The sequence below is a fragment of the Rosa rugosa genome, chromosome 4 (genome assembly GCF_958449725.1).
Source record: "Rosa rugosa chromosome 4, drRosRugo1.1, whole genome shotgun sequence".
NCBI classification, from domain to species: Eukaryota; Viridiplantae; Streptophyta; class Magnoliopsida; order Rosales; family Rosaceae; genus Rosa; species Rosa rugosa.
In genome coordinates this window covers 1,020,156-1,081,524 of record NC_084823.1, presented here as the reverse complement: position 1 = coordinate 1,081,524, position 61,369 = coordinate 1,020,156, and the positions used below count along the sequence as shown (strand labels likewise).

The following is a 61,369-nucleotide window of genomic DNA, read 5'->3' as shown; positions in this document are numbered from 1 at the left end:
GGGGTGCCGGGAAGGCATGAGCGGAAGCTCAATGGGATGCCCGGAAGGCATGAGCGGAAGCTCAATGGGTTGCCGGGAAGGCATGAGCGGAAGCTCAATGGGGTGCCGGGAAGGCATGAGCGGAAGCTCAATGGGATGCCGGGAAGGCATGAGCGGAAGCTCAATGGGATGCCGGGAAGGCATGAGGGGAAGCTCAATGGGTTGCCGGGAAGGCATGAGCGGAAGCTCAATGGGGTGCCGGGAAGGCATGAGCGGAAGCTCAATGGGATGCCGGGAAGGCATGAGCGGAAGCTCAATGGGATGCCGGGAAGGCATGAGCGGAAGCTCAATTGGTCGACACCAATAATTTATATGTGTTTTGCATATGTACTTTGATAAAATTTTGAGCAAAGTGTATAAACAAAATAGTAGTTGATGACAAATAACTTGCATATATATCCACTTTGAGTGTCAAAATTGTGGGGAATGAAATTCCTATTATGTGCCATAATGGAACATAGCCGTGACTGCATCATGTATATGTAGACGCTCTAGTTATGTGGCACAAGTGAGATAATCACTTTGATATACACATGCAACAGCCTACATATACGTGTATAATTAGTTCCTGCCCATAAAATATGTGGTTAGAAGCATGAGATTTGATGGCTTCTTATGCACTAAAGAAGCCAAATGTTCATGTGGCACAAGGTCAATCATCTGTATGCTTCTGACATGAATTTCAAGTTGGTGATGATATTTTTAGAGACAATTTGAGTGAGATGGCACATTGCAAGTGACGAGCTAGCTTTGTTTAATGGTCATGTGGTTTGTCTGCGTAGCGCATGTATGACATAGTGGCTATGTTTAGACATCCATTCTCTAATAATTAGTGTTGTGTGCATGCTTCTAGACTTTAGCATGTCTATGCATGTGACATGATAAGCACGTTTCAATTGAGCAAATTATGTAAGCGATACACATGTTGATGATGTACATATATATATCCAGCTTGAATATAATTAAATGCAAATTTGTCACAGAAACATGGTTTTCACTTTTCAGTGAGCTAGCTAGCATGCCTGACAAAAATGAAAAGCGTGTACATGTGTTGACTTGTATGGCATGCAGTTTATGCATGGACAATATATGAGTGCAGCTAGCAGATTGTGCATGAGGATCATATGTATAACGCATAGATATATGTGGCGCCTGCATGGGTGGACCAAGCGTCAAAGGGTATTACGCTATTGACAAGTGGCAATAGAGCTATGTATCATACTCACAAATAATAGCTTGGCTGTGTAGAATGGAAACATGTGTTATTCACAGTTCTACATGTATATATATATATATAGCAGATCGATTAAGAGCGGAATTATGCGGTGCTCGCATCAGTATGAGATATCAGTAAATGGGGAAGTAGAGATGGAGGGGAACTTAGCTTAAAGTTGATGCTCGAATCAAGTGAAATTTGTTGATGAAATCCCTGTTCTTGGTGAAGAACACAAGCCTGGGTTTCTCTGAGAAAAGCTAGTTATGCGGGGTTGGCGTCGGCGGTTGCCAACCGCTAGCCTCGTTAGGCGGTAGTGCTACGGGGTTGGCGCTGCCGCTGACAAGAGATGATTGAGCGCTGGGTGGTGACCGCAAGGTGCTAACGTTTCGTTGCTGCTCGAAGAATACGGGTTCTTTGGCGGTGCTTTGCTTGATTGATTGACGTGGTGATGATCAAGCATGACCGGTTGCAAGGAATGAAAACCTGGCGGAGGCTTTTGGCGGTGCAATGAGCAAAGGAGGAAGCTGGGTGCCCAAAGCACACCTCCGGGTGTCCAGCGTAAATTGACATCCTCCTCTTTTTTTTTTTCTTTTTTCTTTTTTTTTTGTTAACGGTGAATATCACCGAGACATGGCCTGACAGCTTACGAAGCGAAGTCACCGCTGGTTGTTGCTGGAGGTTGGCGGAGCTTGTGCTGGCGGTTGATGCTAGCTGCTGCGTTTTGCAGGTCTGTTGGTGATTGGCACTTTGGCGGATGGCTCACTGGCGGTAGCCCTCGCTGGTGCTCAAGAGTGTGGCGGTGATGGGTGAAGCGCAGTAGTGAACTTTGAAGTTGGGCAGAAGAGGTGCAGGAACTTTGAAGTTGGGCGGAGCTTCAAAGTTGGGCGGAGGCCTGCAGTGGGCGGAAGCCTGGGGTAGGCCAAGCTGTGCCTAGCTGTTGAAGTTGGCCGGCGGTGTCTCCGAGCTCAGCGGGGCGACAGTTGGCAGAGGTGATGGTTGAGCGGAGTCTGTCCGCGGAGGGTGCCAGCGGGAGTTGCTTAGCGGTGACCCAAGCTCGCCGGATCGGAGACTCAGAGGGAGGAAGAAGGCCGGCGGAACCTTGGAGTTCAGCGGAAGCCTTGCCGGAGGAGGGCTGCTTAGCGGAGGCAGTTAGCGGGGATTAGTTGGGAGGCCTCGCTGGTGTGTTGGCTGTTGGGCTTGGTATGCGGGGGCCTGCTTTCTTGCTACCGCTGGAGGGGGCTGGCGGAGAAAACTTTGCCGGCGGTAGCTGACCTCTGATGGCAGCAAGCTTGTCAGCGTTGACTAGCGGAGGTGTGAAAATCCAGCGGAGCGCGCGCTGATGGTTGATTGAAAGAAAGCATGGGTGCCCAGAGAAGTTTTCTGGGTGTCCAGAGAAGATTTTGCCGCCAAATTTTTTTTGTTTTTTTTTTTTTTGAGATGGTCGTTGACCATCATGGGTTGGGCGTTGACCAGACGTTGACCGGACCCTATGGGCGTTGACCGCCTCCGCCGGGCATTGACCAACCCCAATTTGATGTTGAATGAGCGTTGACTCGATACTTTCGGGTCGAAGTTCGTGGTAGGTGACGAAGCCTTTGTGTTGGCTTCCCACAGATGGCGCCAAATGTTAACGTTAGAAATCCGAGGGGACTCTAGTTAGCTATAAATAAAGAGAGAGAGAGAGAGAGAGAGATTGACACAAGATGTATAGTGGTTCGCCTCCGCATGAGCGGGAGACTACGTCCACTTGAAAGCTTATACTAGTGTGTCGAGCCTTGCGGCCCAAGAGGGATTACAAAGTATGTAATGGGATGGATGTTTAAGTGAGAGGAGGCATTCCTTTTATAGATGAAGGAATGCTCTTCCTCTACTTGTTTTTCGATGTGGGACAAGTAACTACACAATTCTAGTCTAGAAAGCCTAGAAGCATGTAGAAAGCCATGTTGTGACGGCATCTTGGCAAGGGCGGGAAGGTGGCTTCCCGGTGGCGGATTTGCGACTTCCGGATACCGCCGCGTAGCCTGAACATAGGGCTACACGATGCATGTCTCGGTTGGGCTCTGCCATGTCTCGTGGATGTCCCAAAGTAGGAGTTACTTATGCTTGGTGATGTAGAGAACTAGCCTTGCTAGTGGAGGTATCTACAGATAACTAGTTATAGCTTTGATCAGAAAAGAATAACTAATTACGTCGTAGATGGATCTTTTATGTTTGCTTAGAGCATCTTGATCTTGCAAATATTTGGTGATTGAGGAAAGGAAGCATTTGCATCCTTTAAACTTTTTTGGAGGTTAGAATCTCACTCTTATTGGGCTCTAGGATCAAACAAAACAACGGCCCAAGTTACACTTATCCATCAAACTATTATATTATCATTTTTTTTTAAAAAAAAAGCTGGTGCGATTGTCCTCAAGCCTTGATTAAACAGAACAGCCGCCCAAGTTACATTTATCAATCAAACTTTTATATTATCATTTTTTTTTTTGAAAAATGGCTGGTGCTACTGCCCTCAAGCTTTGATTAATGAAACTTTAGAATACATGGGGGAACATGGTGCCTTAATCCCAACTTACAATCAACGTGAAGGGAATGTCCAGCAATAATAGCAAGAATCTTTACAAAAATAATGTATTCTAACATGCACCAATTAACAATGGTTGCACTTCTGGCAACTACATTTGCTTTACAAGAAAAGTGACATACCGGAAAGATCAGACTCACAAAGAGTATCAGTGGACCTATAAAAATAGTTTTCTCACTATGTTGCCAATCAGAACTAATACTGAAGACATTTTGTTTTATCCTGACACTAGGAGATTGCATCCATTCAACAATGACCCGCTGCCTCGCTAGGTCAGACAAGGCTCACCGCAAGCTGGGACCAAGCCTATCCAACTCTACTGTAGATTGATAGAAATTTATTGTAAATATAAAACTACAAGACCTCAAATAAATAACAATACCTAATATATATGAAAAGTAAGCCCACCAGAACGGGCCCAGTAGCCTAGGAGAGGCCCAACCTCCATCTAACCTAACAAGTCAGACGTGCATAGTAGCATACCACCGGCTGTGATGGATATGTAGCTCCACCACCATCGAATCACGTTGCATCGCTGAGCCATGAACACCCACTGACCTTGACGGCGGAAAGGCCATGGATTCGAGAGCCAAATTGAATTCGGCTTCCCATCGATCACCACGCCCTCCATCAAAATTCCACAACCCCATAACAGGGGGAGATGCAACGGCATCCCAATTCGGCTACTGAGGTCGTCCCCGCCAACTTTTGATCCACCACTGCTACTCCATCCTTGTGCACAGTTTCCGCCCAAGCACCGGTCGAGTATCAGCACCAGAATCCATCACATCCTTAACTGGTTATGGCAAGGTGTTCTTCTAGACTTTAACGCCGTTAATCCTAAACAACTTTTCAGGGAAGTAGAGATACTATAAACTGCATACCAGATTTTACAACAATGGATGTCGAGATTGGGATAGATGACATAGTAGTACTCTCCGAGGTGCTAAACTTTGTGCCCCCCAATCTTTAACATTTATGGTTAAAAGTTGATTTTAGGAGTGCACGTCTGAGACTTGTGAGATTTACATATTCTAGCCTTATGAACTAAAGGTTTGACAAAGCTGATGATACTACGGGTGCTGACTTTTGCGCTGCAAAAATGGTAGGATGTAAATGTACGTACTGTGGCGAATCTCCATATATAAGACTTTATTTTCTGGTGCAAACTTGAATTTTGCATTGTTCAAAAATGCTCTTACAAATGCCAATTTAGAGGGAGCAAACATGTTTGGCGAGCTAAGTTGAAAAGTGTTGCTTTGAAATTGAGCCAGACTAATATGAAGAATGCAGATCTTTCAAGGGCTTGTCTTATACTTATCAAAGCTGTTCTTCAAGGAGGATGCAAAGCTATTTTTAGGGATTATTAATTAATACTAGTCTGCAATCACATGCTCTGCATGTGTAAGAAAAATTTTAATTGTAAAAAAAAAAAAAAAAAAGTAAGTTATCTGCAAAAGAAAATAGATTCAATGGATAGTTATTGCAGAGAGAAAATAGTAGGAGAGAAAAGTAGAGGTTGTAGGATAATTTCTTTTCAATTTTCTTAATAAAATCTATTTTATAATTGTCCTATTTACCCTTGTGATTTAATTTATTGTCAAAGTTTTTTAATCTTTCAGGGTTAAATTTGTCAAAATTTTCAGTTTTGGCTAACAAAGCCTCTTCTCTTAATAATAGTATAGATAATTAAAATTTATGAAAATATTACCCAAAAATCTAATAGCGCCGCTCTGATGCTATTGAAGACAAGGAAAACCCTAACCCTATTTCGACGTTCTCTATTTCGACCCTCTGCAGTCGTTTCTACCTCTGCAATCACTTCCCCTTCATCATGTCTTCCATTGAGAATGTCACCGCTAGTTTTGCGGCATCTTTGGCACTGGCTGGAGGAGATGTCAATGATATCTCGCGTATGAATGCTGCTGGTATGCAGCTTACCTCCCAGGCATACCTACTAGCATGGCCTTTAACAGTGAAACCCTTTTAGGGATGGATCTGCAACGCCATTTCCAATGTGCGTGGGTTCTGAACAACAAGTTTTGTGTTTAGGAACGAGCTCAGAAAAGCCTTGTGTTTTTGCTTTCGATCTTAAGAATGATCGAAACAAGGTACTGTGGGGGCCCGTGGTATTTCAATCGAGGTCCAGTGATTTTTCAAGAGTACGATGGCTTGGTGGCTCCGCATACAATCAAAATAGACTCCTTGATCTTTTGGGTCAAGATCAACAACATACCACTTGCGTTGGGAGGTCAAAGACACCATCATCAATGTTGTCTCAGTTGCAGGAAAGTATGTGGATATTGACCCCAAGCTGTTTCCTGTGTAAAACCATAATTACATGCTCACAACATATGCACAACAATCATAAAAGGATCAAGGCTTACCTTCTGCAATTACTGTCATGGATTCCATCTTATGCAACTGCTTAACTCGATCACTGAATGTGGTCTTCTGTTACTTACCAACTTGCTTCTCAATGGACAGAACTTATGCAATAGTCGTGGTAGTAATTAGGGACCAATTCATCTGTATATATATATGAGACTTAAACCTCAAGAAGCTTCCCATTAAAGCATTCCTTGTCGGTTTAGGTTTCACTGTTAGATTCCTAATGTATCACAACTTGTAGCCTTTCTTGTAGACTAAGCAATGGATTACTATCCTTAATGAATTGATACACTACTTCATTAAGTCACTAGTATTGATTTACTGTTTGTATCCGTGTTAAACTAGGAATGATATTAAGCTAATCATCAATTACTTTATGATGATATGTGTTATGTCCATATTTGATATTACAATCTCCCCCTTGGACTCACACATATCATGCTCGATGATTTGCACCAGAGAACATCAAAACCTACTTAACTTACTGAAGTGCGCGCCAGATAACAAACTCAAATCGAAAATCCATTCCAACATGGTCAGATCACAGTTACTTATGTAGAGCAAGAAACAGTATACATTTTAACAAAAATGCAGAGTTTCAAAACCACTAACACAAGCTTCTGCAATCCACATATGTTCAACCAGAAGTGATACAATATATGTTAATGTGTATCAACAAGTAAACATATATTAGGTCCTACTTTATGTTTCTAAAACCAGAAACTCAAGCAAATTCACTGAACACTGATGGCTTAAAAATATTGCTTGAACCTTAACATCATGCTTCACATGATTTAAGCCATCTGATAGCAAGTATAACTTTAAGTACAAAATCGACAATTTTCAGAACATTCAATAAAAGCTGCAACAATAACTAAAATCTGAAAATACCTCAAAATTTATTAATAATACAATCTGTCATTACAAACAAGTTGTGATAAACAAAGTCAAAAGATCACAACTGAAAATACAAGAACTCAAAAAACCTTAGAAATTTAAAATTGCTCCAACTAGATTAACTCTCTACTGAACCTAAGAATCTAGATTAGCTAAAACTCCAATGCTGGCTGTATGCTTCTGGAATGCTGCTACTGACAAGGCCTTGGTGAAGGGGTCTGCTAGCTGTGAATTCGTGTCAATGCTCAAAACAGCTATTTCACCATGTTTTACCCTTTCTCTAACACTGTAATACTTTAAATCAATATGCTTAGAATTATTTGATCTTTTACTGTTCTTGCTAAAGAAAACTGCTGCTTCATTATCACAATAAATCACAAGTGTGCCTGTCACAATGTGACTTAACACTTTGGTCTGCATCAAGAAATTCCTGATCCAAAGTCCTTCACACACAGTCTCATATACTGTAATAAATTCAGCTTGCATGGTGGAGGTTGAAACTAGAGTTTGCTTCATGGTTTTCCAAGCAACTGCACCTCCTGCTAGCATGTACACATATCCACAAGTTGACTTCTTGGAGTCTGGATAATTCCCTGCGAAATCAGAATCTGAAAATCCAACGAGTTTCAGATCCTCCACTTGCCTATAAACTAGCATGTAATTCTTTGTTTTCTGCAGGTACCTCAACACTTTCTTCCCAGCTACCCAATGTTCATGGCCTGGATTAGATTGAAATCTTGATAAAATCCCTACTGCAAAAGACAAGTCTGGCCTAGTGCAAACTTATGCATACATGAGACTTCCTACAAGTCTAGCATAAGGCTTTGACTCCATATTTTCTTTCTCAACATCATTCTTGGGACTTTTCTTCTTGGTTAGCTTATCTCCTTTAGACATAGGAACTTCTCCAGCTGCACACTTTTCCATACCAAACCTCTTTAAAACTTTGGTAATATAATTCTGTTGAGACAAACCAAGTAGTCTCTGTGCTCTATCTCTTTTAATCTCAATGCCTAGTACATAGGATGCTTCTCCTAAGTCTTTCATGTCAAAATTATTTGACAGAAAGCTCTTGGTGTCTTTAAGCAGTTTAATGTTACTACTTGCCAAAAGTATATCATCCACATAGAGTACTAGAAAAATAAAATTGTTCCCAAATGTCTTCAAGTAAACACACTCATCAACAAGATTCTCTGTAAATCCAAAAGTAGAAATCACAGAATCAAATTTCTTGTACCACTGTCTAGAAGCTTGTTTTAGGCCATAAATTGATTTTCTTAACCTGCATACTAAGTTTTCACTTCCAGCTTGCACAAAACCTTCTGGCTGCCTCATATAAATCACTTCATCTAGTTCACCATTCAAAAAAGCTGTCTTAACATCCATTTGGTGTAGCTCCATATCAAAATGAGCAACTAAAGCCATGATTATTCTAAACGAGTCTTTTGTAGAAACTGGAGAAAAAGTCTCAGTAAAGTCAATGCCCTCCTTCTGTGTAAAACCCTTGGCAACTAATCTTGCTTTATGTCTCTCTACATTGCCATTTGCATCTCTTTTGGTTTTGAAAACCCATTTACAACCTATAGGCTTCTGGTTGGGATCAGGTTCAACTAATTCCCAAACCGCATTTTGACTCATGGAATTAATTTCTGCTTCCATTGCTAGCTGCCATCGATGAGATTCACTACTTTCAATGGCCTGGTTAAAAGTAGTTGGATCATTGTCCTCTGCATAGTCCATTTCAATTTCTGCTTCTTGCGGATAAACAATGTAGATCATTGTCCTCTGCACAGTCCATTTCAATTTCTGCTTCTTGCAGATAAACAATGTAGTCACTCTCTTCCCCCCCCCCCCCCCCATAAGTTGGTTTTCTTGCTCTCTGTGATCTTCTAGGCTGAGGGTTGACAGGGACTTGATCAGTTACTGGGTCAGTTACTTGTCCAGCGACAGTTACTTGGTTAGTTACTTGACCAGTGACAGGTACTTGACCAGTTACATGGTCAGTTACATGACCAGGTACAGTTACTTGGTCAGTTACATGGTCAGTGACATGACCAGTTACTTGATCAGGGACAGTTACGTGGTCAGTTACTCGACCAGTGACTCGATCAGTTACATCTTGTTCTAAAGGCAATACAACACTTATATTCTCATCCGACACAATTTCCTCAAAATCTGAGGTTAAATCCTCAAGTTTTGTATTGTGAACTTTTTCACTTAGAAACTTTACTTGATGTGTTTCAAAAATTCTAGGTGAATGATGAGTAGAATATAATTTATAGCCTTTAGATTTATCTGGATAACCTATAAAATAGCAACTAACTGTCTTAGGATCAAGTTTATTCAAGCTTGGATTATAAATCCTAGCTTCTGCATGACATCCCCAAACATGGCAGTGATGAAGACTAGGTTTTCTGCCACACCAAAGCTCAAAAGCAGTCTTTTCTATAGCCTTACTAGGGGTCCTGTTGCAAATATAATTTGCAGTTTTTAAAGCCTCACCCCACAAAAATTTTGGCAAACCAGTTGTACACATCATGCATCTAACCCTGTTCAAAAGGGTCCTATTCTTTCTCTCTGCAACACCATTCTGTTGTAGGTTATAGGGTGTTGTATATTGAGCTTTAATTCCATTGTCTTGCAAAAACAAGGCAAATGGACCCTTTTGTTGGCCGGATTCAGTGTACTTGCCATAGAACTCACCCCTTGTATCTGATCTCACTGTTTTGATTTTCTTTTCTAGTTGATTTTCTACCTCAGACTTAGAAATTTTAAAGGCTTTCAATGCTTGTGCCTTTTCTGAAAGTAGATAAATATAACTGTGTCTAGAAAAGTCATCAATGAATGTGATAAAATACACATTCCCACAGATAGTTTGATGCCTAAATGGTCCACATATATCAGTGTGTATGAGTTCTAATAAGTTTTGGCTTCTATATGCAGTCTTCTTTCTAGTATTAGTTATTTTTCCCTTAAAGCATTCAACACAGTCTGTTAGATCAGAAAAATCAAGTTCATTTAGGATGTTGTTTTTCACCAAAATTTTCAGTATCTCTTTTGAAACATGGCCGAGTCTTCTATGCCATAAAAATGCAGACTTTTCATTTAGTTTGGTTCTTTTAACACCTGTTAAAGTGCTAGTACTGTTGGTGTTATTTTCAACAAGTAAAAGTTCTTGTTGAGCCATTGAACAATTTAACAATAAATAATCATTCATAATAACACCAGAACCAATTTGAACAGAATTTTTAGAAATAAGAATTCCATTATTATCCATAACAAGTCTACAACCAGATTTTACTAAAAGAGAAACAGAAACCAAATTCCTTCTCATGGAAGGTACATAAAAAACATTGTCCAGAACTAATAATTTTCCTAATCCTAAATCGAGCTTTAAGGTTCCAATAGCCTTGACTGCCACTCTCATGCCATTGCCTACACACAGGTTCACTTCATCACTTTTTGGGATTCTCCTCCTTATGAATCCCTGCAAAGAATTAGTAATATGAATAGGTGAGCCTGAATCTATCCACCAAGACTGTGGTTCAACATTTATAAGATTAATTTCTAAGGAAAAACTGTATTAGAAAAAATCTTACCCTTTTTGGCTAACCAATTTTTATAGCCAGTGCAGTCCTTTTTCATGTGTCCTACTCTTTTGCAAAAGTAGCACTTGAACCTGAATGGCCTGTTTTCCTTGGCCACTGCAGCTGTTGAACTCTTAGTTATGGCTTTAATAGGCTTGAGCTTATTCTGGGGCTTTTTCCTTTTAGGCTTCTCAATAAGGTTAATGGTCGTAGTAGGTTCATTTTCTTCATTGATCCTAGATTCCTCATCCACACAGATGGGTATAAGTTCATCTAGAGTCCAGTTTCCCTTTTGAGAGTTGTAACTGGTCCTAAGATGACTAAAACTGTTCGGCAAGGAATGTAGTGCATAATGCACTACCTGCTCATCCCTAACCCCCATCAAGAGTTCCCTGAGTCTGCCATTTATATTGATCATCTTCATAATATGCTCTCTAACTCCCCCTGAACCCATGTACTTCAAATCATGAAACTCTTTAGTCAGCCTAACTGCTTCTGCTTTTTCACTTTCTTTAAACTTAGCACCTATGTGTTCCAGAAAATCTGATGCTAGCTCAGGCTCTTCAATACTTCCCCTGACAGTCTTAGACATAGAGGTTCGAATGAGGTTCTTAGCCATTCTATTGGATCTATGCCACTTCTTGTAAAGATCAGTTTCCTTCTTAGTGCTCTTTTCAGTTAACTCTTCAGGTTTGTCCTCAGTAAAGCAATAGTCTATGTTTTCATGCATTCCCATGTAGTTTACTACGGAGTCTAGCCAAGCTCTATAATTTGTTCCAGTTAACATCAAGACACTGTTCAAGTTCATGTAAGAGTTACCTAAGGAGCAAAACAAAATTCATGTGAGTTCTCAATTTTGTAAAGAAAATAACTTTAAGTTTTCTGTGTTTTATTTAGCTTTAAGCAATCAAAACAAGAACATACAGAAAACCTAAACAAACCATACTTGCATTCATGTCAGTCCATAACAAAAAACAATGTTAAGCAACACTTTTGAGCAGAAGCATAACATCCTGGAGTTCTTTATCAATATGCCATGTTCAAGGAAAACAAGTTATCCAAAGAAATTTATCCACATCTTTAGACAGAAGAAAAATTTCTAAGTATCCGTATTTATTTTCATCAAGCATGTATACTGCTGTTTTGTATTCTAAAACCATACTTAAGCACTTCTTTGGAAGATAAAACTGAAGCATAGTTTTAAAACACAAAACACAATTTCAGTTTTGTTACTCGATCAGGTACAGTTACTTGACCAGTTACACGTACCTGATCAATGTTTTCTGCCAACATCAATGAAGGATGCTTTGTGCATCATAATCACTTATGCCAACAGTAAACCACAAAACGTATGAGCTCTTTAACTTTATATTCTATCCAGATCATTGTCTTTATAAGAAATTTAAGCTCATGCATCTGTCAATTTCAACGATGTGTAAAAATTTGGGAGATTCTGGTTCTTCATACATCGTCATACGATCACAGATGCAATACCATATAAACAATCAATTCAACATGCATATTCAAGCATAACCAAAATTGATTTGATTCCAAGAAACCACAGAACAATCAAGAAATTGTAAATTTCATCCGGTCACCATCTACTCTAACCTAACGCACGCCGGGAATGCAACTAGGGTTCTTGAGCACAATCAAAAATTCAATTATCATGCTATGAATCAAAATCAATCTCACAGAAAAACTTGTTTTTTCTTTTTCCCCAATTTGCTGCTAAAAATCACAGCGGAAGCATGAATTTGATATTTAACCAGATGCAGCAATCGATTTAAGTAACTTACCTTGATCAGGTACCTGACCAGTTACTTGGTCAGTTACTTACTTGGTCAGGTACCTGATCAGTTACATGACCAGTGACTTGGTCAGTAACCTGATCAGTTACTTGACCCGTAAAGCAAAAACCCTTAAAAAAAAAAAATTTATGTTTGTTTTGCAAAACCCTAAAACGATTTTCATATTTGTGAGCCTATGCTCTGATACCAATTGTAAAACCATAATTACATGCTCACAACATATGCACAACAATCATAAAAGGATCAAGGCTTACCTTCTGCAATTACTGTCATGGATTCCATCTTATGCAACTGCTTAACTCGATCACTGAATGTGGTCTTCTGTTACTTACCAACTTGCTTCTCAATGGACAGAACTTATGCAATAGTCGTGGTAGTAATCAGGGACCAATTCATCTATATATATATATGAGACTTAAACCTCAAGAAGCTTCCCATTAAAGCATTCCTTGTCGGTTTAGGTTTCACTGTTAGATTCCTATTGTATCACAACTTGTAGCCTTTCTTGTAGACTAAGCAATGGATTACTATCCTTAATGAATTGATACACTACTTCATTAAGTCACTAGTATTGATTTACTGTTTGTATCCATGTTAAACTAGGAATGATATTAAGCTAATCATCAATTACTTTATGATGATATGTGTTATGTCCATATTTGATATTACATCCTGGGATTGGAAAAATATGGTCACATGTTTCTCATGATATCACCAAGCCTTTCTTTCTAACAAAACAAAAAAAACCCTAAAACTGGCTCCAAGAATCATGGAAGAGATATCTTTTTTCTTTGAGAATCTGGTTGGCAATGTAGGCTGTGTCACTTGATTTATCATGAGGGTGGTATATGTAAGATGGAGGAGATGCCTGCATCGCACACTATCAAGGCAACAAGAACATGAAAGAAGCTTGAACTACCTAGTCCATTTCTAAAGTTACAGGGGATGTTTTACCAATGGTACGTTCAGATTCAAGGGCTTACATGCACCAACTTACCCCCCATAGCTCAAAATCTGTTTGGTAACAAGGATGCTAACAAACTGTGCAAGCCGGTGGTCATTCGAAATGATGATTTGAGATCTTCTGATGGTGAATCGAATGCACTGTTGCTGGTCCCTTTGAGTGCGGAACAATCTGTGCTCCCTGTGAATGATGCAGCAGAGTCCTTGAAGCTGGGTCGTCCTGCATCACCTTTCTCCTCCCCAAAAAATTAAAATTTTTGTTAGAGGGGAAGATGCATGATACTGCCCCAATGAAGAAGGTAAAGATCTCGGCAATTCGTCTCACAGCTAAGTCCCTAGGGATGGTGGAAATACCAAGTGGTATGCTGGTGCATGCAGAAGTTATGAGGCCAAAAGACGGAAGTCCAAACTGAGAAAATGGAAGTGAAGACCTCTAGGCTCCAAGGACAAGAATCCTTCCAAATCTAAGAAAGTGCTTGCTAAAGAGGTGCTGAGTATGCTCTATTTAGGAAAGCCTTCTAGCCATAGCTTGAAGGGCAAGGAACAAATTTAGATTTCTGTTTAATCTTAGTCTATTACTATGCAAAACTAATGAACAATTTGCTTTAAATAAGTGAGCAGGACATGTAATTGTATCACAACTTCTTGTTTGTCTATAGATAGTATCGGAAGGGTGTGTAATAGCTATTATGGCCTGACCTTTTATTAATGAAAATCTCTATGATCATGTTTGTTCAAAAAAAAAAAAAAAGGTGCAAAGCTTAAATTTGCTTGTTTTCCAAATAAAACAAAAGCACTGGAGTATGTAGTACTAGGGATGGTACGTACGTAACTTTAAAGTTATGCCACTTTAAAGAGGGTTGGGGGAATTTTATTTTTATTTTTTCAGGCTGATGTTATACGTATTTTTTTTTTTTTTTTTTTTTTTTGAATAAAGGGCTGATGCGGCTGCCCTCAAGCCTTGATTAATGAAACCGTCGAATACAAAAAGGGGGGGACATTGAGCCTAAACCCCTGATTACAATAGGCACCTAGAGTACATCCTGAAATAATATCATGAGTCTCTACTAAACAATTGTATTCAAATACGCACCAACTAGCAAAGAACGCATTGAGCCACATAATATCATGATGTTATACGTATTTTGTTCTTATAATTTAGATAATGGATTTACTCAACTTTTTGAGCCACATAAATTCTATTTCATCATAATTGAATAGTCACAACTTTGTCAATTAAGTTCCATTCAAGTCCTAGCTCTAATAGTTTAATTAGTCCCTTCTTTGTACATGCAAGATAATGTTACACCGGAAAATATAACAAACAAAAAACATATTTGATGCGAGAAATTTAATGATAAGGGAACAAACATTTTGGAAATTGAATTGAAGCCTGATATTATTATTATTTTTTTGGAAGTAGGGCCAATACGGCTGCCCTCAAGCCTTGATCATTACTGAAACCATAGAATACTTTTTTTTGGGGGGGGGGGGGGGGCGTTGTGCCTAAACCCCAAAAAACAATAAGCATTAAGAGAACACCTCGAGATAATAACAGGAGTCTCAACTAAACATAATTAGAGTTGGATTCTTTGTGTATGTTTTAGGTTTTCCTTTTGAATTCAAGTAATTTTATTGCACATCTCTTATTTGTAGATACCATTATTAAAAAAAACATACACACACACAATAAAGTAAAATTGCAAAATTCTATCAGTCTCTAACATCGAGCTAGATGGCAAAATGTCAAGTTAATCACGTAGTTACACCATTTAGAATGATTCAATGTTTCTAAGATTGGTTTTGGACAATAAATATTAATTTTTATAAACAAAGAATGTGGCTTTTTAATGCTTTATCTCTCTTTCGAGTTCTCTCCATTCATAAATTTTTTGATTTCAAGTAAGTAAACATGTCGAGGATTATTGTAATTGTTTCTCTGTAGCTCGGGGTTCAGGTATTATGTCCCCTCCAATGCAAAATTATAATTATAATACAATAAATGGAGCCGGGTGTGGGGCTGAGCCTCCCAGGTAGGCTGGGTTCCAAAGCCCTTTAAAAAAAAAAAAAAAAGTAAGTAAACATATCATTAGCTAAATAATTATAGATTTTTTTTTGGCAATCGTTAGTCTTACTTGAGTTGAATAGTGTTTTCTGGATTCATTTTTGGATTGAGCCCAACTCAAGATAAATTCACCTAACATAATAGGACCTTTTATTAATTACTTAACTTCTTTGCATTTTATTATGCTTAGAGCATCTTTAGCAGACTCTCTATTTTAGCTCCTTAGCTATTTTGGAGAGCATGTTTAGCTTTTTATCTATTTTAACAGCTGCGCCAGACTTCTAACTAGGTATTTATTATAACTTTTAACTATCTCGCTCCTAAATATAGAGAGCGAGATGAGACTTTCTATAATTTAAAACATTCATTTTAAGTTATTTTATGTAATTTATAAATACATTTAAACTATTTAATCTTCATTTTAAAAATAATATAAATTCAAAACTAGCTAAAATGACTTTTTAGCTACTTTGACTAAAAAATGACTAGCATTGCTAAAGATGCTGATATATCGTTTCAAAAAAAAAAAAAACAGTGATATATTGATTTTTATGAAAATAAAATCAAGAACATTGTACACTTTAGAAATCTCAAGTCGAATCATCAATCATTGAGTTCCTTAACAAAAACCCTGACAAAAGGTCCAGCCCCCCCAGAAAAAAGTACTGACACGTGGAAATTGTATTAAAAAGAGAGGAGACCCACTAACGTGAACCGAGTGTGCGCAGAATGTTAACGTGCGCATAGACTTGCAGCGTAAACCCAAACCGTGTGTAGAAGAGAGAGAGAGAGAGAGAGAGGAGGGAAATAAAAGGGAAGAAAGAAGAGGAGTGAGTTGGTAGAACGACTACCGAGTCGGGTTGAACGAGTTAGGGGTGACCAATCTAAACAAAACAAAAACCACACACACACACAGGAGGGTCAGTAGGTCTGGTCTGGTCAGTCAGGCAAAAACCAAACTTGGGCTTTGGGTCTTTCTTTCTTTCTTTCTTTCCTTCTTTCTTTGTTTTTGGGATTGGGGGGGGGGGGGGGTTTGTGTGGAATTAGCAAAATGGTGAACGCCAAGATTATTAGCCTTCCTCTCTTCTTCTTTACCACCACCACCTCCTTTCTCTCTTTCTCTCACATTACCCTAAATACTCCAAACTCTTCTATCCCTAACCCTAATTCCCCTATATCTCTATATATCCAAAACCAGACTCCACCCTCTTCTTTTCGCTCACCCAAAACCCAATTTCTCTCTCTCTCTCTCTCGTCTCTCTGGGTTTTGCTTCCTCTCTCCAAAGGTCTACGCTTTCTTACAGTTTTGGGATTTTACTGCGCGCCCAATTTCTCAAGGTATTGGATCGGTCTTCTGCTTTGGGTTTTCGTCGATTTCCGTGGAGTTTTTGTATGTGGGTATTGCGTATTGTAATCTGTTGTGGGGGTTGTGAGTGTGTTATTGGTTCTGGGTTTGAATGATGGAGTCGCATTTGGGCTTTTGTTGATGTGTGTGATTGTGTTCTGTATTGGTATGCATTTTGTTTTTTGGGGTCTGTTTGATTTCTTAAATGATCTTTGGGTTTGATTTCTACTGCATTGGAATTCTGCTTACTCTTGGGGAATGAATTGGGGTTTCTGGTTTGGTTTGATTTCAGTATGGTCTGAGTTTACTGGCTTTAGATGAATTCAGGCTTTGATTCCAGTAATCAGGTTGAAGGATTTGTAATCCCAGTTTAATTGTATTTGAATGTCATTACTTTATTTGTTTTAATTTCTCTATCAATACCAATTCTTGTTGCTTGAACAAGTTGTGTTAAATCTCTTCCTACCTAGTAAGAAGTAAAAACCATAACTTTCTTTTCGTTATAGCAATGGTGGATCTCTTGTTGTCTTGTGGGTGTTTATTATGAATGCTTCTGCTATTCTATGTTACTCCGATGTTACTGTAAATGAAAGCATATTAGTTTGCTTACTTGTAATTGTCCAAATAGTTATTTGTGTTCTTTTCTTTTAATTAGGATTTTCGGCATTACTGGAGTACTTGGTTGCCGCGGTTTTTTTTGTTTCGTACTTCATGTTTTTGATAAGTGGTGGCATCACAAGAACTGGTCTATAGCAACAGTGCCCTCATGGAAGAGTTTAGTACTCCTAGATTGGATATCAGCAATGCTGTGAGAAAGAAAAGAAGTCAAACCTTTCGCCGACCTCGACCTGATTCACAACCATCACCTGAAATTCATGATCAGTCGCCGTTGTCATCACGTTCGGATGAACTGAGCAAGGTCTCCAGTGATGAGAATGCTGGTTGTGATACCAATTCTAAGCGGAAAGAATTGAGTCTTAATGAATGTATGACTAGAGTTTCTTCTGCTGGGGGTAATGGTGAAAAACCCCACATAAAAGATAGAAAGGATAGAGGGTTCAATTCATTTTACAATAATGAGCCGGGACGAAATGGGATCAGTAATAAACGCTCTAGCGAAGGTGTCCTTGCCCCTGCTAATTGGAAAAGCACAAGCACAGTGAAGGATGGTTTGATATCTGAGTCAAGAAGTGCAGGTGCAGCTAATGGTGGGCATGGTGGAAGTCCGAGTACTAGGCTGTCAGGATCAGATGGATTTGGAAATGAGAACAAGGCTAAAAAGGTCAAGCTCAAGGTTGGTGGTGCTACCCGGACAATTCAAGCCAATTCTGTAGTCAATGGTACAAAAGAGGAGGGGTCTTCAACAAAGTTATCTCGATCTTCAGATGTCTCTAAACCACGGCAGAAGCAAAATCTTCTGGTAAAAACTTTTGCTATTTCTTAGCTTGAGTGAGGAATCACTGTCCCACCACATTATAACAAGTGGGTTTTAAGTTGTTATTTTTTGTGGTTTCTGCTGTTGTACCATTTGATTCGATATTTATTTATAGGCATTTGGGTTCTGGACCATTGATTCATAGTTCGTTCAAAATATTCAATTTTGAGTCTCCTTTCTAAAAAATAATATGCCTTTTGTGTTTAAAATTTGAAATAAACTTGACGTTGGTGAGACCCAGACCGTGTGTTACGCTTTTCACCACCTGGATCAAGTGTAATTGGATAAACGTAAATATAGAATCTGTAATGTATGGAAAGTAATCCTTTTGCATTAATGTTTGCATATTAGCGTAATAATTGCATTCATTATTGTTAGTCGTCGTTGATTTTCTTATTAAATACATGATTTTGATGCAGTCAAATTCAGATGAGAATCATTCCCCTTTAGATAGGAAGAGTGGTTTGAAAGGAATTCCATGGAAGGATTTCTCAAGAAGTGGTATTAATCTTGGGAAGGATCTGGATCAGTCTACAATGGTTCGGACATCCGGAAAGAACAGCTCTGGAAAGGAAGGAGATAGATCTGAACCTGTTCGTAAGAGCAAGCGTGTACCCAAGAGGCGTGTACTTGATGGAGAGTTTGGAGACGATGAGGAAGATGATGAGATTCGGTTTCTGGAGAAACTCAAAACATCTAAGGTTACTGGAGGATTTAGAGAAGAAGATGATGAAGAGTCAAGCAGGAAACATAGAAAACTTTCTGTAGTTTCTAGTATTGATAATGGTGGTCCATCAAGGTCAGGCAAAGACCTAAAGAGGAAGTCAAGACCTGATAGAGTATCAGGAGACGCTGATTATGAAGAAGAAGATTCATTATCTGATGGTGAGCTTGAAGGTAAAAAGAAGCAGAAGAAGGAAGCTGTTGAGCCTTTGTTAGATGGTAAGAGGGAATTGACCCTCACAACACGTCAACGGGCCCTTCAGTCGAGCAAAGATGCCTCTTCATCCCCTGGTTCAAGCTTAATTGAATTTCCGAATGGATTACCACCTGCACCACCTAGAAGTGAGCTATTCTGCCATACTTTCCTACACTTGGAATTGTTTTGTTACTGGACTTAAATTCTGATATTGCCATTTTATGATTGTTGTGTTGGACTGCAGAACAAAAAGAGAAATCTACAGAATATGACCAGCAGGTGAAGAAAGCTGAGGCTGCTCAGAGACGAAGAATGCAAATTGAGAAGGCTGCTAGGGAATCTGAGGTATGCTTTGCTTTTCATGTTTCATCATCTTCCTTTAATTACTTTTAAGCTCTAGAAGCGTTAATCATCTTTTATTTATCTTTTGATTGAATTAATGTAGGAGGAGGCTATTAGAAAAATACTTGGCCAAGATTCTAGTAGGAAAAAGAAGGAAGACAAAATAAAGAAGCGCCAAGAAGAACTGGCACAGGTATTGAAACACTTCATAGTGACCATCTGTAATATGCTAGGACTTCAATCTCTTCACTCATGGTGTACTGTATTCAGGAGAAGGCTGCTAATGCTTTGGCGCTTGCATCAAGCACCATCAGATATGTGATGGGCCCAATGGGAACTACAGTAACATTCCCAGATGATATGGGTCTCCCCAGTTTATTTGACCCTAAACCTCACGGGTAATTTCATTTTCCTGGTTGTTTTACATGATAGCTTTGCTTGTTGTCTGTTTGCTGCTGCTGATGATGATGGTCTTTCTTAACATGCTATGGTATGGAATTTCAGTTATCCTCCTCAGCGTGAGAAATGTGCGGGCCCATCATGTATGAATCCCTACAAGTATAGGGATTCTAAGTCAAAGCTTCCTCTTTGCAGTCTTGGGTGCTACAAGGCTGTCCAGGAAAAGACGCAAGCAGAAACTACCAGCTAATGTTTGCAACAATCTTGTTCTGTCCTTTATTTTTCAAGTCTTGGGTGATCCTGCAGAGCTGGTTGATCACTCTTGGTATATATTCCGGGATCGGTGGAGAAGCGTTGATTCTTAACTAGGTGCGGAGAAGTTCATACAAGTACAGATTGTTTTTCCGGCTGCAAAATAATGTCTCATTCATGTTGGTATAAAAACAATCTCCTTCATAGTTTATGATAATGGTATTCCATTGGTTTTGGAAGGCGGGGAGTAACATGGGACTATGGGAGTGGCCAAAGATTAATTTTCTTCAGTTTACAAAAGAAAAATAATAACAATGTATGCTGGTTTAATCAATTACATACAGTTGTCGAGAATATATTTCTCTGCTACAGTATGTTGAGAAGTATCATACAACTGTAAGCTTTAAGCCGAAACAGATTGATTGGATACAGGTTTATCATTTGATAGTTGACAATATGTACTCTCTTTTTACCCTGATGCTTTGTTGGTTCACACTTCACAGAAAGGAGATGAAAGTAATTCCTCCAGCATTGTCATTGTGGTTTAGTTCTTGATTCACAAGACTAAAATATTTGATTGCTAGTAATAGTGGCAAAGAACAATCTCATACACTATCTCAGCTTCCCCATCGTGTCAAATAAAAAAAAAAAAAACTTCTTCACCAAGGTAACATTTTCGACAGTCTTGCTGAGGTGATTAGTCGTCTTGTTGGATTTAAATGTACGGGTGAAAAATAATAAGGCAGTTGGAATGCTCATTATTTCTCACTATTAGATTTAAATCAGCACAACTGAGTACCAATTAATTGACTATTAGGGCATGACTCTATTTTCGGTATTACTTTGCCGACGAAATTGAGACTGTTAGAACCAGAGAAGCAAATCCAGAGCAAAAAGAAAAAGAACAAGAGTGGAAAGAGCAGTTGTTATTGGGCTATGACATTTGAGGGTTGAGGGCCCAATCCGAGTAGAAAAAAACTAGAATGTGAGTTGGGCATTTTCGGTGGAAGATAATGACACACAGTGACAGTGGGTTTGGTTGCTTCAGCACTCAACACTCGACCCTCTCTGCCGCCGTGAGCTTTCATTTTTCCAGATAAGGCCGCGCCATTTTCATCGTCTCTTCTATTTCAATTTCCTCCACACACACAAATGGCGCAGACCTGCGTTTCCACATCGGCCTCCTCCTCTCTCAGATTCAACTCCCTCGGCTTCGCTCTAAACCCTAGCTCTTGTTCCCAGCCACACAGCCTCACCGTCTCTCTCCCCTCTCAACGCTTTCCTTCAAGGTACTCTCTAATCTTCACTAATCTCAGATTTTCTAATCTTAATGGAGCTATTTGGAGTGCAGCGGATAACAGACTTCAAGAGATTTTAGTAATAGTGAATTCAAAATTGAGTTTAATTTGTGTTAACAAACATCTAGGGTTGCTAATTTGTTTGCAGACTCGTGTTTATAACCAAAACGCGACGGAAAGAAATAGAAGAAAGATTAAGTTTTCATTTCCAGGGTTGGATAGAGTTTTTAAGTTTAAATTGTTTTGCAGGAAGTTGAAGAAGTTAGTTGGGAATAGGAAAGGTCTCCAGAGTTCTCCGGTGAAGGCTGTCTATGATGAATTTTGGGCACCGGGTTCTCGTGAAGGAATTTGGTCCATAAGGTGGGGTCTTATGTGTTGATTCTTGCGTGCTTGATGAGTTTTATTACTGATAAGAAAGCTTAAATATGTAGTGTAATTTGTTTGCTGATATTGTTTCGGATATGGTGTGTTTTAGGGAGGATTTGCAAGTTCCATCTTCGCCATACTTTCCTGCTTATGCACAGGGACAGGGTCCACCGCCTATGGTGCAAGAACGCTTTCAGAGTGTTATTAGTCAGCTTTTCCAGCATGTAAGGAGAACTCATTGGCATAATGCTTTTTCTCGCTAACTTGGGGGAGTTTTGCAGTGCTAGTGATTCTTTGTTAACTCTGGTGTTGTTGTTGATTTGTTCTGCCAGAGAATCATTCGTTGTGGGGGAGCTGTGGATGATGATATGGCAAATATAATTGTCGCTCAGCTTCTTTACCTTGATGCTGTTGATCCTAAAAAGGTTTGTTAATTGTATTTGTAACTGGTTTTCTTCTGTTCCTGGTCTCTCTCTCTCTCACATCTATCCTGCAAAAGGTAACGTCAATCATGCAATTTATTGATCAGTTCATGTGTCTTCTGATTTCTGAACAGGATATTGTCATGTATGTGAATTCACCTGGAGGATCCGTTACTGCTGGTATAACCTATCATACTGAACTAGTTGCTACGCTTACAGTTCGTGTTCATAAGCCAGTTTTTGTCTAATACTTGATTAACTTGATTTTATCTGCTCAGGTATGGCCATTTTCGACACTATGAGGCATATCCGACCTGATGTCTCTACTGTGTGTGTTGGACTAGCTGCTAGGTACATGCTCCTATCATACATTCTTCTCTCCCCAATTACTATTAACCAGCCTTCCAATTGTCTGTCTTGTGTTTGTTGTTAGCGTTTACATAAGATTGATATATTTCCTTTCTCCCCTATATTTTTGATTTGATTCACTCGAGCATTAGTTTTCCAATTTCTCATCTTTTAAGGGGGTGGTTGATCACTATTGTGGTGGTATGAGCATTACTACTTTAGGGACTATTCCCATTTTCCTACATGCTGAATTGTTAGCTGTAGTGAAGTAGGGTTTGTTTGGCTGTGTCTTCAGGGTGTTTTCTTTGTTAGTCGCTGAGTTTGTAATATTATCTAAAAAAAAAAAAAGAGAGAGAGAGAGAGAGAGAGATAAAAAGAAAAAAAAAATTGTCATCGGATGAGGATGAGATCCTGAGGCAGATTGAAGAGTTACTTATTTTGTGAATCTACATGTGTAAGACTAGTTAAATTTATGTTGTTTTATTGAATGAGTATCTATCTAAAGTTGTGTACAGGATTTGAAACAGGTGATTATTTGTTTTATTTTTCGCTAATTAGAGCAATACAATAGTATTCACTAATAATTGATATATATATCTTTCTTCATAAACAGTATGGGGGCTTTCCTGCTTAGCGCTGGCACCAAAGGTGAGAAATAAACGTGGACCTGTGATGTGTATTATTTATGGTTTATGTATCCTGAAGTTTGCTAAATATGCTCTGTATCTGTTGAATTATCCACTGAAGGAAAACGGTACAGTTTGCCAAATTCAAGGATAATGATCCATCAGCCTCTTGGTGGAGCTCAAGGAGGGCAAACTGACATAGATATTCAGGTACGTTATTTGTTTCCATTTGTCAACCCTTCTCTCTCTCTCTCTCTCTCTCTCTCAAATTTAAATGGACCTCCTGCACTTTACTAACGAGCTTTTGCTGAATTTTAAGTTTATAATGTTTGGTACTTAAAGCTGGAAAGATTACTTTTTAAAGTAAAAACTCTTGAATGGCTTGAAATGTTTTTAATCCACAATAGGTTAGATTCAACTTTTGAGTCTTTTTGAAGGCTTTTGGAAGATTTGTCCCCACCTTGAGGCCCTAACACTCTCAACATCAATACAGTATCATATTTCTTAGAAGAATCCTTGAGGTGTGTGTCTGTAAATTCTAGTCTAGAGGTTAAAACGTGAAAGACAGATGGTGGTGCTGTGAATATCTAGCTGTTACATACTATGCTTTGACGTGGAGTAGACTAGCCAGATTACTAATATAGCTAGTCTTACTGCATGATTATCTCATGCATCTTCCTTTTTGCTGGAAAGTCTAAATAGTTGATTTACTGTGCAGGCAAATGAAATGCTGCATCACAAGGCAAACTTAAATGGTTATCTCTCCTACCACACTGGTCAAAGTCTTGAAAAGATCAACCAAGACACGGATCGTGATTTCTTCATGAGTGCAAAGGAGGCTAAGGAGTATGGGCTTATAGATGGTGTGATATTGAATCCTCTCAAAGCTCTCCAACCGTTGCCAGTTGTGGTAGAGAGTACTGATGAATCCAGTGAGAAAACTGTTGCCTAGGTTAAAGGGGAATATGGTGTCCGAAAATCTCCAGGTGCGGCAAGTTATAACATGGCTGTCTGTGTTGTAGATTTAGATGAGAAGGTGAGTTCATTTATATTGCTGAATGATGTTGATATCCACCCATCAGAGAAGAGAAATGCTAGTTTTGCTGTTGTCCCTCTGAACTAATGATTGAATCATTAAGAAACACATAAAATTCTCTTTAGATTTCTCCTGTTCTTTTAAGTATCCTCTTCGGCTACGACGATAATAATGAAGGTTGATAAGTGATTGACATGGTTGTTCTTCCTAGTCATTTTTTGATACGATTGTTCTTTCTAGTCATTGTGGATCAGAAGTTCCCTCATTTTTGCACTCCTCTTTACATTAGATTCAGAAAGCTACTTTGTCAAATCTGAGTGCTAATGGATGATAATGATATTGAAGCTCAGGTTAAACCCATACCTATCGCAGCCCCAACTTGTTCTCGTTCCTGCCTATTGTTTGTTGGCATCTTAAACTTGAAGTGCCGTGCACGGCATGTGCCTTTGGTACATGGTCCCTGGGATTTGACAACTATTGGAAAAATTTCTAGTCCTATAGTGTATGCAGATTCTTCCCACAACGGGGTATTGTTTTTTGATACTTGGCCTTTTGCGCGGGGAATCTGGAATAGGTAAGACACCAGAGCCAAATGCAACAGAGACTTTGTAGTAGCTAGGTTCCAGAATCTGATCCTAGTTTATCATACAAGAGACACAAAATGCCAAAGAGTCTCCACCAAATCAACCACCCATTAAACATTTTAAAAAGGGGAAAGGGCTAGCTTGATCACACAAAACTCTCCCAAAAGCAGGACACCTGTTCCACCAAACTAAACCACTCGAGAAAAAGAAAACACTGAACACCTAATCAACCAAAAAGATGTTTCACCACACTCGTGTACCTCGTGCTCGTCTTTAGTTAATCCTATTAGCATCACCTAAACCAGAGTTGTGATGGAATTCGGTGCATAGCATTCACAAGATCCGGTTCCTCGTTACTGGTATAAATTAAGAGCACTTCTCGGTCTTAGTACTGTTATAGTGGAAACAAGCTTATTTCAGATGCTGATTTCTAATAGAATCCGATGCATTATTGCTGCGTATGTCTTCAGGAAAAATGTGTGGTAAAAATGATTTAAAGATAGCACCCACCCATACCCATTATCTTATTGGTGATGACAAAGTGATGCAACTTTCTCATTCTATGAACCCAATTAAGAAATATTCCAAAAGATGCCGACTTGGAACAATCGCCGGTAGTGGGCTGTGGGCATGAAGAACATGATGACGACATATATTAACAATGGAGTTTAGCTTAGCTAGGTACATACATTGTTTGTTCTAAACACTAAATGCTGGCTGCAAACACTAGAAAACAAACACTAGGATCAAGAAGGGACAAAAGGAATCCTTTCAAGCTGGGAAAGATTGCTTCTCATGAAGCTTGGGAAATATGAAGATGTGGGTAACAATTCTTCAAGCTCATCGTAGAAATCTTCTTCTTCTTCGGATTTGGGTGTTGATGAGAAGCTCATGAGCTGAGAGTAACAGAGGGGATGTGGGTGTTCATCCAATAGGGTTTTCTCTAGGTGGTTCCCAGAGCTGAAAGGGTCTTCTTCTTGGTAAATTACAATGTCTTGGGAGGATCTAATTGGGGACTGAATATAGTGGAAATGATCTTGTTCTTGCTGTTCATCTATTTTCCTTTCTTGTTCTTGTTCTTCATCTTGATCTGGCTCTGGCTCTGGCTCTGGTTCATCCTCTTTGGGCACTTCAGCTGTATGATCATGATCATCATCTTCACTATTGGGTTGCATTTGGGCTTCTTTTGGTGGTGGACTCTGGTTTTTAGTGGTGGAGGTTACATCAGGACCTGGATGGTTATGGCTGGATGTGTAGGTGATTATGAGCACAGAAGCATCAGTTTTGCTTCTCTCCACTTGTTTCTTGGCAGAACAACCCTTTGATGTACTGCACCTGTAGTACCCCCTGCATCATCATAATCATCAATTTTTGTCAACAAACCAGAAACCTTGACGGGCAAATTAAGAAAGACCTATTCTTGAGCAAATTTAAAGAAAAGTTTCAACCTTGGATAAGGAGATCCTTTGATAGGTTTTTGCCCATATTTCCTCCATGACCAGAAATCAGAAGGAGGCCCTTCATTCTTTAGCTTCCCCACATTTGGTCCTATCTTCACTGTAACCACAGTCTTCTGATGAGCCACCTTCCTATACATAACACACAGCACCAAGTTACAAATAGAGCCAGGCACAAGTTCTGAATAAAATCTAAAACCTTTTCAGAGAAACACCCAGAAAAATTTCAGTTGCTTTGTATAGAAAACCCACCTTCTTTTGGATGCCTGAGTTTCTGGCCTAATCATGAGCTCCTTTGAGACTTCTGAGTCCTGTTCTGGTGAAGAGAGGGTTTCATCCATTTTTTGTGTCTGTATTTTGGTAAAAGGCAGAAGTTGCAGAAGCAATAACTATAAAGAGAAATGGATCAAAGCTAGATCAGGACTCCAATTGATTAAGAGAGAGAAACGAGGGTAGGAAAGAGAAAGGGAAAGGAGGAGTAGGATAAGCTACAGATGACAAAAAACCTCAAGTTGCTTTCTCCCTTTCTTTTCACTCATTTAATACAAAGCTATGAGGTCCTAACTGGTGTATATGCACATATCAGCACACCACCTCTCCCTCTCCAACTTAGCCCCACTCCCAGTCTCCCACTATCCAATATCATAACCCACCCATTAGAACCATGCAAAGGATATTTCCCAATTTTTTTCGATGGACAATACATCTTGGCCCCATACACCTTTTAATGCATCGTACAACAATATTGAATTAATGGGTTTGGTAATTTAGGGAATATCCAATCCAAAAGCCAAACTTAAGATTAACTTATCAAATGATCAACATGTCTACACTGTTGATACTTTTATATAATCAACAGAGAAATTATTTTCTTCAACCCTCATGCAAACCAGATCAAGGATAGACAATAGTTAATTTGGAACTTCCATAAAGGATCTCCAATTTTTTTGCTCATTTTCTTGTTACACTCGCAAACAAATAATTAAAACTGTTCATTTTTCATGAAAAATAATATTCTTTAAATTAGAGATAATGTTTTACCTTTTGAATTATAATTTAATTTCTTGATTTCACTTATCTTATTTGACAAACTTAACGATGATACAAAATGATTTTAATATGATTAATTTTTACAAGCATGATCTTTGAAGGTGGAATGAACGATTTTGATTTTCCAGCTACACTGAATAATAAATTATGGTATAGAGAATGTGCATAATAATAGTGGAAAAAAGAAAAAAATTCCGAGTCCAATCATGGATTATTCTGATATTTTAATGCCACTATATCAATACTTTAAAAGCATATTAATTCTTAATGCAGTAGCTCACATCTATGTGGTGAATCTTTCATCTTTTACCACATCTGTGGAAATATTTAAATTACATCTTCTCCTTTACATAATTCTATACTGCTTTGAGCCCTCTCTGATCAATTTTCTAATACAGAATGTCAGAATCTGCGGTTTCCCATGTGAATGAATATTCATAACATGGTGATATGTGGGACAAAAGCCAGAAACCCACGACCTAACCCAATTTAGTGTAAAAAAACGACACACATGGAACTGTGAAGCACCTGCACTTGTTTTATTTACTGGATTTGGTCCCCCTTGTTCACCTATTCATTTTACTTTCACTAGTATTCATTTCAGGAAGCATAGTAGAAATGATATCAGTGTTGCCCCTTCTGTTGTGTACAAACAAGAGCCAGGTGTCGTTAGTCTTGTTCATTTGGTCTGAGATCTCATATGTATACAGGTACTGGTCGTTGCTAGTCACACATCACAGTCTTTATTTCCAAATCTCAGAAGCACCACTGTAGTACAAACTACAACCAGTGAAGCCAAAACCAATTTGAAGCTTCTGCCAGTTCAGCTTTATGCTATAGGCTCTAGCTAGCTGCTTGTCCAGAAGTGCATATATGGAAATACAGATATAAAAGTTTCATACTAAATTAAATATTAAATGCATGCACAGCGTGCAAGTTAATTAGAATGGGAAAGAATAAGTTATCTGGTAAGCTATCACATATCAAAAACACTAATAATTGGTTCTGAACATCTGAACTTCTGAAGTCTGAAGAGAACCACAGCAAAATATATATGGTATATATATATTACCTATGTGCAGCCAGCAGCCTTGAGTTTGGCCCACCTGACGAGATAGCAACAATATTTAGATTCTTTTAGAGATTCCTTCTGTAAACATCATTGGAAAAGTCAAATTAAGATAATTGACAATTTCATACATTCTTGAGAGAAATAATGAACCATCCTCAAAGGCATGTTGCAGGCATTCTGCATTTCTATAGGCATGCTCATTTGATAATGTGAAACTTCATGCATATGTATACATTGATGCTTTAGCTAATTTGGGCTAACATTTTCTTAATTTGGAGTAACATTTTCTTTTAGAGATTCACAACAGAAACAATGATTTATCTTCTAACATCCTCTTTTCTTTTAATTTTGATTTCTTCAAATAGACTGCCTAAAAATTTGTTGCTGAGGTGTTTGCTCCTATTCTTATCAAAAGCGAGGGAAAAATAAAAAATAAAAAACTGTATTGTCGGTTAAGCATCAAGTGGTGAGGAATTGAAACATTCTACTGTTTCCAACCCTATGATTTGAGTCAGTGGAAATGATCTTGTTCTTGCTATTCATCTACCTTCCTTTCTTGTTCTTGTTCTTCGTCTTGATCAGGCTCAGGCTCTAGTTCATCCTCTTTGGGCACTTCAGCTGTAAGATCATGATCATCATCCTCACTATTGGGTTGCATTTGGGCTTCTTTTGGTGGTGGGCTCTGGTTTTTTGTGGTGGAGGTCACATGAGGACCTCGATGGTTATGGCTGTTACTGTAGGTGATTATGAGCACAGAAGCATCAGTTTTGCTTCTCTCCACTTGTTTCTTGGCAGAACAACCCTTTGATGTACTGCACCTGTAGTACCCTCTGCATCATCATAATCATCAATTATTGTCAAAAATTCCAGTAACCTTGATATGAGCAAATTAAGAAAAGGACCAATTCTTGAGCAAATTTAAAGAAACGTTTCAACCTTGGATAAGGAGATCCTTTGATAGGTTTTTGCCCATATTTCCTCCATGACCAGAAATCAGAAGGAGGCCCTTCATTCTTCTGATGAGCCACCTTTCTGTATATAACACACAGCACCCAGTTAAAAATAGAGCCAGGCACAAGTTCTGAATAAAATCTAAAACCTTTTCAGAGAAACACCCTGAAAAATTTCAGTTGCTTTGTATAGAAAACCCACCTTCTTTTGGATGCCTGGGTTTTTGGCCTAATCATGAGCTCCTTTGAGACTTCTGAGTCCTGTTCTGGTGAAGAGAGGGTTTCATCCACTTTTTGTTTCCGTATTTTGGTAAAAGGCAGAAGTTGCAGAAGCAATAACTATAAAGAGAAATGGATCAAAGCTAGATCAGGGACTGCAATTGATTAAGAGTTTTTTTTTTTTTTGACAGAGAGAAAGTGAAAGAGAAAGGGAAAGGAGGGAGTAGGATAAGCTAGAGACGACAAAAAACCTCAAGTTGCTTTCTTCCTTTCTTTTCACTCATTTAATACAAAGCTATGAGGTACTAACTAGCTAGTATATATGCACATAGGCCTGGGATCGGTTTGGCTCGGCTCGGGAACATGCCTATACCGATACCGATACCGAGTTTATACTCGGTTCGGTTCGGTTCGGGACGCCGGAAACTCCGATGCAATACCGATTAGGCCCGATACCGATCGGTTCGGTACCAATCGGTACCAATCGGTACCACCTGCTTTGAATAGTAAAATTTCCAGAAACCTGAAAAAATGCAGCATTGTAAATTTTCAAACATCTCTAATTAGTTCTCCAATGAACTTCATGCACATTTCTGTCCAAAATGCAAATCAAAGCAGAACTTGGAACTACAAGTTAAACCACAGTAGCAAGTTCAACTTAATATTACATGTTCTAAGCCTATCAGCTTAATATTACATGGAAATGTTCAAAAACCAATTAAACCACAGTAGCAAACTAGCAATTGAAATAAGTTCATGAAAATATGAAAGTATGAAACAATCAAGTTGAAAAATGAAAACTGAAAGAGTCCATCCTTGCGGCATAAACCAGAAAGTCAGAAACTGATCACATCAAGGCAATAGGCATCAACTGTTTTCTGAATCATCAGACACCATTTCACCCTCGGAGTCATCTTCACTGAGTTGAACAACTTCATCATCAGTTCCAATACCATTCTTTCCCTTAGCTTTTGGAGGAGGACAAGAGGTTGAAGAGGCTGAGGTTACATGATCTACATACCAAAGTACAAAACACAAGAAACTATAGTCAGAATGTAAAAAATAAATGCAGAAACTGAAATGTAAAAAGCGAAAACTGAAAACTAAAAAAACAAACACAGAAAGTTAAAAATCTGCACCTTTCTCACACTTTTCATAGAACTCATAATCTTTGATGCATGGTTCATCTTCTATGCAGCTAATATCATTCCCCCTCAACCAACTTTGTAGACAAATCAATGCTTCGACAGATTTAGGAGTCAATGAACTCCTAAAGTTGTCGATTACTCTCCCTCCGGTGCTAAAAGAGGACTCCGATGCAACTGTCGAAACTTGAACAGCCAACACATCTTTGGCTATTGCTTGAAGTATAGGGTACTTGGCTCCATTGATCTTCCACCATAACAAAATCGGGAACTCAAACCCTTCCTTCTCATTTGTGAATTCAAGAGGGTCCAACAAGTATTTGTCTACTTCATGTGAAACCACAGCCTCATCAAGCTCAGAAACTACTTTCCTCCAATCATTGATGTAAGATTGTCTTCCTCTGCTGCCGGTGCTTGTTACAGTGCTTTGTGAAGATGAGCTTTCAACCTCTATTTGACCTCTCTTCTTTGGAGGGGCCTCCTTTGGTGCATACTCTTCATACAAGGACATCAACACATCACGTAACTCCTTCGTTTTAGCCTGCACATCTGCCAATGCAAACCCTTCATTTGTCAAAAGATGAGTTACATGCCTTAGCTTGAATCTAGGATCAAGGATCAGCCCCATAAACACCAAGGGATTCAATTCCCGAAAGCCACCATAATACTTGATGAATTTGGACCTCATATTTTCTGCCATATCACTCAAAACCTTCTGGGTGTCCAAACCTGTTGCAATTTCAGGTTCTATGAAGAGCTTGCTAATCTCCGATTCGATTGACAACACATCATGAAAAGTGGTATGGATTGTGGGCCTATTACTTGCACTAACTCTTAGAGTTACTTCATAGAATACCCTAAGAAACTGCACAAACACTTCCGCCTTATCCCATTCATCCTCGGATGGAGGCCCCACTCTAGGCCTCTTGCTTTTACTTGGAACCATATTTCCATCCTCATCATACTCTTCCTCAGGCTCTTTGAAATAGGCTGAAAAGCCGCTGTCCGGTTGCTCCTCCATCCTTGCAAAGGCTGCTTTGAACTTCAAGGCAGCTTCCAACATTAAGAATGTTGAATTCCACCTCGTGGGAACATCCATAACAACCAATCCTCTGCAAGGGATCTGTTCCAGTTCTACACATGCCTTAAAACTATCTAACCTTGCTGGTGAAGACCTAACAAACTTCACCGCATTTCTAATGGCCAACACTGATCTATTTAGTCTCTTCAACCCACTACCAACAATCAAATTACAAATATGGGCAGTACACCTAACATGCATGTACTTACCCTCTAAGATTGATTCTGGTTTTTCTCTTTTGTTAAGTTTGGACCTAACAAACTCAATAGCACACTTATTGGCTGCTGCATTATCTACTGTGATGGTTAAAACCTTGCTAATCCCCCACTGAAGCAAACATGACTCAATCAAAAGACCTATGGAATTCCCACTATGATTACAAATAGTGCAAAAATTGATTATCCTCTTATGCATTTCCCACTTATCATCAATAAAGTGGGCTGTTAGCACCATGTAGTTGAAATTTTGAACACTTGTCCAAGTGTCAGTGGTTAGGCAGACCCTATAGTGTGCTAAATCAGTTTTCAACTTCTTCTTTGTGTTATCATACAATGTAAGAAAATTTTTAACCAAAGTTTTCCTACAAGGGACCTTAAACATTGGCACTGCAACATGACAAAAATGCCTAAACCCTTGCTTTTCAACGAAGCTAAAAGGAAGCTCATCAACTACAACCATTTCAACACATGCTTTCATAACTTCAAGAGGATTAAATGCAACCATTTTCATAGAATTACCCTTACTTTTATCACCAGCAAGCACTTTCTGATTTTTATCTATCGCTCTCCTTCCGGGATAATACTTACATGATTTGTTTATGTGCCTAATCATCCCTTGAGTCCCATTTTTGTAAGGATCACAAGCATAGTCTCCTAGAGGACCCTTAGGACAATATATACACTTAGCCCTCCTAAATTCTTCTACAATATCTTCTTGACCCTTTACTTTAGTGACTTTTACATCTTTATATTCCTTAAAGTGCTCCCACACCCAACTACGTTTTCTATCAGCTCGAGGATTGTTACTAACCTTGTCAGATGCGGAAGCTGGAGCTCCTCCATCCGTGACATCTTCTTCAGCTCTGTCAGGGATTGAGGGAGAGGTACCAGTTGAAGAAACAACTAGACTAGAATCTCCTTCTTTCTGTCCTTGAGCTTTCTTATTCTTCTTACTGTTTTTAAACTGAAACAAGTAAATTACACAACAGTCAGGTTACTCGATTACATATAAACATGCAAATCTCTTTGCAGTTTGCATATAATGAACTAAAATTTCACTACTAAAATCAAGCTACACAATCAAGCTACACAATCAAGCTACACAATCATACTGCTACACAATCAATGTACTACATGAAAACAGAACCCCAAATTCAAATCAAGCTACACAATCATGCTGCTACACAATCCCAAATTCAAATCAATCCCAAATTCAAATCAGCCAACTTTTCTAGCCAAAACACAGTCAAGTAAGCAACATCATAAAGCTCCAAAATACTTATAATCCCCAAAGCAACCAACTTTATAGCACCAAAACACAGTCCGGTAAGCAAAATACGCAAACCAACCAACTTTACATAGCTCCAAAACGCTCATAATCCAAATTTCCTAGTCAGTAGTCACATTAACCAAATAAACCACAAAAGCAACAAACTTTCGATCCCCAAAACATAGTCCAAGCAAAACCCATCATTAAACAAACCCCAAAATACACAAAGCCACCAACTTTACATAACTCCACACCCAAATCCAATGAAAAAAAAACAGAACCCATTTCAAAATCAGCCCCACAAATTCAAAAAAAAAATCTCAGAAAGTGAGAGACTTACTCCCAGTTTTCCCATCGATTCGGAGTGGGAGGCTTGAAGAATCGAGTTGAAGAAACGAGTTGAAGAATCGATTCCTCGATGGAGGGCAGAGAGGAGTGAGAGCCTTCGAATCTTCGAGGAGGGCAGAGAGGAGTGAGAGAAGAGCCACAGCTTCCGATCTTCGATGGAGTAGAGGAGTGAGAGAAGAGCGAGAGCCTTCGAGTCTTCGATGGAGGAGACTTGGATCGAGTAGGTAGAGCTGTTGTTTCGGTCTCGGTTCTTCGAGAGGCTGAGAGTCTTCGATGGAGGTAAGCAGAGAGGAGTGAGACTGTGAGAGTGAGAGGCTGACAGGCTGAGAGTCTTCGATGGAGGAGAGCAGAGAGTGAGAGGCTGAGAGTGAGAGGCTGAGAGGCTGGGAGTCTTCGATGGAGGAGAGAGGCTCGATTTAGGATTTTAGGGTTTGGGTGAGTTTGAGAACGGCAGAAGACCAGAAGTAGAACGCGTTTAGCCTTTTAGGGCTGAAATCAACGACAAGTCGTGCGTCGCATAAGAAAATCGGGTCGGGTCGGTCAAAACGGTATGTATTTGACCCATACCGAGGCCGACCCGTTTAGCTGCTATTCGGTTCGGGTCGGGTCGGTATTCTGTGGAATTGCAGTTGCAGACCGAGCCGATCGGTATCGGCCCGGATCGGTCGGATTCGGTCTCGGTTTTCCGGTATGCAATTCCCAGCCCTATATGCACATATCAGCACAGCACCTCTCCCTCCTAACTTAGCCCCACTCCCACTATGGCACTATCCAATATCATAACCCACCCATTAGAACCATGCAAAGGATATTTCTAAATTTTTTTCCAAGAACAATACATCTTGGCCCCATACACCTTTTAATGCATCATACAACAATATTCAGTTAATGGGTTTGGTAATTGAGGGAATATCCAATCCAAAAGCCAAACTTAAGATTAACTTATCAAATGATCAACAGGTGGATAGACCATAGTTAATTGGAAACTTCCATAAAGGATCTCCAATTTTTGCTCATTTTTGTTACACTTGCACATAAATGATTCAAAACCGTTCTTTTTTCAATGAAAAATTAATATTCTTCAAATAAGAAATTATGTTTTGCCTTTTGGATTATAATTTAATTTCTTGATTTCACTTATCTTATTTGACAAACTTTTTTTTTTTTTTTATCAATGTAATCAATTTCATTTATCTCAAGCCAGAATGACACAGATACATACATTCTCTTGCCAATTCTGGGGCAAGTTTAGGACGTGGTATGCTAGCACCACCCATTAGACAATCAGTGCTCACTTATTTAAGGTGAGCCTATACACTATGAAAAGAAACATAGTAAATAGGCAAAGTTCAGAACATAAAACAAAACTTAAATTTTCTCCTTGCCCAAAACAATATGGCTAGGGGCAGGGAGGTTTGGCTAATTTCTTCCTCCAGGATTCCAAATGCGAAACCCAGAAGAACTCGAGTTCATCAATTTGATCCAGAAAAGGGCCCAGGTCCAAAAGGCAACTATTTTGGGCAACTATAGCCCATTAGACCTCAACACCCAAGATTTGGGCCACCAAGGTGAGTTGGGCCACAAAAGTGATATGGGCACCCAACTCACAATCGGTCTTCCCTTGTCTGTTCCGGTCACTTCCACAGCCAGCACTGCCGCCGCACATATGGGATGCAAGCCACCTCGTTTTCGAAACATCAGGCGGATGGTCTCCTCCTCAGGTTGAAGCACCTGAATCGCCCCACCTATCACTTCATGGATGTAGCATCGCGTCGCCGCCATCGCAGCCTTGAAGCCTGACGCCGTCGACCACTGGGCTGTGAATCCTCGCTCCTGCCATGAGCGAACTGTTTGCATCAGCATCGTTCCCATCCAGTTTGAACCAATCCTCGTTGACCTTGCCAACCCATCATCGGCTTTGAGTCGTGCTCTATTTGGTCAGATTCGACCCGGATCCAGACTGAAAACCTCCCCAGTTAGTGTACTCCAGCGTGAGATTCCGGTGGTTGTAAATCCATCCCTCTCCCCAAAGACTGTGGAGAGGAAACTTGGTCGAGAGCTTGATGAACGAAGTCTACATTGGGTCACCGCGATGAGGCAGCGAGAGGCAGATAGGGAGATTCCGCTTGGTGGTAATGCCGGCCGGCATTGCTTAGATCCCTAGCCATGGCGGCTAGGGTTTGATAGAATTAGGCAGAGAGGACGTCTCATTAGTTTTCGATCCATATGCACTTAAGATTCTTATTTGACAAACTTAACGATGATACAAAATGATTTTAATATGATTAATTTTTACAAGCATGATCTTTGAAGGTGGAATGAACGATTTTGATTTTCCAGGTACACTGAAAAATAAATTAGGGGAGTGAAATTTGCACTGAATAATAAATTAGGGGAGTGAAATTTGCACTCTCCAATTGCACTCTCCAAATTGTAAATTACACTCCCCAAATTGTAAACCACACTCCCTTTTGATTTTATAATATTATTTTATTGATGATATGTTTTATGTTCCAAAAATGCCCTTGTCTTCTCTCATTGATGATATTCAAACAGAGAGCTTGCAGCTCTTTCTGAAAATGGATTTCATATTTTCATATATCTGCTCCTTCTTATTCGTTCTCAAGCTTGTGATCAAATTAAAGCACCCCAGCCCAATTCCTTCATCATTAGGCGCAAGGTTTTAAATATCGGTATTTTCATATCTATCGGTACTTTGAAAAAGGGAGATATCGGATATATCGGGGATACAGTGTACGAAAATATCGTTTTTGAAAAAAGTCAATTTATTAGAAATTTAGAACTACATATAAATACATATGAATGTCAACTTCATCTACATCCAAAAATAGACTCTAGGCGGTTGAAAAGCCGCTCGCTGGTCTACGAAAATGCAATAATCAGACCAAGACATATGACCCATATAGTGCGAATTGTAGTGATGAACATGATAGTTATAGATCTCTTTAGAGCTGCCGACTGTTTCCCCTATAAGGGGATAATAAGGATGAACCCAACTAGATGACTGATCATATACTTCTCCATATTGATTATATCCATAAGCATCATAACCAAATTGATTGTTGCCTTCATGAGATTCATTTAAGATCCCACTGCGCTCTGTGCCTAAACTGATAGAGTCAAAACTTAAGGCAATTGAAGAAACATCAGATGGGGTACTTTGATCATCAGTTGCACCTCTAGTCCTCCTCCCATATCGGGTCTTCTCTTGAGCACCATGACCAGCTGTTCTCACTCCGTGGTCTTCATCTTGGGTGGCATGATCAAAATTACCTTCACAGGTAAATTGGAATCCTCCATCCACAGAAGATTGTCCATATTCATATCTTTCACCTCCACCACCTGTTCCGCTTCCACCCTTTCCACCATCATCAGAACTATCTGGAGTTGCTGTACCACCCCACGCATCATCACTATCTGAATTATCTTCTGGGTTTTTAACAACTTCTTCAGATAAGACTCTCTCTACATTGATTCCAGCATTAGTTGCAGTTTCTACAACTTGTGGAAGAGGTCTTCCAGCTTCATCATCGACGTGTGCAGGCATAATCCAATCATGAAGTGGATCAATGCCATTATGAAGCGGCTCGCTTGCAACATGAAGTAGATCTATATAGTTGTTTTCATTGACCACATTATTCTTTGCCTGTTTATCTCGCAGCCTCAGCTTCATGTTGTAGTAGCAGTATACAAGCTTTTCCAACTTCTGATATGCCAAACGGTTTCTCTTGCTTGGTATGAATAATAGCAAATGTACTCCAATTTCTCTCACACGCAGAAGAAGAAGCTGTTTGTGCCAAAATACGCATTGCAATTTTCTGCATGTTTGGTGCAGAATACCCACATTGTGTCCACCAATCAGCTGTAAAGCTACTACAATGAGTTACTGCTATAATAGATCAACATTTTCTATTAAAGAAATTATATGTGTGTGTATGTGTGTGTTTTAATGTATACATATACGGATATACCACAAACCTGTATTTCTGGTTTCTCTTGTTTTTCTTGCTATGGTTGACCCAAATGATTCCTTTGCATCTCTAAAGCATACAATCTGCATTAACCATTTGAAAATTAGTCATTTCTAATCCCAAATTTTTTTAAGGTTGTCATCAATAAGAAGTTACCTCATCCACAAATGTATCCGCAATTTCTCCATTTATGTTAAATTGTTCGACAACTGTTGCCAGAGAGTTTGTGAAACGTGAGCTATAACCAACATCATGTCGATAATGAAAATTTGGGTTTAAGAAATGTGCTACAAACAAGAAACCAAAAAGTTATATAATATAGATCTAACTAAGTAATTATCAAGATACAAACGTATTTCGAGATAGAGAAATAATACATGCTGCATGCAATGGTTGACTTAATGTGTTATCTCATCGATTATTGATGATTTTAAGCACCCATTTCTTTCCTCTCATCTGTGATATTTGTTGTTTCACTCTTTCAAACATATCATATAATATGGGTATGGTTGGCTAAATTTCTGTGTCAACAATTCGAAGAATCTCATACAATGACTTATAAATTTTATGGACTGCTTCCATGTCATCCCAAAATGTCCCATCGAGGACTCTTTTTTGTATCATTTTGCCATCTCTGATCCTGCTCGCTGCATTCTCATTCCATGCGCTACTTGTAAACAATTTTCTCAAATCAGATTTCTTCTTCAAAATACTGTCGATGGCAATGTGATTTGTCGCAAATCGAGTTTTACCCGGTCGAATCAAATCTCCCTTCGTGATGCTCCTCATTTCAGCCAGTACCCAACCATGATTGTAGATGTAGTTAGTTACACTTTGAGCCCATTTGACGACAGTGGAAACAGTCTCTTGCTTCCCGATATCTTCAAATATCAAATCGATGCAGTGGGCAGCACACGGGATCCAGAACAGTGGATATTTTTTCTGTAGTTCCCTTCCGGCCTTTTTAAATGCTGATGCATTGTCAGTGACAATCTGGACAACATTTTCTGGTCCAACATCTTGGATAATCTCATCTAACAATAGTTCTATGTACTGAGCATTTTTTTTCATATGTGAAGCATCTACAGACTTCAAAAATACAGTTGAACCTTTTGAATACACCATGAAATTTAGAATAGACATTTTGGTTGGGCCAGTCCATCCATCACACATGATAGTGCATCCATATATTTTCCAGGTTTCTCTGTGAGTATCCACATACCTTTTCATTTCTGTGTACTCATTCTCTAAGTAACGAGTCTGAATTTCATAGGAGGTAGGAAGCTTTACACCAGAACCTAAACAAGAAAATGCTTTATTTTATAGGAATGTTCATTATATAAATTCTACTTAACATAATTGTCCATGAAGAAATATGTAAACACAATATAATTTACCTAGATTTCCAGCTGTAGTCAACATGTTTTGGAAATGTGGAGAATCAGCTTTGTTAAAAGGGACAACATCATATATGTGGTATTTGGACACCATTGTTGCCAATAGTTCTCTACCACCTTTTAGTAATGATTTAATTGTGCTTTGTTTTGATTGACTATCTTTTGATGGCATTGCTACTGGAGGCTCAGGAAATGAGTACCGATAGGTTTTTGATCGATCAACTTGTTGCGGTTGTTGACTGCTACTACCGCCTCTCGATTGTTTTGGAAATTGAAATCTTGCACTTCTACTAAACTGAGAGTTCTTATCACGATCTACGGTTGATCGTCTTACTGCAGCACGATAATCTTGTCGTTCTGCAGGGTGCATGTCTGGTGGATACTGATATCCATCATCATCATCATCATTGTACAGACTTGTTTGATTGCCAAGATAATCATTGCGGAGTTCTTCTCTAATATCATCTTGAACAGCTGCCTTTTCTTGCTTAATAGAATCTTTTCTCTTTATCCATGCTATCACCTCTGTTTTGATCTCCGGTGGTACCTTATCACATTTCTTTACACTCTTGTGAGGATCATAACCCGATAAATGACTCTTCAATCTTGTAATTCCTCCACTTTTAAAAGTGGCAAAACAAAATATACATGTTGTACCATTTCGATTTCCTTCGACGGGAGTTGCGTACTTCCATGCTGGATCATTTCCACCTCTACCGCTGCTTGCTATTTTTAATCTAGCATATAAAAATGTACTAAAACAAGTAAATATTTATTGTAACATCAATTTCACGAAACTCTACTCTTACATAACTAGAAGGTTCTTGCTCAACCGAACTTGGAATATCACCCATAACAATTAACAACATCATTTTTCAGAAAATATGAATGTACTTTTTTTTAGGAATCAATAGATTTGATTACTTACATCAAGAAATCTAGAAAAATACCGAAGTTTTAATCTAAATTACATTCTAATTTCATCAAAAAAATTCATTATAGAAAAGAAGTTGAAGTGTAATACCTCAATAAAGTTGAGAGAATGAGAGCAGATTGCTGAGAAGAGGAGAGAGTGACTTGGTAGAGAGAGGTGAAAGACTGACGCTGATGTGCAAAGAGAGGTGAGAGTATTGAGTCTGAGAAACAAGAGAACTGGGTTATTGAGCAGAGATGAGGAGGGAAGGGGAGAAATTCAGAAAAGATGAGGAGGGGATGACATAAAAGAGAAGAAAAGGTGAGGAGAAAAGGGAAGAAAAGATGAGGAGGGCCGACAGAAAAGAGAAGAGGAGAAAAGTAGGGCTGGGCGTCCAAACCTGAAAGACCGAGGACCTGACCCGAACAGAGCAAAAAAGCCCGATTCGGTTCGGTTTTGATATGAAAATTATCGGTTCGGTGCAAAGCCCGACCCGAATGTATTTTATCGGTTCGGTCTCGGGTTTCAAATATATGAAGACCGAAAGCCCGAACCCGAACCGATCTCAGCCTCCCTCTCTCTCAAAACCATCTCAGCCCCGAAGGATATCGTGTTCTTCCCTCATTTCTGAAAACCCAGATTAAAACCCTAAACCATTAAGGTGATTCAACCCCATTTCAAAGTTCAGATTTTGCAGAAGGCAAGAAACCAATAAAAAATTACCAGCTCAAATCTCCGTCTCAGTACCTCTCTCTCTCTCTCGCGTCCATTACCATCTCCTCCGCCACTCTCCACCTCCGAACTCCAGTAGCAAGAACCAAAAGATGGAAACTTTAGAAGCAAAGTTGTGGGTTTTGGATTATTTGGGTGGAGAAATGAAAATTGAATTGTGGGAAATGAAAAACGAGTAGTTTTATAAGGATCTGAGATGGGATTTTTTCATGGCCTTGACTGGCTTTGAGCTTTTGAGACTGGGAAGAGAAAGGTGTGAGAAAGGTGTAGCCGTGTAGAAGATGAAGAAGAAGGAAAGAAAGAATAATCAAATATATGGCCGACATCTTCTTGAGTTGTTCACATGGGTTTGTGGTGAGTTGGCCTCACTTCCCAAAGCATTAAAGAAAAGAAAAGTTGCTGCAGCTACCAAGGAGAAGAAAAGAAAGGACCGGGTGGAAGAAAAGAAAAGAAAGGCTGGTCTCCACCACCAAGAAAAGTTGCCTAGGACAAAATAAATATAAACTTTGCACATAAAATAATGAGAGTGCCTTGTGCTCTAATGGTTGGGAGTAATGCTTTCGCGTAAGAGGTCGGGGGTTCAAACCTCTCCTCTTACCGAATTTTGTGAATATTTTGCTCAGAGCTGGGAAACTGGATTTTGGGCCCGAAAAGCCCGAAGACCGAACCGGCCCGTTTGGAATCGGGTTCTGTCGGTTTCCAGTTTTGAAAAAGCCCGAACCGGCCCGAACCGATTGTTTCGGGTTCGGTCTCGGTTTTACCAAATTTCAGGCCCGGCCCGACCTGAGCCCAGGCCTAGAGAAAAGATGAGGAGAAAAGGAAAGAAAAGACAAAGAGGGGATGACAGAAAAGAGAAGAAAAGGGAAGAAAATGTGGGGAGGGGACGACAGAACACTCACAGACTATACACTCACAGTGTGAGTAATAATAATGCCTCTCAGGTGGAGGAACTCGCCCATCATCACCAACCAAGAAAGAGTAACTTGACGACCAAATTATTATTCAAGTCTCCCACCAATAATTTCTATGGGAAATTGGTAGGAAATTTCCTTCCCTGATCAATTTGGGGCCCTTTGTATAGTTTTATTACTTTTATAAACATTGCACTTAATAAAATAAAATCAATAAAAAAGATGAATTACATTTAACTATTTAACAGTCTGTAGAGAATTACTGAGTTTTTTTTTTTATTTTTACCTCAAATTTTACAGATATTTCTTCACTTTATCGGGATATATCGCAAATATCTAATATATCGGGGATATTTGACGATGTCGGAGAAATTTCGCAGAAACGGTGACAGATAAGATATTTACCCCCATAAATATATCGGTCCGTCGAAAAAAGGAGATATCGGGGGATATATCGGAAATATCGCAGAGATTTAGAACCTTGATTAGGCGTCTCTTCTACACCACTCTCCACCATTAAATCTCTACTCCACACGTTCACCGAAACATTGCCCCAAATATTCAACTTTTTCATATGCTCTCTATTCAAAGTCTCTAGCTTTAACACAGAATCAGATACCCTCATACCCAGAATCAAAATTTCACTCGTTTGCGCAAATTTGAGTTCTGGGTATATGAAATTGATCCGATTCTGGATATCTGAGTGTTCTCGGCCATAACAGCTTTGGCATCGCCCAAGACCCGCCAAAAAGACCACCCCGGAGAAGCAACTCATTGACGAAGCGTTGCTGGATAACCCGGACCTGGGTCCTGTGATGCCCCGGAATTTCGTATTTATTTTCTGAGGATTTTCCGGAAATTAAATTGTGGTTATCGGACGGTTTCGTGGCTCGTGGATGGAGTGGAAGTATTTCGGACGATTTTTTATTCGGAAAGTATGACTTTAGGGGGTTTGCAAAGGTTGACTTTTGAAGTGTTGAGATTCTCCGAAAACTTCCTTCACGAAAGTTGTAGAGCGCATCGATACGAGTTCGTGGACATGCGGAACGCGAGAATCGGAGTTCGTATGAAGAAGTTATGGGCTTCGGAAAAACTTTCCATTTTGGTATAAAAGGACAAAAATTTCCGGAAATTGCAAAGAAGGCCAGGTTTCCATTTTGGGAAACCCAGCTCTCCCGAACCCGGTTTCGCCCCTCCAATTCGCCGACGTCGTTCTCCCTCCTCCGGCCACCAATCGGCGCGATTCCAAAGGGAATCCTGCTCGCCTCAGTCCCCTCTACACGTCTGTGGTGGTAGTTCGTCGTGGGAAGCACCGTAGGCGGCGCTGCAAGGCCGAGAAGAAGCCGCTTCGGGGATGAAATCGCCTTGATCGGAGTCGGAGATTCCGGCCACCTTTGCCGGTGGTTCTTGAGGGCTTTTGGAGCTTGGAGGACGTTGATGCTTCCCACAAGGTGGCTTGCATCGATTCAACTCGTGGAGGCCGAATTTTGGAATTGAAATTCTAGGGTTTCAATCGGTCCGGTTTGTTCTAAGGTAAAATTCGATCGATTGGTTTATAATTGGACTTTGTTGTAGTTATGAAAGTTGAAATTGGGGTTGAGATGAAGAACTTTGGTGTTGGACGTTTTGTCAAATTCCGAGTTTGGTTTGGCGGCGGTGCCGCCACTGTGGTGGTGTTTTCCGGCGATTTCCGGCCACCTCAGGGATAGTTTCTGTTCCTGAGTTCGATCTACTCGTCGATACGAGCATTTCGATATATTGTTTGTAATTTTTGGAGATCGTATGAGCATGTTGTGATTTTTACGGTTTCGGACCGTTCGATGTTTCGATCCGTGAGGATTTAAGCATCGGATCGACTTGTGGCTTGGACACATCGATCGTGGAAGTGTTCCGGAGACTTTTGGAGGTCTCGGATGTGGTTTCGCCTTGATTGGCGTCACCTTGGGAATTTTGGTTCGATTTAGGGTTTCGAACGTTATTCCTTGTGATTCGTTAACTGAATCAGAGTTGTGTTTCCTTAGGTACTTGACGAAGTATTCTTTGGACAGCTATTGTGATTGGCTGCTTTGTTCTGTATTGAAGACGCAGCGGGAGTTTCGAGGTGAGTAATCTCACAAGGTTCATTTTGGAACGGAACACCTTATCGTTTTGTGAGTTATTGATTTAACTGCAAATTATATGTTTTAGTGGGTTGTGGATTTATGAAAACAATAGGCATGAATGATGCGTTTTATTGTTTTGGGTTGTGGCTTTTGGAAAACAAATGACTTGGAATTGTTGATTTGATTTGTTTTGAAAAGCGTTGAGATTTGTGTATGAAAACAATATGCATGAAATGATGCTTTTTATTGTTTTGTGGCTTTTCGGAAAACAATGATTATGGAAATGTCGATTTCGATTGTTTTGAAAAGCGTGAGATTTGTGTAATGTTTTTGAGTCCTGTGCGACTGTTTTAATGATTTGCTCCAAGGGACTGTGCGGCCCGAGGAACGAAGGTCTATGACCTTGGGCAGAATATCAGGTAATCACGTCTTTGGCCGGACGAGTGGTTACGTTCAGTTAGAGCTCTAGTCTGTCTGCCATCTAGGTAATTCATGGGGTAACGGGAATTGGTTATTGATAACTCATGACATTACGTGTTTTTAGGGAATAAAGTGTGAGTTGCTTCCTTATTAACGGTTTTTAAGGGGACAAGGTGTAAGTTGTTTTCCTTATTAACGACTTGGTACGAATTGGTACGTTTTGGTACGATTTGGTACGATTGATAGAAATCAAGGTGTGAGTTGCTTTCTATGTTATTTTGATAGAATTCAAGTGTGAGTTGTTTTCTATGGTACGTTATGGTACGATTGATAGAAATCAAGGTGTGAGTTGCTTTCTATGTTATTTTGATAGAAATCAAGGGTGAGTTGCTTTCTATGTTATTTTGATAGAATTCAAGTGTGAGTTGTTTTCTATGGTACGTTATGGTACGATTGATAGAAATCAAGGTGTGAGTTGCTTTCTATGTTATTTTGATAGAATTCAAGTGTGAGTTGTTTTCTATGGTACGTTATGGTACGATTGATAGAAATCAAGGTGTGAGTTGCTTTCTATGTTATTTTGATAGAATTCAAGTGTGAGTTGTTTTGAGAATAATGTTTAAACTGAGATTGTTTGTTTTAATGTAATCTCCTGAACTAAATTTCTATGCAGGGATTACTATGATTTTATCGATTGTTTTAATGTAATCTCCTGAACTAAGTTATATGCAGGGATTATTGCTTTTTGTATCGATTGCTTTAATGTAATCTCCTGAACTAAGTTATATGCAGGGATTATTGCTTTTTGAATTGATTGCTTTAATGTAATCTCCTGAACTAAGTGATATGCAGGGATTACTGCTTTTTGGATTTTTGTTCTGATGTGATCTCCTGAACTAAGTTTCAATGCAGGGATTATTGATTTTACTTAATTTGATTTTTTAAGTGTGGTTGTGGTTGTGATTTGGTGTGAGTTGTTTCGAGTTACTCATACGGGCTTGCAAAAGCTTACTGGGTTTGTTGTGTGACAACCCGGTGCACCATTCCAACGGTGTAGGGGTTAATCCTGCAGGGTAGGATAATCGGGGCTGAAGCCGATGTAGCTTGTTGGCAACAGAACAGGTAGGAAGCAAAATTGATTGGCCTTGCCATTGTTATGACTTCCGCTATGTAGTAAACTCTGAGGAGCTTTTGCGTTTTATCTTGTTGTAGACAATTTAATTCGTAAGCTTATGAAATATATGACTCTGTGGGCGGGTCAATATTGACATAGTGGGTTCAGGGCATCAATATGTATGTTGTATAAAGGGGAAAAAGTTTTCCAGGTATTTGGTATTGATGGCTGAACGTTCACGCATGTATAATTATGGGGTTATATATCGATTTTTAATTGTGTTAAAAATCAGGGGCGTGACAGGTCCATTCCTGCTAGAGATAATATTTGAATTTGTACTGTTAATCCAATATCATCTCTGACGGTGGGTCATTTCCTGCTAAAGGTAATATTATGTGTTGGTATTTTGAATGAGTCTTTCTAAATGTACCCAGCAAATATCTAAATACACCCAGCACTTAAAATATTGTCATATACTTTCCAACTTTACCCTTGCTTTGAGTTACAAACCCAGCAACCAAATTCAAAAGACGTCAACAAGACTAGGAATTGACCTCTCCCACCGACAATACAAATCACCGGCAAGTTCTCACTACAAGCACCGGCAATAGCGTTCAAGACACTGAGCCCACCCACCGTGAAAGTGACGACACCCCTGCCGCGCGCGTAGCCGTTGGCGGCGTACTCGGCGTTGAGCTCGTTGCAGCAGCCTATGAGGTTGAGCTTCGGCTCGGCGATCAGGTGGTCCAAGAGGTTGAGCTAGTTGAAGTCGCCGGGGATGGAGAACACGTCATGAACGCCGATCTCGACCAACCGCCGAGCCAGGTGTCGCCCCAGCGTGTGTAGATGGTTCCATGTTTAAAAGTGATATTAAAGAGAGTGTTGCTGATTTATGGTTCTGGGTTCTTAGGGAGGTTTTGAAAGTGTTTATGTATATATAGAGAGTGATCAAAGCTCTGGGTTAGTGTGGCTTTAGGAAACTATGGGAATACAGAACAGGGGAAAATGGAAGGTTCAACGTCAAGACAAAGGAAAGTTGAATAAAGGAATATATGTATAAGTGTATAATAGCTCTATCCAAAAATAAGTGTATAACAGCCTAGACTAAAACCAGAGGTGATTGCTGGTTTGCGCCTTAGAATTGTAACGTCCCTGTTTTGGTTTGATGACTTTGTTTCGTAGTTCTGATTGGGTACTGGAGAGTTCAATGGTTGAATTGATCTCTCGCTTGAAATTCTCCATATGGTTGAATTTTGCAGTTCTAATTGAGTATTGGAGAGTTCAGTTGTTTGCTTTATGGTTTTTGTTCACAGAGAGAGGAAGAAAATGCCGCTGGAGGTGAGGGGAAAAAGCCACCGGTGACGATTGGCTGAGGAACAGCACGCGTGGTGCATTTTTTTTTTCACTGTACAGGGACAAAGTTGGAACAATTTGACATAAAATATTATTGCTGGGTCTACTTAGAAATATGCTGGGTACAAATAGAAAGACCCTTTTGAATTTGTGGTTTTCGGTTACAAATCTTAACTATTGCCTTTTATTTGCAAATTGCAATGGCAGTTTTCTTGATTAGCAGATTGAATTTGTACTGTTAATCTAATATCATCTCTGTTCTTGATCATCATTATTCAGTTAAGTTTGTGCATACATGAACACGAAAGGACCGGAAAGATCCGTGTTTTCTCTTTGATCTCTTGCCAATTGAAGCGACTCGTACTGAGCAAAAGATCAAAGCAACTGAGCCATGCCCTCAAATTCTTAGCAAATACTGAAACACTAGATCTGGACAACCCAAAGCTGGGTCAATATTTGGGGAGTGCAAATTTCACTCCCCATAAATTATGGTATAGAGAATGTGCATAATAATAGTGGAAAAAAGAAAAAAATTCTGACTCCAATCATGGATTATTCTGATATTTTAATGCCACTATATCTATACTTTAAAAGCATATTAATTCTTAATGCAGTAGCTCATATCTTTTTTGGTCATAAAGAGAAAGAGGGGCAAAAGAGGGGCAACAAGGGCTGCCCAGCGCCCCAGCCCAAATCAAATAAAAACTAAACATTCCTTCATTCTGCTCTCTACACAAAGAAAGCATCGAACTCAGAAAACCAAGAAGAGGAGCTCTGCGCAGAGCTCACTCATGCAACTCCGGTGGGCAAGGGAGTCCATCAGATGTGAGAACATGAAGAATAGAGGGTGGTGGCCTATCGGCCCATCGCTGAGGACCCACCCTCTGATTGGCAAGGAAGGCCACCGCGTGGGCAGCACCATTCCCTCCTCTGGGGCAATCCAGTTACTGCATTTGTGGTGAAGATTGATCTAATCACATGTTTTTTGGCTTTCCGGTATTGACGAAAAAAACTTTCAGCCCGATCAATGACCACCGTTGGGCATAATGAACTGCCTTGATACAAGTAGGCACACCTCATCTTCCATATTTCCCAGCTGATAACACAAATTAATGTAAGAGCCTCTTTCTTTTCTCTTCCAGTTGTAAAGTTGAGTAGAACATCGTCCACCCATTTCTCAAATCTAGTAACAGACTGATAATTGATGCGAATGTTGAGAACTGATCCAAACCAAATACATTTTACCCATGGACACAATAAAAGCACATGCTCAACACTTTCACTGTCAGTATTACACAAAGCACATTTTGGAGTTTTAGCAATTTTCCTTCTGAAGTTGTTATCTTGAGTAGGCAAAGCACCAATAACAGCTCTCCACATAAAATTGATAATTTTAGGAACCATGTCAACTTTCCACAGCATCTTCCAGAAATTAGTATCAATAGTATAAGATGAATGAGTGTTGCTAGGCTGCTTACTGATGGTGTCACCATGTAACCAATAGTATCCGGTACGGACCGAGTAAGAACCATTGATTTCATGAGGCCAAACCAACCTGTCATTAGAAAGACCATCCCCAATTGGAATCACTTGAATTTTCGGAACTAACTCCTCAGGGACAAAAGGAGTAATTGAAGTAACATTCCACGAGGCTGTTCCGAAATTGACAATCTCTTTCACCAATTTTGGAGCAGTCTCCGGTATACTACAGCTAGGGATAATGGGGCCATTGATGGATGGAATCCAATGATCATTCCAGATTTCTATTTTTTCTCCATTCCCGACCTGCCATAAGGCCCCCCTTTTGATTAAATCTCTCCCTTCCAGTAAACTTGACCAAGCCCAAGAAGCCCTGTAGCCCTTCTGAGCATGTAAAAAATCACAATGAGGAAAATAGCGTGCCTTCAGTACCTTTACCCAGAAAGCATTTGGGTTATGAATGATTCTCCAACATTGTTTAGCTAATAAGGCAATGTTGAAAGTTTCCAAATCCCCGAACCCCATCCCTCCTTCCAACTTAGATTTTCCCAAGTAACTCCAGCTTTTCCAGTGAACTTTTTGACCAGTATCAGACGAACCCCACCAAAAATTGGCAAGTTCCGAGTTAATTTCCCTGCAGGTAGAAGTAGGAAATTTGAAACACGCCATAGGGTATGTAGGAACAGGCATAGCCACTGACTTTATAAGAACCTCTCTCCCAGCCATAGACAAAGAACTCATTTTCCAACCATCAATCTTTGTTGTGATCCTTTCCTTGATAAAAACCAGAGCCTCCTTCTTAGATCTTCCCCAGATTGTAGGCAGACCAAGATAAGAACCAGGATTCTCCACCTCAGGGATGCAAAACAGATCACAGATCGGAGAGCAAAACAGTAGCTCATATCTATGTGGTGAATCTTTCATCTTTTAACACATCTGTGGAAATATTTAAATTACATCTTCCCCTTTACATAGTTCTATACTGCTTTGAGCCCTCTCTGATCAATTTTCTAATACAGAATCTGCTGTTTCCCATGTGAATGAATATTAATAACATGGTGATATGTGGGACAAAAGCCAGAAACCCACGACCTAACCCAATTTAGTGTAAAAAAACGACACACGTGGAACTGCGAATCACCATAGGTGCCTGCATTTGTTTTATTTACTGGATTTGGTCCCCCTTCCCTTGTTCCCCTATTAATTTTACTTTCACTAGTATTCATTTCAGGAAGCATATGTAGTAGAAATGATATCAGTGTTGCCCCTTCTGTTGTGTACAAGCAAGAGCCAGGTGTCGTTAGTCTTGTTCATTTGGTCTGATCCCATATATATACAGGTACTGGTAGCTGCTAGTCACACATCACAGTCTTTATTTCCAAATCTCAGAAGCACCACTGTAGTACAAACTACAACCAGTGAAGCCAAAACCAATTTGAAGCTTCTGCTAGTTCAGCTTTATGCTATAGGCTCTAGCTAGCTGCTTGTCAGTTGTCCAGAAGTGCATATATGGAAATACAGATATAAAAATTTCATACTAAATTAAATACTAAATGCATGCACAGCGTGCAAGTTAATTAGAATGGGAAAGAATAAGCTATCTGGTAAGCTATCACATATCAAAAACACTAATAATTGGTTCTGAACCTCTGAAGTCTGAAGAGAGCCACAGCAAAATATATATGGTATATATATTATCTATGTGCAGCCAGCAGCCTTGAGTTTGGCCCACCTGACGAGATAGCAACAATATTTAGATTCTTAGAAGATTCCTTCTGTAAACATCATTGGAAAAGTCAAATTAAGATAATTGACAATTTCATACATTCTTGGGAGAAATAATGAACCATCCTTATTGAGGAAGAAGATTCTAGGTGATTGACGTCCCTTGAATGTAGGGATTTTACGTGCATGGTATTGTAAGGCAGAGGATTTGTTTCCTATTTTAAGTAGACGTGCTGGACAAGAATAGGGATACTACTTGTATATAAGGATGTAATCAGTCATTGAATTAATATAATTGTGAAAGTATTCCAACCACAATCTCTTTATGGTATCAGAGCATCACGCTCTTGAGGCCTGAAAAACCCTAGGATCCCTAGAGAAATACAAACCCTACCCCGATGGGCGGAGAAGATGCATCTAAAACTGTGACTCAATTCGAGTCACAGGGATCAAAGTCTACAGCCCCATGGGAGAATTCAAACCACCCACTCTATCTCCATCCTTCGGATCAGCCGGGTGCTGTCCTTGCTGAAACTTTGGTGGAAGACAATTATATGACATGGGAGAGTTCGATGCAAATGGCTCTCATGATCAAGAACAAGCTGGGGTTCATTGATGGATCCCAAGAGAAACCAAATCACAATCCTCCTGAGCAGTTGCAATGGGAGAGATGCAACACACTGGTCAAATCCTGGCTCATAGCAGCGATGTCAAAGGAAATTTCAAAAAGTGTAATTCACTGCAAGAGTGCCAAAGCTATATGGGACGAATTGAAGGAGAGATTTGCTCAAGTCAACACAGTCTCCCTATATGAGCTAGAATCTGACATATATAATTGTGAACAGGGAACAGGCTCAGTCACTACGTTCTTTACAAAGCTTAAAGGCCTTTGGGATCAAAAGGAGGCACTCTGCAAACTTCCAATCTGTACTTGTGATGCGAATGAAACTGTGAAAGCTTATGTAGACACGCAGAAGACCTTGAAATTCCTAATGGGTTTGAATGATAATTTTACTCAAACCAGAAGCAACATTATCGGGATGGAACCCTTTCCCAGTTTGAACAAGGCGTATTCTTTGGTGCTACGACACGAGAAGCAACTGGAGGTGTCAAGTGCCAGGCCTGCTGCTGTGACTGAGAGTGCTGCGTTTGCAGTCAAGAAGTCAGGAGGAGAAGGAAATCAAGCCACTCGAGAAGGAACAAGGGCAAGAAGATGGTGTGAAAAATGCAAGGTGGACAATCATGACACTCAATACTGCAGAGCACACATAACGTGCACTTTCTGTGAAGGCACTGGTCATTCCTACAATTTTTGTAGGAGGAGAAAAAGACTAATGGGGGAGAATTCCAACAATGGAAAGCGAGAGGGACAGAACTCCAGATCCAGGGCCAATTTCGTTGGTGAAGGAAACGGAGGAGACATGGCTAACTTCCCACTCTCACAGGGGGAGTGTCAGCAAATGATGGGATTATTAAACAAGATCAAGAATGGGGCTGGCAACTCACATGAAGGAAGCCAACTATTGGAGATGCTGAATTCATCCACTCCTTCAACAACAAATCTCGTTGGTAACGTTCCAAATTATGAAGAGATGTCAGGTACAATTTGTGCACTTTCACAAAAAGATACACAAGTAGTATGGATATTTGATAGTGGTGCGAGTGACCACGTGGTATGCAATTTCGATTTACTCACTCATGCTAAGGCAGTGCATAACCGAAGTGTGCGCCTGCCTAACAACACCAGGTTGCAAGTTTCACATATTGGGACAGTTTGTCTTTCACCCAGCTTCACACTTCACAACGTCCTATGTGTTCCCCTATTTTACTTGAATCTCATATCTATCAGCAAACTCGTATTGGACTCTTTTTACGTGACTATATTCATCAGACGAGTTTGTTTTGTGCAGGACCTTCGCTCGGGGACGGTGATTGGGACGGGAGCTGAACGTGAAGGGCTTTATTGTCTCACAATGCCAAAGGAAGGAACATGCAACGTGGTCCATACCAAGCCCCCAGAACCTTGGCATGAACGATTAGGCCATCCCTCTAGCAAAGTCACATCCTTATTTCCCTTCTTGCATAATAAAGCTTGTGATTCAAGTAATTGTTCTGTTTGTCCCCTGGCCAAACAAACTCGCAATCCATTTCCTTTGAGTAATTCTATCAGTAATACATGTTTTGAATTAATTCATGTTGATATTTGGGGTGGGTACCATGTTCCGACTATTTCTGGTGCCAAGTATTTTCTCACTATCGTTGATGATCACACAAGGTGCACTTGGGTTTACCTTATGCATCACAAATCCGAGGCTAGGCAGTTACTCATCTCTTTCATTCACATGATAGAAACACAGTTTAATGTCAAAGTTAAAATTGTTAGGAGTGATAATGGTCCGGAATTTCAATGTCATGATTTTTACTCTTCAAAGGGGATTGTGCATCAAACAAGTTGTGTCAACACACCGCAACAAAATGGTGTCGTTGAGCGCAAACACCGTCACCTTCTCAATGTAGCCAGAGCACTCCTCTTCCAATCCAATCTTTCCAAAGATTTTTGGGGTGATGCCATACTCACTGCTGCCTATTTGATTAACCGTACCCCCTCATCGGTTTTACAGGGAAAAACTCCGTTTGAAAAACTTTTCAAAAAGGTTCCAAACTATTCTCATTTGCGAGTTTTTGGGTGTCGCTGTTTTGTTTCTTCTCATCCACTCAAACCTAGTAAATTTGATCCTCGGTCAAGGGAGTGTATTTTTTTAGGATATCCTAGTAATCAAAAGGGGTACAAAGTCTACTGCGTTGCAGAAAATAAATACCTAGTTTCTAGGGATGTCATATTTTTTGAGAGAGAGTTTCCTAATCCACACCAACCACCTTCCTCTCCCCAATCTGTCCACAATCACAGTCCCGCTCTACTTCCTATTTCTACTCCTCTCACGTTACCTTTATCACATAATCCTCCCCTTTATGCACAAGACCCCTTGACTACTGATTCTGTATTAACCCATCCAGATACGCCTCCCACCACTTCCGCAGACATACAAGCAGACACCTCTACGCCACCATCCCCTACTCCAGACTCGCCAACCCTTCCTGACACATCACCACCCGAAACCTTCCCAAACCTCCCCGCACCACCACACACCATATCCGCCCCTGCCACGCATTCCCGACGGTCCAGTCGAGCCACCACAGTCCCCAGTACGTTGCAGGGCTTCCATGTTGAGGCCAAGCTTCCTTCCCGCTCTCTCCCATCACCGTCTTCAAGCATAGAAGGTTCTTCAGGTACGAATCATCCTATTGCTCACGTTCTTTCTTATGAACGCCTTTCTCCAGAGCATAGAAACTTTGTGGCTAACATCTCTCTTGTCAAGGAGCCACACAGTTTTTCTCAGGCCGTCAGTGACCCCAAATGGCGTGAGGCCATGAACAATGAAATTGCTGCCCTCCAAGATAACAAGACATGGAGTATGGTTCCTCTACCACCCGGGAAAAAGGCTATCGGATGTAAATGGGTGTACAAGGTGAAGTACAATCCTGATGGAACTGTTGAAAGATATAAAGCACGACTTGTTGCGAAAGGTTATAGTCAAGTGGAAGGGATTGATTATCATGAGACTTTTGCACCTGTCGCCAAGTTGACTACAGTCCGGGTTCTTCTTAGCTTGGCTGCTATGCAAAATTGGCATGTTCACCAACTCGACGTTAATAATGCCTTCTTGCAAGGTGATCTTTATGAAGAAGTCTACATGGAAGTTCCTCCTGGTTTTGGACGAAAGGGGGAGAACAATGTGTGTCGTCTGCACAAGTCTTTGTATGGACTAAAGCAAGCCTCCCGGCAATGGTTTTTGAAGCTCTCCGCTGCGCTTCACACTGGCGGTTTTCGACAGTCTTGGGCAGACTACTCGCTATTCGTCCGCAACCATCAAGGCAGGTTTACTGTTTTATTAGTATATGTGGACGACGTGATCATCGCAGGAAATAATTTAGAAGACTTATTAAAGACAAAGCATTTTCTTGCAAAATGTTTCAAGTTGAAAGATCTGGGCAAGCTCCGATACTTCCTTGGCATAGAAGTAGCAAGGTCCGACAAAGGAATAGTCCTCAACCAACGCAAATATGCATTGGAAATTCTAGAGGATTCTGGTTTCTTGGGGGCTAAGACCTCGAAAGCTCCTTTTGATCAGAATTTGCAACTGACACAAGAAGAAGGAGTTGAGCTAGCTGACGCATCTCAATATCGTAGACTTGTGGGTAGGCTTATATATCTAACCATAACCAGGCCCGATCTTGCATATGCAGTGCATATTTTGAGTCAGTACATGCACAAACCTCGGAAGCCACATCTTGAAGCTGCTTACAAGGTGTTACGGTATATTAAGCATACTCCAGGGCAAGGTATTCTCTTACCTTCTTCTGGACAGTTGGAACTAGAAGCCTTTTGTGACGCCGATTGGGCACGTTGCAAAGATACTCGCAGGTCAACCACAGGTTATTGCATTTTCTTTGGTGATTCTCTTGTTTCATGGAAGTCAAAGAAGCAGAATACAGTATCTAGATCCAGCGCAGAAGCAGAATACAGGTCGATGGCTACCACAAGTTGTGAAGTGACTTGGCTTCGGAGCTTACTTCAAGACTTATATGTTCCACAGGGCAAACCAACCAGGTTATTTTGCGACAACAAAGCAGCCATTCACATTTCATCCAATCCTGTCTTCCATGAGAGGACTAAGCACATTGAGATTGACTGTCATGTTGTAAGGGAGAAGGTGCAGCGTGGAATAATCAAGACACAGTTCATTCGAAGTCATGAGCAACCAGCAGATCTTTTCACTAAACCATTGAGTTTGAAACAGTTCAAAACACTCCTACACAAGTTGGGTGTCATCAATATCCACTCCAACTTGAGGGGGAGTATTGAGGAAGAAGATTCTAGGTGATTGACGTCCCTTGAATGTAGGGATTTTACGTGCATGGTATTGTAAGGCAGAGGATTTGTTTCCTATTTTAAGTAGACGTGCTGGACAAGAATAGGGATACTACTTGTATATAAGGATGTAATCAGTCATTGAATTAATATAATTGTGAAAGTATTCCAACCACAATCTCTTTACATCCTCAAAGGCATGTTGCAGGCATTCTGCATTTCTAGGCATGCTCATTTGATAATGTGAAACTTCATGCATATGTATACATTTACTGTTGATGCTTTAGCTAATTTGGGGTAACATTTTCCTACAGAGATTCACAACAGAAACAATGATTTAATGATTTATCTTCTAACATCCTCTTTTCTTTTAATTTTGATTTTTTCAAATGGACCGCCTAAAAATTTATCGTTGAGGTGTTTGCTCCTTTTCTTATCAAAAGAGAGGGAAAAAAAAAAAACTGTATTGTCGGTTAAGGATGATGAAGTGGTGAGGAATTGAAACATTCTACTGTTTCCAACCCTATGATTTGACCATAACCTGAGTTCAAGATTATCTTACAACAGCTCTCTTTGTACCCCCAAAAGTAGTACTTTAATTTTAAGGTCAACCAATCCTTGCTAGTTACATGAGCTCAACTTGGCAACTTGACAATGTAACAAGACTAACAACCTTGTTTGGAAACAGAATAAATTAGTTCATGCAGGCAATTAGACCATGTCTATATGTCAACGACTACAGAATATGGACGTGATGACCACTCTATATTCTTATTTAGTCACATATATAGCTAGCCTCTCATATTATCTGTACCTTATTGTGTAAGAAAAGTTAGCTTTTGCTTTACAACAAAAATGGGTGGGCAACAAAAGGCTATGAACCTCCTGAATTCTAGCTTTCTGAAACAGCCTTTCCACATTCTCACAATAACCCTTCTAAGCTTATTGCTTCCCCTCTCTTTTCTCCTCCTATCTAGGCTTTCTTCTGCCAATTACTACTATCTCTTAACCTTGAGTACTACTGATAGTCCTCCTTCTCCTTTAGGGTCCTCTACCTATTTTTGTGATTTCTGCTCCTCTCTATTCCTATACTCAACCCCTTCTCTTCTCTACATCCTTGTGTCCATTGTCAGCATTGCCGCGCTTATCCACGGCCTAACAGGTAAAGTTACCATTATAGCCCAGCCTCCATCTCCCATTTTCCGTCCCCGTTTGTACACTGCGTGGATTTTCCTATGCACATTACAAGTCTGCGTCGGTTTGGGGATCGAGGAGAGCATAGCTACAGGGATCGATGGCTCGAGTCTCAGCAGTCTTGACAAATGTAATTTGTTGAGCAGAGTAGTGTTTTTCTTGGGCTTGCATGAGACCATGCTCCATTGGTGTAGGGTCGTGGTGAAGCCGGTGGTGGATGACACGGTTTTTGGGGGAGCTAGGGAGGAGAGGTGGGTGGAGAGGGGGGTGATGGCGGCGAGCTTTGGTTGGCTGTGGTGGTGGAGGTTGAGGGATGAGATTGAGTCTTTGGTGGTTGTGACTGTGGCTAAGAAAGACTTGTCAATGAATATAGGGATGGCTGACTTTGTTGGTTGGTGGTTGTATTATGTCACTGTAACTATTGGAATGGTTAGAGTTGTGAAGGGTTTTATGTGGCTTGCTATGGTTTTCTTATGTAGAAGAAGAGGAGGAAACAATGTTACGAACAGTTATGGTGATCCTGAAGACAAAGTCTGAACTAGTTGATATCACTCAAAACCCAAATTCTTGATTTGTTTTCCTCTCTGATCAAACAAATACCGCATTTAATTTGGATCCTTGTGTATTTGTTCCAAACTTGTACCTGTTTTTCTTGTATACTAAACTGAAAATGAAGAACTGTATCTATATTTAATTGTATTATGAAAGATGCTGATTTATATAATATGAATGATGAACATCACCAAACTGATGGCATTGTTCCAACTAGCTTCCACTTACTTTAAGCCGTTGCATCCTTGAATTCTTCATCTCTGTTAAATAATGAGTATGAGTGTATGACTTGGTATTTGAACTACAAATTAATCCCCACGATTGACGGACAGTGAAAGATTGAAATATCTGTGAAATGTCTGATATTTCTATCGGTATATTTCTTTTTAGAGTGACTGATATATCATAGAGAGAAAATATCTAATTTTAATTCCACTGTTTTTGTGAAATTTCTCCGATATCGTCAAATATTTTCTATATATTAGGTATTTGAGATATATCCTGACAAAATAAAGAAATATCTGTAAAATTTGATAGGAGAAAAAAAAAATTTATTCAATTATTCATAGAGAAACATACACTATGAAACATGGAGGTTATGTGGTGGGGTGTAAAATTTTAATATTGGTTTCTAGTCAGGAAATGACCTAGAGAGGTAGTGTTACCTATTTGAGAAAAATGCCTCGAGGCGAAATCTCCTGAAGGCGGATTTGGGTGAGGCGAAATCTCCTCACGGCGAATCTGGGTGAGGAGAAATCCTCTCAAGGCGAATCTAAGTGAGAAGTAATTCTCTAAAGGCAAATCTTGGTGAGAAAAAATTATCTCAAGGAAAATCTGAGTGAGGAGTAATCCCCTTTGAGGAGAAGGATGAGGAGAAATCCCCTTGAGACGAATATGGATGGCCCCATCTGATGCTGCTTCAGTTGCTTTAAGTTTTGACTCTATCAATTTAGGCACATAGCGAACGAAGTACCCCATCTGGTGTTGCTTCATATGTCTTCGTCTGATTATTGTATTTTCGTAGACTAGTGAACATCTTTTCAACCACTTAGAGTATCTTTTTGGATGTATGAAGTTGACATTTATATATAATTATATGTAAATCTAATAGATTGAATCTTAAAAATAAAAAATAAAATAAAAATTATCTTTCAGAATATTCCCAATATTTCTGATATCTCTATTTTTTAAAGTTTCGATAGATATCTCCCTAAACTCTAAGTTAATATTTCAATTCTGTACGGTACAGCTGTAGAAGCAACATAGTAAACAAATATATCATAAACCCTAGGGTTTAGCAGAGTGCGGCGGCGTCGGAAGTTTAAACTGAAGGCGCAGGCTGACATAGCGACGGCAAGGCTTCTTGTGGTGGGGCGTGGTACCACAGGATGCTGGAGGTGCGTGCTGGTGCAGGTACAGATCAAAGGAGGAGGAGTTCCATCTCTGGTTTTGGTGCGATCTGACTTGTTGTCAGATCAAGGTTGAGCGTCAGCATTCGAGGGAGGCAGACGAGGTGCGTTAGGGAGGCCAACTTGGTGGATCCGGGTCAGTGTATCGGGTTGTCGAGGAGGTTCGCACTGGCTTAGGATTCCTGGGATTCCTGGACTCCTGATTTCTAGTCTTGGTCGAGCAATGAGCGGCGTGCAGTAGTTGCCAGCTTGGAAGGGAGGCAGCGAAACCAGAGACGGGCTGGTCTCGACTGCAATGCTCATGTTTGGTTGGCGGGGCTTGCCGCTAGAGGCGATGACGACGGTGATTGCAGGTTGGCAACAAGGACGAGAAAACGCTCTTACCAGCCATTTTGCCTGGGTCTGGGCTTAGGTCTTATGGGCTCAATCTCCTATGGGCCCATTTGAGTAGGTCCCGTTCCTTTCTGAATTAGGCCAGGGTGGAGGGTGCTTTGACACCCTCATCTATTACTTGGTGCTTGATGCTGGCCTGACCCGAGAGTTTTGACCTCCTTAGGCGATGTTGGGCCTTGTGGTTTATAGAGTGCCAGTCGTAATTCAGATCATGGTTCTACGGAATTGGTAATTATCTCGAGTTGAATTAGAGAAAGTGGCTTATAGATGAGAAATTACTCCTATTTGTTTGCTAGGAAGTAGCTTTCTTTTCATACCACAATTGCGTGCTTTGAGGATGAGAGGTTAGAAGATGATTTTTCCTCAGAAGACACAGAGTTGTTCTTTATTTATGGGCTCTTTTTAAAAGCGGGCTCAAAATTGACTTGTAATGAGTTTGCAGTACTTAAATAGGAGCTTGGTCGTTACTCCGCCTTTTTTTGGTCACTTAACTTTGGCTTTTTGGCTGGTTATCTAATGCAATAAGTCTTTACTTAAAAAAAAAAAAAAACATAGTAAATAAATTAAAAAATTAAAAAAAACATAGTAAACAAATGTAAGAGCACGTACAGGAAGTACTTTAGTTTTATTTTTCTTCTTTATTTCTTTACGAAAAATATGAGGAACTTGTTTGGCTCCAATTTTGTTGCAGCTGGTCAACAGTCTCTTTTCTGCGCGGGCGTGCCAGCACCGTCGGGTGCGGTCGTCGGGGGTGTCCCTTGACCTGACTTCTTTCAAACGACTGTGGACGAGGAGAGCACCAACCTCATCGTGGGATTCTTTATGCCTCGTGGTGAGGACTTTTGCTAATCTTCTGCGTCACCAAATCGATACTCGACGTCGTAGATCGAGCAGAGCGAAAATCACCTGGAAGTGGGGAGAACTTGCTAAAGCGTGACTTTAGCTTCGCTGGGTTGCGAGGGCGTTACCCTTGCTTGGCTAGTTCCGTAACCGTTGTGGTCGCGGTACTACAATCGGCTCCTGAGGAGACTAGGACCGAAGTACGTTGACAGAGGGTTTGGTGGCACTGATAGTCAGCTCTTGAGGAGACTAGGACTTAGAGTGTGATCACCGATAAGAGAAAGAGAAGGAAAGGAGTTGCTCTTAGAGAGGTTTGCTCTAGAGAGAACTTAGATCATCTTAGAGATGTTTTGATGTATGAATGAGTCAATTGTTCTATGTTGTAGCCTCTATTTATAGGCTACCAAGCAACACTATTTGGCATTTAAACAAATCATAATGGAGCACTTAATGGGATCATGATGGAGCACTTATGAGTTTATGGAGCACTTATGAGTTTATGGAATTGTTAGGTTCAAGCACTTAAACACTAATGGAATGTTAGGTTTAAGCACTTACTGCACCAATTTTGCTGCAGCTATATCTCCACCAAGCATTCAGATTTTGACCATGACTTCTTCATATGAAATGATCCACCATGAATGTAGATTGTTGTGGTAAAATTTCAGAATTTATTTCCATGTGGTTGGGCCGGAAATGCTGCTGGACCTCTTACAGGTCCAGTTTTCCAGTTTTGCTTCTGCAGAAAATTGGACTGATTATTTGAAGGCCTTCCACTCAAAGCTAGCTCTGGTACTCTTCATAAGAAATGATTCTTGGGCTGTCTAGAATGGATCTGCAGAGTTTCAGCTCATTTCGAATTCATTTGGTTAGTCTGCCACCCCTCCTTCCTTGTTTAGCTCGGTTTCTCCTAACCGAAGTAGGAAAATGTGCTATAGTTGACTTTTCATGATTCCATAGTAGGCTTTATTTAGCCTCTAAATATATATATATTTCGAACTTGTCGACAATATATAGCTTGAGCCACTGACATTGGCTCAATTTCTCCAAGACGTGTCTTGTCAAGCCGAGCATTTTGGGTCCAAACATTGCCCCCCAGACCTCGAAGTCAAAGGTTTTGTCTTGACTGAAGAGGTCTTGAATCAGCACTACTCTTATAATGTTGTTGCTCCAAAGCCACTTGTATTGGCTTGATTGAAATTACTGCTGATTCCATATAGGCCTCTAAATAGGCCATAAAGCTTGAATGTCACAATCTGGATTGCCTTTGTTATGAACTGATGCTTCCTTTGCCAACTTTATTGCCCCCCATGGATCTGGCGAAACTTGGGCAGGTTGTAGGAGATCAGAACTTTAGCGTGCCCCCCATGCGAAGGAGACTGCTTTTGATTGCGAATGAGTATCCTTCTCTTCCTTGGTGGTAGCTTCGCCATGTGTATAGCAACATGTATCTGCCTTGTTCGCGGGCTCTCTGTTGATTTTCTCAAATGTAGGTGTTGAAGCCGCTTTCCTGGCTAGATCAAGGCCTATAGTACTTGGCGAAATAAGATGCAAAATAGCAAACTGTTTGCTGTCATTTAATCCTTCGCGAGTCTTATGTCGAAGAGGATGATTAGATCATGGCTATCGACATCATGACGTGTGACCAGGTGAAACCACCGTATCTGCTACAACTTTAGTATCTACTTCCCGCATCGGTTTTAATCATGTTTTATTTAAAAACTTCAGGCCACTATGTTGGCCCTGCGGTGGTAGGAAAAGGTGGAATATCTTCACTGTCGCCTTAGATGCGATTCTCAAGATGGAATAATGATTCATTAATTATTAACTAGGGCCACTCACTGGCCCAGCTAATAAATTAATCTCCAGAAAGATCTGAGCTATAAATCGAAGTGTAATGGAGAAGTATCTCCGCTGTCGCCTTAGATGCGATTCTCAAGATGGAATAATAACTCATTAATTATCAACTAGGGCCACTCACTGGCCCAGCTAATAAATTAATCTCCAGTAATATCTGAGCTATAAATCAAGGTGTAATGGAGAAGTGTTCCTCACAACCCAGAAATGGCATCCAAGAAACCATTCGTTATCGATCAGGCAGATGAAATCACTGAGAAAGCCGCATTCACCTGGCGGACTAACATGAGTGTTCGATGTAGAAGTCAGACCGGAGAGGAGAGA

The 61,369-nt window shown here is 40.0% G+C and overlaps 7 protein-coding genes across 13 annotated transcripts; 3 read left to right on the top strand and 4 right to left on the bottom strand.

Annotated features, from left to right (window-relative positions):
* Positions 1-16,320: 16,320 nt before the first annotated feature.
* On the top strand, positions 16,321-20,722 carry LOC133743502 (uncharacterized). Its single transcript, XM_062171458.1, has 7 exons — positions 16,321-16,888; positions 17,551-18,315; positions 18,750-19,395; positions 19,494-19,594; positions 19,695-19,784; positions 19,862-19,989; positions 20,096-20,722. Exons 2-7 carry the CDS (start codon positions 17,662-17,664, stop codon positions 20,238-20,240), a joined length of 1,764 nt encoding a protein of 587 aa, XP_062027442.1. The 5' UTR covers positions 16,321-16,888; positions 17,551-17,661; the 3' UTR covers positions 20,241-20,722.
* Positions 20,723-21,235: 513 nt separating this feature from the next.
* Positions 21,236-24,531, top strand: LOC133743503 (ATP-dependent Clp protease proteolytic subunit 5, chloroplastic). The gene is made up of 9 exons (XM_062171459.1): positions 21,236-21,531; positions 21,790-21,900; positions 22,016-22,130; positions 22,239-22,331; positions 22,463-22,508; positions 22,607-22,679; positions 23,290-23,324; positions 23,424-23,512; positions 24,021-24,531. Exons 1-9 carry the CDS (start codon positions 21,395-21,397, stop codon positions 24,252-24,254), a joined length of 933 nt encoding a protein of 310 aa, XP_062027443.1. The 5' UTR covers positions 21,236-21,394; the 3' UTR covers positions 24,255-24,531.
* Positions 24,532-25,553: 1,022 nt separating this feature from the next.
* Positions 25,554-26,930, bottom strand: LOC133743504 (probable WRKY transcription factor 65). The gene is made up of 3 exons (XM_062171461.1): positions 26,632-26,930; positions 26,371-26,511; positions 25,554-26,269 (listed from the first exon to the last, which is right to left on the bottom strand). The coding sequence occupies exons 1-3, from the start codon at positions 26,718-26,720 to the stop codon at positions 25,669-25,671; spliced, it is 831 nt and encodes a 276-aa protein (XP_062027445.1). The 5' UTR covers positions 26,721-26,930; the 3' UTR covers positions 25,554-25,668.
* A 1,163-nt stretch (positions 26,931-28,093) lies between these two features.
* On the bottom strand, positions 28,094-29,930 carry LOC133743505 (probable WRKY transcription factor 65). 4 transcript variants are annotated; one of them, XM_062171464.1, is made up of 5 exons: positions 29,654-29,930; positions 29,438-29,533; positions 29,049-29,331; positions 28,502-28,535; positions 28,094-28,197 (listed from the first exon to the last, which is right to left on the bottom strand). In XM_062171464.1, exons 1-5 carry the CDS (start codon positions 29,686-29,688, stop codon positions 28,157-28,159), a joined length of 489 nt encoding a protein of 162 aa, XP_062027448.1. In that variant the 5' UTR covers positions 29,689-29,930; the 3' UTR covers positions 28,094-28,156. The 4 variants fall into 4 exon arrangements, with proteins under 4 accessions (XP_062027448.1, XP_062027446.1, XP_062027447.1 ...); XM_062171462.1 differs by having other exon boundaries at positions 28,094-28,280; positions 28,502-28,579; positions 29,654-29,929; XM_062171463.1 differs by having other exon boundaries at positions 28,502-28,579; positions 29,654-29,929.
* Positions 29,931-30,216: 286 nt separating this feature from the next.
* Positions 30,217-35,514, bottom strand: LOC133742650 (zinc finger BED domain-containing protein RICESLEEPER 2-like). The gene is made up of 4 exons (XM_062170336.1): positions 35,341-35,514; positions 33,725-34,000; positions 30,810-33,060; positions 30,217-30,683 (listed from the first exon to the last, which is right to left on the bottom strand). Exons 1-4 carry the CDS (start codon positions 35,512-35,514, stop codon positions 30,538-30,540), a joined length of 2,847 nt encoding a protein of 948 aa, XP_062026320.1. The 3' UTR covers positions 30,217-30,537.
* A 2,519-nt stretch (positions 35,515-38,033) lies between these two features.
* LOC133706808 (uncharacterized) lies at positions 38,034-41,186 on the bottom strand. 4 transcript variants are annotated; one of them, XM_062132356.1, is made up of 4 exons: positions 40,758-41,183; positions 40,146-40,682; positions 39,122-39,858; positions 38,034-39,022 (listed from the first exon to the last, which is right to left on the bottom strand). In XM_062132356.1, the coding sequence occupies exons 3-4, from the start codon at positions 39,489-39,491 to the stop codon at positions 38,238-38,240; spliced, it is 1,155 nt and encodes a 384-aa protein (XP_061988340.1). In that variant the 5' UTR covers positions 39,492-39,858; positions 40,146-40,682; positions 40,758-41,183; the 3' UTR covers positions 38,034-38,237. The 4 variants fall into 4 exon arrangements, with proteins under 4 accessions (XP_061988340.1, XP_061988339.1, XP_061988341.1 ...); XM_062132355.1 differs by having other exon boundaries at positions 40,146-40,661; XM_062132357.1 differs by having other exon boundaries at positions 40,146-40,661; positions 40,782-41,183.
* Positions 41,187-55,042: 13,856 nt separating this feature from the next.
* On the top strand, positions 55,043-56,706 carry LOC133707363 (uncharacterized). The gene has a single exon (XM_062132919.1). It carries the CDS (start codon positions 55,656-55,658, stop codon positions 56,529-56,531), a length of 876 nt encoding a protein of 291 aa, XP_061988903.1. The 5' UTR covers positions 55,043-55,655; the 3' UTR covers positions 56,532-56,706.
* Positions 56,707-61,369: the final 4,663 nt, after the last annotated feature.

What these genes read in the sequence shown, in the direction of transcription:
- LOC133743502 (XM_062171458.1), top strand. Translation starts at nt 17,662, where the DNA reads ATGGAAGAGTTTAGTACTCCTAGATTGGATATCAGCAATGCTGTGAGA. An exon ending in AGGCTGCTAGGGAATCTGAG is followed by an intron (nt 19,595 to 19,694) that starts GTATGCTTTGCT and finishes GAATTAATGTAG; the next exon opens with GAGGAGGCTATTAGAAAAAT. An exon ending in GCCAAGAAGAACTGGCACAG is followed by an intron (nt 19,785 to 19,861) that starts GTATTGAAACAC and finishes TACTGTATTCAG; the next exon opens with GAGAAGGCTGCTAATGCTTT.
- LOC133743503 (XM_062171459.1), top strand. Translation starts at nt 21,395, where the DNA reads ATGGCGCAGACCTGCGTTTCCACATCGGCCTCCTCCTCTCTCAGATTC. An exon ending in TCTCAACGCTTTCCTTCAAG is followed by an intron (nt 21,532 to 21,789) that starts GTACTCTCTAAT and finishes ATTGTTTTGCAG; the next exon opens with GAAGTTGAAGAAGTTAGTTG. An exon ending in TGGAGGATCCGTTACTGCTG is followed by an intron (nt 22,509 to 22,606) that starts GTATAACCTATC and finishes TTATCTGCTCAG; the next exon opens with GTATGGCCATTTTCGACACT.
- LOC133743504 (XM_062171461.1), bottom strand. Translation starts at nt 26,720, where the DNA reads ATGGATGAAACCCTCTCTTCACCAGAACAGGACTCAGAAGTCTCAAAG. An exon ending in ACTCAGGCATCCAAAAGAAG is followed by an intron (nt 26,512 to 26,631) that starts GTGGGTTTTCTA and finishes TGTTATGTATAG; the next exon opens with GAAGGTGGCTCATCAGAAGA. An exon ending in AAAGGATCTCCTTATCCAAG is followed by an intron (nt 26,270 to 26,370) that starts GTTGAAACTTTT and finishes ATGATGATGCAG; the next exon opens with GGGGTACTACAGGTGCAGTA.
- LOC133743505 (XM_062171462.1), bottom strand. Translation starts at nt 29,688, where the DNA reads ATGATTAGGCCAAAAACCCAGGCATCCAAAAGAAG. An exon ending in ACCCAGGCATCCAAAAGAAG is followed by an intron (nt 29,534 to 29,653) that starts GTGGGTTTTCTA and finishes TGTTATATACAG; the next exon opens with AAAGGTGGCTCATCAGAAGA. An exon ending in AACAAGAACAAGAAAGGAAG is followed by an intron (nt 28,580 to 29,048) that starts GTAGATGAATAG and finishes TGATGTTTACAG; the next exon opens with AAGGAATCTCTAAAAGAATC.
- LOC133742650 (XM_062170336.1), bottom strand. Translation starts at nt 35,514, where the DNA reads ATGGCGGCGACGCGATGCTACATCCATGAAGTGATAGGTGGGGCGATT. An exon ending in CAGACAAGGGAAGACCGATT is followed by an intron (nt 34,001 to 35,340) that starts GTGAGTTGGGTG and finishes CCTCCATCGAAG; the next exon opens with ACTCTCAGCCTCTCGAAGAA. An exon ending in CTATGAAAAGTGTGAGAAAG is followed by an intron (nt 30,684 to 30,809) that starts GTGCAGATTTTT and finishes TTTGGTATGTAG; the next exon opens with ATCATGTAACCTCAGCCTCT.
- LOC133706808 (XM_062132358.1), bottom strand. Translation starts at nt 39,491, where the DNA reads ATGCACCCTGCAGAACGACAAGATTATCGTGCTGCAGTAAGACGATCA. An exon ending in GACTACAGCTGGAAATCTAG is followed by an intron (nt 39,023 to 39,121) that starts GTAAATTATATT and finishes TTTCTTGTTTAG; the next exon opens with GTTCTGGTGTAAAGCTTCCT.
- LOC133707363 (XM_062132919.1), top strand. Translation starts at nt 55,656, where the DNA reads ATGGGTGGGCAACAAAAGGCTATGAACCTCCTGAATTCTAGCTTTCTG.